At 32.6% G+C, this 70,729-nt stretch overlaps 10 protein-coding genes across 17 annotated transcripts in view; 8 read left to right on the top strand and 2 right to left on the bottom strand.

Annotated features, from left to right (window-relative positions):
- Positions 1–703: 703 nt before the first annotated feature.
- On the bottom strand, positions 704–4,502 carry LOC130802138 (MADS-box transcription factor 23-like). Its single transcript, XM_057666044.1, has 8 exons — positions 3,988–4,502; positions 2,307–2,382; positions 2,113–2,177; positions 1,906–2,005; positions 1,734–1,775; positions 1,606–1,647; positions 1,310–1,485; positions 704–1,218 (listed from the first exon to the last, which is right to left on the bottom strand). Exons 1-8 carry the CDS (start codon positions 4,167–4,169, stop codon positions 1,134–1,136), a joined length of 768 nt encoding a protein of 255 aa, XP_057522027.1. The 5' UTR covers positions 4,170–4,502; the 3' UTR covers positions 704–1,133.
- Positions 4,503–11,282: 6,780 nt separating this feature from the next.
- On the bottom strand, positions 11,283–17,438 carry LOC130802139 (uncharacterized). The gene is made up of 8 exons (XM_057666045.1): positions 17,082–17,438; positions 14,188–14,301; positions 13,837–13,905; positions 13,700–13,719; positions 13,571–13,623; positions 13,447–13,477; positions 13,265–13,346; positions 11,283–11,989 (listed from the first exon to the last, which is right to left on the bottom strand). The coding sequence occupies exons 1-8, from the start codon at positions 17,272–17,274 to the stop codon at positions 11,793–11,795; spliced, it is 759 nt and encodes a 252-aa protein (XP_057522028.1). The 5' UTR covers positions 17,275–17,438; the 3' UTR covers positions 11,283–11,792.
- A 3,574-nt stretch (positions 17,439–21,012) lies between these two features.
- LOC130802140 (protein transport protein SEC31 homolog B-like) lies at positions 21,013–34,950 on the top strand. Of its 4 annotated transcripts, none has more exons than XM_057666047.1 (22): positions 21,013–21,565; positions 23,045–23,099; positions 23,192–23,314; positions 24,272–24,368; positions 24,460–24,496; positions 24,595–24,703; positions 24,784–24,841; positions 25,024–25,121; positions 25,228–25,347; positions 26,924–26,966; positions 27,169–27,290; positions 27,365–27,492; positions 27,604–28,159; positions 28,298–28,390; positions 28,807–28,992; positions 29,078–29,288; positions 31,012–31,121; positions 31,238–31,402; positions 33,107–33,232; positions 33,317–33,602; positions 34,224–34,462; positions 34,556–34,950. In XM_057666047.1, the coding sequence occupies exons 1-22, from the start codon at positions 21,249–21,251 to the stop codon at positions 34,646–34,648; spliced, it is 3,372 nt and encodes a 1,123-aa protein (XP_057522030.1). In that variant the 5' UTR covers positions 21,013–21,248; the 3' UTR covers positions 34,649–34,950. The 4 variants fall into 4 exon arrangements, with proteins under 4 accessions (XP_057522030.1, XP_057522031.1, XP_057522029.1 ...); XM_057666048.1 differs by having other exon boundaries at positions 21,024–21,565; positions 31,018–31,121; positions 33,104–33,232; XM_057666046.1 differs by having other exon boundaries at positions 21,025–21,565; positions 33,104–33,232.
- A 564-nt stretch (positions 34,951–35,514) lies between these two features.
- Positions 35,515–39,534, top strand: LOC130802144 (structure-specific endonuclease subunit slx1). Its single transcript, XM_057666051.1, has 3 exons — positions 35,515–35,947; positions 38,168–38,274; positions 38,630–39,534. The coding sequence occupies exons 1-3, from the start codon at positions 35,724–35,726 to the stop codon at positions 38,815–38,817; spliced, it is 519 nt and encodes a 172-aa protein (XP_057522034.1). The 5' UTR covers positions 35,515–35,723; the 3' UTR covers positions 38,818–39,534.
- A 66-nt stretch (positions 39,535–39,600) lies between these two features.
- LOC130802143 (pentatricopeptide repeat-containing protein At1g71210, mitochondrial-like) lies at positions 39,601–45,214 on the top strand. Of its 5 annotated transcripts, XR_009039739.1 has the most exons (4): positions 39,601–42,686; positions 44,520–44,569; positions 44,744–44,824; positions 44,961–45,214. XR_009039739.1 is itself a non-coding variant. In XM_057666050.1 (2 exons), exon 1 carries the CDS (start codon positions 39,937–39,939, stop codon positions 42,649–42,651), a length of 2,715 nt encoding a protein of 904 aa, XP_057522033.1. In that variant the 5' UTR covers positions 39,601–39,936; the 3' UTR covers positions 42,652–42,686; positions 44,520–45,214. The 5 variants fall into 5 exon arrangements, 1 of the variants encoding a protein (XP_057522033.1); XR_009039736.1 differs by having other exon boundaries at positions 44,520–44,824; XR_009039737.1 differs by having other exon boundaries at positions 44,643–45,214.
- Positions 45,215–47,310: 2,096 nt separating this feature from the next.
- LOC130802145 (serine/threonine-protein kinase-like protein At3g51990) lies at positions 47,311–49,697 on the top strand. The gene has a single exon (XM_057666053.1). The coding sequence runs from the start codon at positions 47,562–47,564 to the stop codon at positions 48,987–48,989; it is 1,428 nt and encodes a 475-aa protein (XP_057522036.1). The 5' UTR covers positions 47,311–47,561; the 3' UTR covers positions 48,990–49,697.
- A 1,365-nt stretch (positions 49,698–51,062) lies between these two features.
- LOC130802146 (zinc finger protein CONSTANS-LIKE 2-like) lies at positions 51,063–52,214 on the top strand. The gene has a single exon (XM_057666054.1). It carries the CDS (start codon positions 51,225–51,227, stop codon positions 51,807–51,809), a length of 585 nt encoding a protein of 194 aa, XP_057522037.1. The 5' UTR covers positions 51,063–51,224; the 3' UTR covers positions 51,810–52,214.
- Positions 52,215–54,767: 2,553 nt separating this feature from the next.
- LOC130802147 (protein GLUTAMINE DUMPER 5-like) lies at positions 54,768–55,502 on the top strand. Its single transcript, XM_057666055.1, has one exon. It carries the CDS (start codon positions 54,880–54,882, stop codon positions 55,246–55,248), a length of 369 nt encoding a protein of 122 aa, XP_057522038.1. The 5' UTR covers positions 54,768–54,879; the 3' UTR covers positions 55,249–55,502.
- An 8,598-nt stretch (positions 55,503–64,100) lies between these two features.
- Positions 64,101–64,433, top strand: LOC130803281 (protein GLUTAMINE DUMPER 6-like). The gene has a single exon (XM_057667487.1). It carries the CDS (start codon positions 64,101–64,103, stop codon positions 64,431–64,433), a length of 333 nt encoding a protein of 110 aa, XP_057523470.1.
- Positions 64,434–69,711: 5,278 nt separating this feature from the next.
- LOC130802148 (protein GLUTAMINE DUMPER 6-like) overlaps positions 69,712–70,729 on the top strand; it is a 1,053-nt gene continuing 35 nt past the window's right edge. The window contains exon 1 of the mRNA XM_057666056.1: positions 69,712–70,729. This exon is cut by the window's right edge and continues 35 nt beyond it. Within this exon, the coding sequence (XP_057522039.1) occupies positions 70,070–70,435 (366 nt within the window). The 5' untranslated portion in view covers positions 69,712–70,069 and the 3' untranslated portion in view covers positions 70,436–70,729.

Here is a 70,729-nt window from a genome sequence, read left to right on the forward strand (position 1 = left end):
AACCCTTCAAATGTCTTTATTCTACTGTGTTTTAACATGTTGAATCATCTTTTGCTTTACAATACAATTAAGTCTAAACTCTAAATAATAAATGCATTGTAAATTCCTGGCCCAATATATTCTCTTTATTACCAGTGGCAGTGAGTGAGTCCTTGAAAAGGATTAATTAACTGTGGACAAAGATTTAAACTATTTTTCTTTTAGTTGTAAATAATAACTTTTAACATAGAGCGAGAATCGCTCTGAATTGGAGTATATATCACTTCTCCTTAGAAAAACTCAAATTTGAATCTCATTGCCCCTCCCGGCCCTAAATCCTCTCCTTCCTTCAGTCTTGTATGAAATCGTTTCACCTTAAGATCAGCCCATAACTCAAATACTTAAAAAAGTAATCACTTTAAAACTGTCAGTAATCACTTTAAGACAGTAAGTATACAATGTACTATGTTGGGTCAATCCAATTAAAATGATATCAACGGAAATTATAGGATTTGTGTGATTATATGATTTTGGAAGATATAGGCTTCTTCCTCCCAAGTCCCATCTTATGCGCACATGGTATTTTAGCTACTGGCCTTAAACAGAAGAAGGTTTAGGATTTAAAGCCTTCGCCTCAGCAGTCAGCACTATAATTTATAATATTCGCAACCCTGCACTAAAATCTCATCATAAACCATAAGAGCCTCGTGGTGCTTTCTTTACCAAAATCGGTGGACGCAAATTTTAGCTACACTACTCCCTAGCAATTCATTTACATAAGATACGACTATGTTATTCCATCGGACTCAGTACACACAATGAGCACATGTCTAAGTGTCTAACTTGACTATTTAGTAATTAGTACTTTGAACCCATTGTCTTAAGTGTCCTGCACCCATGTGTGAGTGTCACTATGTCAAGACTCAAGAGTCTGATGCAATATTTGAGGTAAGGTGATGAATCCGAGCAACATAAAAATATGATATTACTCTTCGTTTAAGGCATTAGAGATAGCTATTTGATACCGCGGGTAATTAACTAGATATATACAACTTATTCAGTATATATGTCAGGTAGTCAACTAGGTACCATTCATGATCCTGCTGGATATGCTATTACTAAAACCTGCTACATGATCTTTGTGCTAATTTTAATTAAAGAGAAGCTGCTAGACTTCCAGACTCGCTCTCCGTCACCGTCACTTTTCTGTTCAGATTCAGATTGTGGTCACAAGGTGGCCTGAATAGAAGAAGGAACATAGATTATATATAGACATATATTTGTCAAATCTTTTCAAAAAGTCGTGGGAAATGGAGAAAGAGAGCAATACCCCAGGTGCAAGGTAATATCAGAATCTGATTTATCAAACTCACTGTTGCAAAGTCCATCAGAACCTGAAGTCGTCGTATTTGTCTCACACCGAACCCTTTTCTGTAACGGATAGTACTCAAGATACATAGGCTCCAGACGCTCCGACGGCGTCACAAATCCCCTAAGCTCGGCAATCTAAATTTCACACAAATTCAAATTTACACATTTCTTGGTGATTAGTGTCAAGCTTTGGCATTGTTATTTTACTTAACGAAGTAACAATTGCTAATCAGGTTCTAGAAATCGATCGATTACCTGTCTGCGTAAAGACTCATTCTCTAGCAAAGCCCTCTGCTCCTAATTTAATTAAAATGAGTAAAATTTCAGTATTGATAAAAAGCATAAATTTTAGATCAACTATCGGGATCGTGAGACTGACATACCTGTGCGCGTGAGTGCGCCAGTTGTTCCATCAGTAGTTGGTCCTGCAGTACAAAATCTTTCTCATTAACTGAAAAATAGTAATAGTAATGGATGTGGGTGCATATCGTACAATATTAAGCCTCAATAGACGATAGAAAGGAAAATAAGGCGGCACAAGATCAAGAACAGCACCTTCTTAGCTTTTACTGACAATAGACTGACGTTGAGTTGGTTCTCGAGCTGCTGCAGTTCTTTCATGCTCAAGCCTGATAAATCTTTTCCTAGCAACCTCCTGTGTCACAATAAGATTGTTATTCACTCAATTGTGATACATGAGTTTTGGATACAAGACTACAAACTCGGCATTGATGGCAAGTTCAAGAAATTAATCAAGTATACTTTTGTTTGGCTTGAAGACTCATTATCTCATCTTTCAGATTATCAACTTCCTTCAGGTCTTCAATCTGCTAAGCACAAAGAGACCCGGTAAAAAAAGAACATATATGAATGAATTCATAAATGAAAGAGAGAAAATGTTTAATGATTACTAAATGTTCCTAGAAAACTAAAAACAGAATGAGTTTAGGCCATACCTCCATCTTTGGATTTCCAAGCATTGCATCAGGACTTTCCTTAGTATTCTTGTACCTAGCAAGTGTTCTTTTCATGCTGCACATGATGCATCCAAAACATTACTTTTCGAGATGATACAACAGACAGTATGTACATGCATGCTGGGAATCAAGCATGTCACAAATGAAAAAGCTGCAATGAATCATCTGGGGTTCAAGGTTAAGTTTGTTGCACACCTAGAGAAAACTCTTATGTCCCTTAAATTTGTTACAGCAAATTGAAATGAGAGTTTTTTGAGTGTAGTGTAGCAAATTCAAAGGGACGAAATGAGTAATAGCTTAATATTTCCCTTTGATCATCAAGAAAACAAAGACAATTTTTTCAGTGAATCTGTGCTGGAAATGGGAATAGTATTAGTCGAGCTGGTTCTAAACACATGCAGAAGTGATTGTTCAGACCATCCGTCTCTGATCGTAGGGAAAATTGTTAGAGGATCAAAGATGTCCAGGCCAAATTATAACAAAAGTGATTTGACCATAATTTGGAGCCATAATAGGTAGCATACTGCAATACTATCTAACTTTTTTCTCACATATACTCATACTATGTTGACATCAAGTAGCTCACTGCATAAATATAACAACATAAATCAAAGTCCTTACTCCTTTGCACGTAATTACCACACCATTCAAAAAAGCTTTTAAGTCATACTTTGAGACTTAAGAGACCAGTAAATATATATATATTAGGGCGTGTTGCATCCTTGCAAAAGTTTTAATTATTATAATTTGATAGTTCAAGGTAACCTAATTAGTTTCTAGCTTCCAAAAACCTTACTGTTTCAATACCATATTTCACATTAGGGATGGTCATGACTCTTGAACATGTATAGGGTGTCAAACACATAAAATCTATACCACTTTAATTAAATTGCTTTTACTTTAATTTAATTACTCGATTTGAGGTGTTAAAATTTCGAAAAAAAAAAAGAAGGTAAACAAAGCCTTTAAAATTTATCGTATATTTTTAGTCTTTCCATGTATAACATGCTTACAAGACTCACTCTTTCACCTATTCAGTAAAATAAGCCATGCATTTCTAAAAGGCAGTATTCAATAACTTCTCTAAAATCATGCAGTTTTACTATATCATAATTCTATTTTGTTTATATTTTTTAAACTTTTTTCTCTTTTTTGGCACCAAAAAAATAATCTTCAAGGAAAGAAGTATAATAGTCTTTTCTTGGTTAATTAAGAGAAAAAAGAAAATATTTGTAGAACGAAATGACCAAAGTAAAAGTTGGAAACTTCAGACCAAAAAGCAATATGAAAACCTTTTTTTTTTTATGATGATCAGAAGAAATATGAATCTTCTTATTATTCTCCTGGGAATTACTAAGAAGAAACAAAATTTAGTAATACAGTCAACAAGGTCAAACAAACTTCACATGCAAGCACCAAGAAACCAAAATTCAAAATTTCAACCGACAACAAAATTCATTAAAATTAACAAAAATAAAAAAATTAAACATTTCTGATCATTTTTTGAGCTTTATACCAGAAATTTTGACATGCAAGATGCAACACACCAAAGATAGCATCTTTGAACAAAACAAAAAAATCATTTCTTTCCTGATAAAAATTGGTTTGCATAAGAAATAACCAAAAGTAAATAAATATATAAAAAAGAATTAAAAAATACCTGGAGCTAGAGAACTCAAAAAGTCTACCAGTACTAGAAAAGATGATAAGAGCAACTTCAGCATCACAAAGAACAGCAAGTTCATGAGCTTTTTTCAATAGCCCAGAACGACGTTTAGAGAATGTAACTTGTCTACTATTTGCATTTTCAATCTTCTTAATCTCAATCTTTCCACGACCCATTTTAATTCACCCAAAACCCAGAAAAACCCACCAAGGAATTTGATCAAAAACCAAAGAATTGATTAATCAATAAGCTCAAAAATGAAAAACCCCTGTTTTCTCCCCTGTTTCCTTCTTAAAAAGAAAGAAAAACCCTTCCTTTTTGGTAAAATTCTCTCTGTTCTAAACATAGAAAATAAATAAGGAGTTGCTAAAAATGGAGAGAGAAAGAAAGGAAGAAAAAAAAAGAGAAGTAAGAAGGATTAAAAAACAAGAGATAGTCCAATTAGAGGAAGAGAGAGAGAAAGAAAGGGAATGGTTGAACCTAGAAATGGTAATTCTGCATGGCAAAGTCTTGCACTGTTGCATGACCCTTTTTGCCACATTTACATCATTTTCTGTAAATTTTATGCCTACTTGTGGGCCACCATCCATCCTTGAGTTTCTTAAGGTTTAATTTAATTTAATTTTACTAATTTCTTGAAATGTTTTGATTACTCGGAATTTCTAAATTTGAAAGGATTTGTTGATGTGATGTATGATGATGATATTGATGACTACGTTCAAATATGGAGTTAATGTTCTTACTTTCTCCTGTTTTGTGGGTGCTCATCAAAACGGAGTTCAACAACTTGTGTACTTGTGTCATTCGTATGAAAATTCAGGAGAGGTGTGAAGTACTAAATACTACCCTCTATACTAAGTTTTTTTAAAGTTGAAAAATAATCTGTATGAATTTAATTCGTATTATTTTTAGTATTTTTACTCGATAAGTACAAGTATTAGAAAATACTTATTATTATTAGTAGATTGTTGTACATTAAAATATTATAAAACAAGTGTATATAAAATTTTTACATTAAAGCTTTAGAATTGTTGACTAATGTTTGTGATTTGTTTTTGCCTTATTTTGTACTAGATAGATTCCCGTGTAAAACACGGATACTATAGATATATACTGATATGAATATATCAATATTAATCATCTCAATATATATATATATATATATATATATATATATATATATATATATATATATATATATATATATATATATTAATTCATGTAGAATATAAACTTAATTATTAAATCTTTATATTTGATATAATAATATAACTATCAAAGTGAATGAAGTAATTTCTTATACAATTAGATTAGAACATATATGTGAAGACAAAAAAATACCATCAATCAATAAAATCATTCTTTTTAAAAATATTTCATTATTAAAAGATTATAGATTTACCATCAATATAGTATATTTTAATTTAATTTGTAGATTTGTATCATGTATGATTAATATTAAAAAAATTTAAATGAATCATCAAATATATAAACTGAATATAACATTTTTTTTTTATGGTTTTTGGTTGGATCACTTTAGTTTTGATAATGGTTTAGTGAATCAAGTTTTAATTTTCTTTATGATTTGGGATAAAAAAAATTATTGATTTACATAAGAAAATATAGTGTATTAATAATAGATCACATATATTTATATTCAATCAACAAATATTACATTTTTTAATGTGTTAATTGTTTCCTTAAATATGAAGTTAAGTATCAAAAATTTTCATGTCAATGATAAAAAAGAGGCGGGAAAATTTTTAATGAGAGTGCGACACGTGTACTTAGTCGTTTCTTCATTAATATATTTTATTGATTGTCTACTCCTATGATTTATTGCCATTCTTTGTTCTTATTTACTATAAGGTCTTTTTTGAGCTGCAAGTATTACTGGTTGCAACCTCGTTTGATAAGGATATAATTTTGCGATTTTCCTACATGCTATCATCAATCGTGATATTAACTCTTATCCTTTTGAACGTGATCTTGATCTAATTATATTGATATTATATCGATCATCCCAAAAACTTTTTTCTGGTTAATATTTAGCCTCCTTAATTTAAATTATTGACTTCGTCCCTGTATTTATAAAAATAATTCTCCTTTTATATATAGCTACTCCTAAAAGACATTAAGAGACAACTTAATGTAGTAGTTTAAATTAGAATTCACTGAGAATTATATACAATCGTGTGAACTAATTTATTTTGTTATCGGTGAAAAAAATTGAGTTTCTCAAATGAAAAATAATTTTGAAAAGTAAAATAATGGAAGTAGTATGAATGTGCATGTCTTTTAGTAGACAAAAGCAGAATAATATTACACAAAGAAATGGAAAATATGGCAAAAGAAATTAGAAAGATGGAAAACAAAGAAAGTATGATCAACCAATTACAGTTTTTTTCAACAAAAGTTACATTATACGACTATTAGCTCCTATAAGCTTTTATTCATACACAAAAATTTTGATTTTTGACCTTTAACCTGTGTAACAAAGCCAAGAAGTTGGAGACCAAAGTTAGATGATGGCATGATCAATGATATTAATTGAATCAATGTAGGTGTTTATTTGAGTGTTTAAATTAGATTGAATTTTTGGTTTACTATATTATAACAAATTATTTTTGATTTTTTTGTGTCTGATTATAATACTCATATGTTAATTTAATTGATTTTTTCTTTTATTAAAATAATCAAAACAATTTTAAACATTTAATGCTATGTAAGAATTTAATTAACAAATCCAAAGGGTATCAAAGATAACATTTTGAAAATTAGAACATGATTTTATTTGTTGAACATTTTTTTTTTTTTTTGTCTAGAGCGATATACTCATATGTTGCAATTGTCATCTTTACTACCTAATTTTCTCTGGTCATAACTTGTTTATAAAGCTCAACAGACAATATATAGTTTCTTTGCAATGAAGAATTAGGGTTGTTTAGTTTTGGAAAATATTAAAATTTGTTTTTCAATTTTCATTGACCATTGTTTGGTTTGATAAGAAAATTAAAGTGGAAAACTTGGTATAAAATTTAGAATTATGCTCCTCATCCCTAATATTTAGATTTTTTTCAATAAATTTTCCACCCATCATTACAAAGAAAATTAATTATCATTTGTATTTTACATTTATATTAAACATATCTAGTAAAATTTATTTTGCAAGAAAAATATAATTCGCTACCAAATAGAACACCACCTTAATGTCCCCACTAGCTATTTCTTAACCATTAGGTCAAAACCTCTTTTAACACAATTAGCTTTTTGTTAGAGTAAGCTAATGTATGCAGAAGCATGGGCCTAAAGATAGGTGGCACGAAAGGTTAATGATTATGGCTTGAAAGCTCATTACGATGTTGAAGGAATTACATAAATGGATAGTAGTATGTAAGCTATACATTTGAGTAGAGAATTAATTAGAGTGTGATAAGGATAAAAAATGAGAGGCTCAAGCTTATAGCTTGGCTCTACAACATACAACAATAACAATATAACTTATATACACAAAGGGGAAAATGGGGTGACATTGAATGAAACAGAAAATAGTAGCCACGCGTGTCAGAGAGCTTGCTCGACCTCCTACTCGGTCGAGCAACCTAGTCAAGCAAAGAGCAGGTCCTGCACTGTCAGACTTTGCTTTTCCTTCACATGTGATTGAATAGTCCACTATGGTCTCCTCTATGCACCCATAGCTTGAACCAGCTAGTTTGTACTATATATTGCCTTGATTATCAATGACAAACCCATGTGGCACATTCCATATACTTGTTTTATGCACACAATTGGTGTGTACTATTTCATGACTTGGAGTGTCCTTTACCACTCATACAGTGGCGGACCTAGCTTAGGTGACCATTAAAAATAAATTCTAGAAAGTAGTACTTATCTCTCAAACCAATGACCTATTGCCAAAATATGGATAATTAATCCCACTTCTATACCACTAGGCTACAACATTTACATTTGTTAATGTATAACTTTAACATAATTAATACTTTATAAGAACAATTACAATTAATGACTTAAAGGAAGGAAATTAATAATTATTAGTTTCCTTAATTCTTCCATTTTCGACTCTTCTTCCTCCTAATCTCTGTTTCGGAATTCTCAAACTGTCAAGCACCATTGTTGACAGCTTGTCGCTTGCTCGTAGCCGACCCACAACCACTCTTGCCGACACTATCGCCGCCATTGCATCATTATTACCAACAGTCTACAGCCCCACAATCCAGTCCCCCATAATTATTTTAGGTAAATTATTAAAATTGAATTAGAATTTAGAAATTTTTTTTACTTGAACTAGAATTTAGAATTTAATTAACTATTGTATTGTGAATTTGAGTATGATTTGATTTGGGTTTAATTTTAATTTGCTATAACTAATGATAAGATCAATTTATTTGTGTATGATTTTGGTATTTTTTGTTTATAAATCATAATTTTAATTTGCTTTCAATTATGATAATTTTAGTTTTATTTGCTTTAAGTTATGATAATTTCAATTCAGAATCAGAATTTGTATTTGTATTTGTGTATGATTTCATTGATTGTTATTCATGAATAACATTAAAAGTCATCATTTGAATAACTTATAAAGTATTAAAATTATGTTGAGTTTCTTTATTTATGTTGCAGTCTTTCAAGTTATGTTTTACTTGTTTTCAAAAAAAATATTATATTTTATTTGTTGATGGGAAAGAAGACGCTTTTATTAAGCTTACAACCCCATATTTCAAACTCTAAGTTCGCCACTGCACTCATACATACTTAAGGTCTAGTAATCACTTTGTTACTTTTAACCTTTGAGCCATAATTCTTAGAAAATAAATAATAACTAATAAGATCAAAAATTGATAATTATAAGCTATAAATGATAACTAATAAGATCAAAAATTCAATTTTTAATTAAACCATTATTTTTAATATTAATACTTGCTCTTTAATTGAGACAAACTCCCAATTCTCAAAACATATCCTATCTTTAATTTACCATTATTTCTAAAATTATAAATATTGCTCTAAAATTGGAAAAGGAAGATCCACATTAAAAAAAGAAAATTATTTGACAAATATGAATTCTATTTTTGTCTGCACTGAAGTCTATAACAGGAAACACGATAAAAGGAAGAAATTTCTTAGAATTGCATATGAAAAGACTTTTTTTTTTTCTTTCCCCTTTTTTGACTGTGACTAGTAGTAGACTTGAAAATTAGTCTTCAAATATGTCACTTCTTTTAGGCTATTGGGTGTTTAATTTTCTTGATTTTACGTCCTATTATCATTTCTTAACTTGGACTAAAAATTTCTACTCCTAATAATCTTCTAGAAAAAATGCATTAAAATAAGATAAATAAATTAATGTATTTCTTTTAATTTATACTACTATATCCGATATATATTATCGTGATTATAAGGTTAAAGGTTCAATTTAATTCAACTTTAAATCTTAAAGTAGAATTCTGTTATTATTTTTCTTGTTCTCCCAAGATAATATATTGCAAATTGACTTAGAAAAACGTAACAATTAAAATTTTGATTAGAATTTATTTTATCATATTATACTATGACTCTATAAGTAATATGACTCGATTCAATTTAAAAAATAACTATAATTCTATAATAATGAGTAGTATTTTTGTTGATACGAAATAAAGTAATATTGATCCTTTGTTAATTGATTTGTTGAGCTTTATCACTCTATACTAAAAAAAAGACTAATAATATACCAAAGGAGATTTAATACTTGAAATTAAATGGAGCCAATTATTCAAAAAAGTATCTCAGGTTTAGTTTAGCATTAAGTTACCAATTTGCTTGAATTTTTGCTCAAAATAGTTAGTGGTAAACTGCAAGTAAGTGGTACGTAAACCCTATATGTTATGCGATCAGGTGAATATGAAGAATGAGAAAAAAAAAAAAAAAAAAAAAAAAAAAAAAAAAAAAAAACTAACAATTATTTCCAATTGTTATCGCATAAGATGTGAATCAAACATGGGAATTTCTAACCATCTTACACTTAACCCAAAATCATATGATAACTAACTTAGGTGGGAAAGTGATATGAATTGGAATAAAAGCAAGCCATAGTAAATAGTAATAGTAGCATGCATGGATATGGGCATATGGCATATCTAGGCTAACCCGAAAAAGAGAGGCCAAACTTGAAATGCGCATAAACCAACTTAAAGAAATTGTTTATACCATTCTATGAACAACTTTCTGAAGTGCTAAAGTTTCTACTTCCTTTAACCTTTCCTTATGTGGTTAATCTCTAAAATAAGGAATATATTTTAACTAAGTTTGGAAACTCCATTAGAATCACTCTTTCCTCATCAACAAGTGGAACCTTTTTTGTGGGTATATTTATATTAATATTGGATGAGTAAATAAATAAATAGCCAAATAGAGGCAATTGGTAATTGCCTTTTACGGAGGAGAGTTTATAGCAACACCTTATTTCTAGCTATAAAGATACTAGGGAGTTTGATTATAGTAAGTAATAAGTTGTCACTATTCTCACTTAAGGATCATCCTCCAAAACCTATACGTGTAGGAAATAATTGTATATGTAGAAGTGAGGTTTTGATTACTACTACTACCTAATTCTACTTGGCAACACTAATGCTCTAATTTGTATCTTGTCCGGCTGCCTTGTCTTGCTATGTCTCTTGTCTTGTTATGTCTTGTCTTTGTTTGCGTTTGTAGGTCCACTCGAGCTGATGGTCTTATTGGCCGCAACCTCTCTTTTAAGGGTATGCTCGTTATGACGTTTAAATCCCTTCTCAAATCTTGATCATAGCTTTTTATAAGCGGAATACATTAAATATGATTATGATGAACACTAATGCTTTAATCTTTATTAGAGTTAATCTTAACTAGTCGAATTCATATGTCCAATCTAATTTAGTCCATCAAGTTCACACCCACTACTTGAATAGTAAGCCTATATGCCTATGAGCTAATTGCAACATAAATACTCACTAATAGTCAAGATCAGATCCTAGATCTTAGCATAAGATGGATCGAACAGTCACTTATATGTATATGTTAAACCAATTTGACTTCTAACTTTAAATATATTATGTAACACAATTCAATTTTAATAGTATTTTAATCAAATGACTGAAACCGTAGCCTTGGCAATAATAACCAAAAGGTTCAATGGCATCCCTTGTTATTTTTCAAAAATAACAACCAAGATCATTCATGGATATTTGCCATAACTCTAATAGAAGTAATAATTTAATTTGATTCCTATATATTATACAATAAGCAAGTGGCCATCTAACGTGGAAAGATGGCTAGACTGATCAAAATAGTCGTGTGAAAATTCTGCTCAAGCAAATAGAATTGCTAGCTGCTATTATTCCTATCAATAATGATACACTTCAAATTCGTTTCCAACAAAAAGATGGAAGATGACTCTCATTGCAATATCGCAAATCTCGCAATTTAAAAAAAAGAAAAGAAAAAGAAAACTAGCCAAGTAGTTAAAGTACAAAACACAGAAAACACATTGTATATATACTACCATTACGGCAGTACCACATAACTAAGGAAGTAAAGGAAGCAATGAGGTAGAGCAGCACCATTGATTTAAAGTACGAAAAATCTATAAACCCTCATTCAGCTATTAATAAGGCGGCTCTCAAAGAAGAGTTCACGTATTCCACTAATCGTCGACTCCTTCTGAACAACAATTATGCACACCTAATATTACATTTACAAAGCTTGATACAACAACAAAACCTATAGACTTAGTTTGCAAAGAGAGGAATTTGGTCTGTATCGGATTATATCGTATCACCAGTCATAGGATGTGACGCTACGCTAGTTGGCCCCTCATCGTTCTTCTTGCAGATGTATATGAAGTGACAATCTGGATCTTCCAAGACTAAATCTGGTGGAAGCAGCCCATCCTCAGTAAGAGGGATGGGTTCCAAGCATGTTTTAGTGGATCTAACAGCTGTCCCTTCAAACCCAGGTCTTGCTGTAGAAATAAAAGGAAAATTAGATTTTACACATTTTTGCCTGTATCAAAAGATTTATTTGCCGAGTGAAAGGAAAGCAAAAATTTTCAGATGTACACAACCTTATACTCGTTAGTGATGATAAAGTGGTTGATTCCAAAAATACATAGGATTCGGCCACGGAGTCCTGCCTAAGGCATAAATATACACATTCCCCTTCCTTTTCATTCCCTTCCCTTCCCAGTTCCCTCCTAAACATACAATAAAGGTTTACCTACCATTTCTCTTCCTTTCCTTTTCCCTCCCTCCTTTCCTTCCCCTCTCCTTTTCTCTCCAAAATTGTTATCTAAACATAGTATTAGTCTTACATGCAAGGCAAGCAAAAATCGAATAGTAGTTTATGTAATTTGTCAATTAGGTCGAGCTAGCGATCAGATTCATGGAGAATGAAACCCGCCAAAACTCAATGACATTTCATACAAAGCACATAAGTAGATATTGTCCGCTATAATCAAAGGCCACAGATCTGCCTGCTAATGCTATCCAAAGATGAGCACTTGTGCAATATTACTCAATGTATCACAATCTTAACACTTCTCTGCCCCATCCCTGATCCTATGTTCAGACTCATTCGGGTATCCCGACTCGTGTCAGGTGCCAAAGTCTTGGACAAGCAATAATGCAGACAAAATGAGTTTTTGGGCTTGCGTGACTTGGGGAGTTGGGGTGTCTAGTGTCGACTCGAAAGATGGGTTGAGTCAGGAGTCACAGCTTTATATTAGTAATCAAAGTTTTTTGAATAACAAAATAGACCATCATTGTATATTCGTGTGATAAGATTGACATATGAAGCTTTTCTTTTCACTCTAGTAGGTGGAGATAGTCACAAAGTTCATACTAAGTAGTTTTACTTATAATGCTCAACATCCCATATTGCATGTTCAAAATGAACATAATTAATAAGAAAATTACTAGTAAACAATCCGTAGGGGAATCTCAGGACAGTCTCCCAGTTGCCAATACTTATAATATCTCCCAAACAAACAGACTGATGATTGTGTGATAGATTCAACACTTGTATACATAAAATATCATCAACTAAACAATAATTACTACATACAAAGTAAAATCAGGGTAAAGATGAGATAATAAAAAGGAAATCAAGAGTCATAGATACCAGGAAATATAGAAATACACATCTGAACAATACATAAAACCTTAATCAGAAGTTATTCTACAGCATAGGTTAAAATGAAATACAAAAACAAAGTTGAGTTCACAAGTAAAAGACTTACGGATTATGTATAGTTCAATTTTCCAATTGTATACTTGTCGGCTCAAATAAGGCATCCTTACCTTTGGATCTCCATACGTAATCTGTAAAGGGAATTACAGAAATGAGATATCTGCCTGAAAATGATTTACTTTCAGCAAAATCCAAACGAAGTCATGGAAAAAGATGGCGAGGTACGGTTACCAACAGATATACTCCTCCAGGTTTAAGTAGCCTACAAAATAAATAGTCCTCCAATCAAGGGGAAATATATAAAAAATTAAACCATAACGAAAAGTAGATAGTACTAAGTATCAAATCTCAAGACCTGCTAACTTCACCCAACATCCGAGAAGCACTTATTTGAGCATCATTACCACACTTCAATAATAAGAAAAAAGTAAAATTAGGATATAGCATAACAGAAACCATCAAGTGATCACAAGGCAGTCCTTACCATCAAAGCATCGAGAGTTCCTATAGTGTATACGGCAGTGCATATCCAAGCAGGAGAAAGAAAAAAACATGGGTCAATACTATCGAACTACACTTCCAAATGAATCATACTTCACATATGATAAAATATAAACTTACCTTTATCAATCACACTGCCAAATGAATCATCAGGGAAAATACTCATGTCTCTAACATCCAACTGCACGTCTATCCGTTGGACAGATAAGGGATATATTCAATAACATTTACGACTAGGGGCAAATTCGAGATATATACATATTGAACCAACTCGACTGCAATTATTTTGTGTTAAACAACTCAATATTAATACAAGATTCACCCCGTTTATGAAAAACTTAACAGAATGGGGGGGGTACTGCAAGATATTACACTTTTTAATGAGCAATGATGCAAGCAAAGAAAATTGAACAAAAAAAGAAAAAAATAAATAAAACTTCAAAAAAAAAGTCCTGCCACACACAAGGATACATTTCAATTGAGGTATGTGTGCATGCTTCCTTTTCATCATTTCGATTGCAACTGAAGATATGTCAATGTTCATGATCTCTTCATATCCATCCTTCGCCATGTCCTCTGAAATGGCTAATTTTTACCCAAAAAAAAAATATATCATCAGAATTTGTTATCTTGCGGAACAGCAGTTCATTAATCAAGATTCAAGTATTCAACGCCAATGGGATTATATTTATTGCATAAAGAAAATAGCCTTTGATAAAATGAAGTAAAATTATGAGTCCATAGGAAAAACCGATGTAAAAGTTAATGTGACAATTAACACTCTATGTCAATTCATTTAATTGTTCTTCACATGAAAAGGTTTAAAATTTTTTTAGAAAGACGGATTTGGATGGATGGAGAGAAAGATCCGGAGAGGAAAAGGTTCATTAATCCCTTGTTTAGATAACAATAAGATACAACTATGGGTGCAGACCACACATCCATACTCTTATCAAAAGAGATAAGGAGGTTATAGCCAAGAATGACTTGTAAATAAAAATAAATGACCCAATCCCTGGTCATAGCTTCTATAAGGGGATATACCGAGAGTTATGATGAGGAGGAGGATACAACTAAGAAGGAAAGAAATTCTATGTATCTTGTACATGCTTTATAATCATATGCACAAATTCACTTCAGGTTCTCAAAGCATCAAAAAGATGCATGTTAGTCATATTATCAATGGAACGCATAGCAAATTTTCCTCATGATACAAGCTGCAAACTTGTTAATATAACACACAAGCTGTAACAACCTTCTAATTCTTTCTAGTTAAAGAAGGATTTAGTATATAAACATGGATGGACAATAGATTTTATTAATCCTTTATCTATTAACAACCTTTTGTAATTTGTTAGCCCTTTCTTTGACCTTTACTCGACCAACTTAATTTTCAACCAAATAATGTTAATTCAAATCTTTCTATCCTAACACCTTCATCTCACATACTTTTCTTTTTGGCTTCCTTCCCTTCCTTTTCACCTTCACCTTCCCCTTCCCCTTCCCCTTCCCCTTCCCCTTTCCCTTTCCCTCTCATCCTATTGTTCCCCGTCCTTTATTTTTTATTTAAACAAGCTACAAGCTACAAGCTACAAGAGATTGTTCATCAACACTTTAAAGGTCATCACACACGTAGGTGCTATATATATAAATATAAATATATATATATATATATATATATATATATATATATATATATATGACACAATATATATATACATATATATATATATATGTATGTATATATATATATATATGACACACCAGTACTTTGAACTTTTTAAAAACCTATTGTTCAAGCCCGACCATTTTTCGAGCTAGGCGGTAGCCCACAAATGATCAGCTTTTAGTTTACGTATTGCATCCTAGTCTAGTAGGTTTCATGTGGAGGCTAATTCTTAGGTGAATTAAGCAAAAGTTTCTCATATAACATACCAATGAGATGACACGGTGATTCATGCACAATTTTGAGCACTAGTGTGGGCAGGAGAGAATCCAGGATACTAATATAGAGTGGGTGAACACTTAACTATGCATGTGTACTAAACCACTAGATTGTGTTACACATATTCAATATTAATAGGGTTTTTAATAAGATAACTCTTGACATGGCCTAGGCTTTCCCTTGATTATCGTTCATTGCCAGTTGTTAAATATTAGGTACCTAAGTAAAGCAATATCCATACCGAGCATCTTTAAAGGAAACAAGTTGCAAACAAAATCGCAAAAGATATAAGTTAAAAAATCACTCTCCTAGCCCATACATGAAGTGGAATAACAACCAGCATATGAATTTACAAAACAACATCATCCTTTTGACTCATGAGTTTCGATGGCTCACATGGCAACCAACTCTAAAATAGCAATTTCAAAACTTTAATATCAATATTAATCTCATGATTCATCTAACATGCAAATATCTACTCCTTGAAATGTTCATCAACTCGGTTGGTCCTTAAAAGCCCAATGCAAATCAACTACACAATGCAAAATTTTCCTTTCTTTTAGGAACATAAAAATTGATAATTAATTGACAAGTGCATCAACAATGTATAAAGATATTTTCAATGTATATTTTGATGTACAAGATTCTTGAGTAGGAGATTTAGATATTAACAATAAAAAAAATTTAAAATTCTAGATACTTTCACTCCTAGAATGGTCAAGTTATGTTCAAGAAATCAGTGTAAGTTAATAAAACATCCTAGAAAAATCTAGAAAAAGTTATGCATGGATGATATAAAAATAACTTTAGATCCTACATTAGATGTAGGATCAAGTAATTTTCATATTCTTCCATCGCCATATACCCCACTAGGTACTAAACCTTTAAACATTTATTTTGATTAGTCCTTTCCTCCTACAAACTACAACTTTCAATCCATGAAACCCATAAATCATCTAATAACAACTTTACTCACTAATTTCTCATCCTAATAATCATAGAAAACAAACCCACAATCTTAAAAAAAAAAAAAAAAAAAAAAAAAAAAAAAAAAAAAAAAACTTTAGCCAAAAACAAACACATTGGGGAAAAATGAAGAAAAGACTACACTTTACTTGTAAAAATGAAATTCATAAAAGTTTCGTCAAGAATACCCAAATTGAACAGCTAAAAACACCCACTTTTAACCAACAAAACCCAAAAACTTGCATCTAATGGCAAAGTTACCCACTTATAATAATCCTGCAAAAAGACCCACAATCTCTAAAAGGAAATTAAATCAAAAAATTTTCAATTTGATAAAAGGGTAAACAGTAATTTAGGGAAAGATCATATTTTTTATAGTGACATACACGAGATGTGATGATAATGATGAGTAATTGAAGGAAAGATGAATTTTGATAAGAAAAAGTGAAATTACCAGCATTTCCACAGCCAACCATAAGAACGGGAGAAGAAGTGGGAATAAAGTTGCGAAGAAAAGGACGAAGAGCAAAGTAACGCTGATACCAATCAAAAGAACCAGATTCTTGAATGTAACGAGCATCCCAGTAAGAAGCATCACTATAGTTGTAAGTGTTGCAGTTTGAAACATTTCTAAACATGGTGGACATCAGGGACAATTACACCAAATTGGAAGAGAAGATCTTGTGCCTTGTCGCCTGTTGGCTGTTGCCTATGGGTGGTTTATTGGGAAGTCAATGAGTAAATAAAGAGAGTAAAAAAGGAGTACGCGTTTCGGGCTAGTAATACTCCTCAGATAGTGAATTTCGTTATTAATCAAGTCAATTGGGTGACAACATGTGGCGAATGCTACACTTTTGCGCAGATTTGGGATTTGTTGATTAATGGTGTTTTCGAGAGAATTTGTTGTTGGTTGTTAGTCGTTAATTGTTAGTTGTTAGGTTTTTGATTGTTGTTGTTATACGATTGTATCATTAATTTGTTTATTTGATCTTTTGGTATCATTTACTTCATTTATTAGTCTATAGGTAGTAGGATAAAACTATTATCTATTGTTTATGGAACTCTTTAATTAAATTAGTTATTAATTGTTAATTGTTTGATAAAAAAGGCAAACAAGTTAAAAAACAAGTTACTCGATAAAATTTTTCATTTGCAAAATAAGTTTTTTTATTAATTAACAAGCTAAAGTCAAAAGTCAACTAACAAACTAGTCAAAAGTCAACCAACAAACTAGTTAAAAATCTCACCAAACAAGGCCTATTGGTAAAACAATTTGATCATCAAATATAACTTTATTGGTAATTAATTGATTACAAAGTGATCATGAGGTGATTATATTAACAATTCATAAGTTAAAAGGATACCATTTTATGCGGTTTTTCTTTTCATTTTCTAAAATATATACTCCTATGAAATTTAATTCCTTCTATTTTAATTATTTTGCATTATTTACATATGACACAAAGATTAAAGAGTTAGATTTTAGGGACTTAAAGTGATTGAGTTAATACAAGTGGTCATATCTTTGAATAAAAATTGAACAAAATCAATGAGATGAATTAAAATATAAAATAAGTCACATTAAAAGAACTAAGAAAATATATAGGAGTATTACATATCCCTTTTTTCGAATGAAGGATGTATGTTTTATCCTTATAGGTCTAATTAGAAAGACGGCTTCTTTGGTGTTGAAAGTTGATGGAATCGTCAATAAGGTGTTGAATGAACACTAAATTATGCACATGAGCAACTGTTGGATCTCGGTTTTTTGGGGTTTGAATTTTTACGGTTTTGTTAGTTTATTTCATTGGTGATGATTGATTTCAGTAATTGCTAATGATTGATAACCTACAAATGATGGTTATATTAATTGATGAAACATACTTTGTTTTCATTGATGAGCTTTAAGTGAAACAAGCACTTGCTTGGATTTGGATGAAACAATTTTGTTTCTTAAGTTGGTATTGATTGACACACACCTCTATAAATAGGTTGTGTGTACTTAAGGGAATTCCAACCCAATACATACATTTTTTCTGAATTCTTCTTTGAACATACATTGTTCTTACTTCTCTTTTACATGAAATGTGATGAATGAGTTATAAACTTTCATTGTATCTTTTAAATTCTTAATCCACCACAACCCATTGTCTTACATTGCATTTTCTTTGTGCTAAGAGTTTGTTGTAATAGATTGTATCTCATTGTGAATTTCATTATCATCCCAAGTACCCTTGTGGAAGAATATCACAAAAGAAAAGTGTTTACATGCCTTCTATTAATATCAAGTTTCCGAACGACTTGAATTCGTTGTTGCAACCTAATCTTCATGGAGTCCATCTTGGTGATCAACAAAGTAAGGAGTTTTATTGCCATCTACATAAGAGGAATACAAATTGGTTTGTTGTAATTATAATTTATATTTGCATTATATTTCCAATAGCAGCGAGATGTTATCATTGATAGTTTGATGCCAAAGGTCGTGTCAAGGGTTGCTTGTGTACAATCATCGTGAATAAATAGTAGTTGCCGTAATGTGGCGTCTACGAAGGTCAATAGCCAAATAAACAACACCTTCCTAGTTGCTTCTCATAAATTAAGATGACTTGGCAATGATGTTGAGGTGAAGTACAATGGACAACACTAAGCTCATATTTTCAGCCATTAGACCTTATGAAGATATGTTTGAATAGATGATGTAACCATGATAGTAAAGCACGTTCTTTTGGGGATAAGGTTATATGCATGAGTTGAAGAGTAAAACATGTTTTGTACCGACCCTTGCTTCTTCAAACATGGAGGAGAGGATGTTATGCTACTACTTATGAAGCTAGATAATATTAAATATGGGGATGGAGAATTAGTATTTGTGCATACTAATGTCTCTGATATTGCACCAAATTAAGGGGTTGATTGCACACCTTAATTTGGCCCAAAGTGATGACTATGGATTGAAATGGAATAGCTACAAACAGCACACAAAACACAACACAAAATCAGCCTCAAGAAACCAGTTCTTGATTTTCAAGCTGACGGATTACCCTCTAATGGCTTCGCTCACCACCTTAGTGTAATTGATAATGCAACCCAAGGATTGACTACCTTGTAGAATGCAAGATAAACTTTAAAATTTTATGACTAACAATTCAAAGGGAGAAGTGTATGACTAACACTTAGATGTTCAAACAGACAACGTTTGAAAGAAAAACAAAATGATGTTTATTTCTGAAGATTCTGAAAACTGTCTTTACAAGTGCTTAGGCCTCCTATTTATAGACCTAAGAGACCATCTGAAATTGGATAAGACTAATGTTTACACAACCAACGAAGAATAACGGCTAAAAATCAACGCGTGACAAACATGTGCACGTTTTAAGTACAAATAACAGAAAAAACAAAATGTTGATTATTTCGATAAACCAAATGCTGAACACTCGACCTTCAACATCATTTCTTTGGTGTCTTCTGTGATGGATAAGAGGCATCTTGGACCATGATAGTAAGGTCCATGTACAGAGATTCCAATTCTACCCTTAGTGTCTCCTAAGATGCTTAGGTTAGCTCTGGGTGATGGCTGCAAGGTTTGCTGGTCAGCAGGTTTCTAGAACTGATTTCATCTTTCTACTTATCATCCTCTAATGTTATACTTGAGCCATGTGTGCCTTGCATACTTGGTTCAGATATGGATCAAATTATAGGCAAAAAAAGAGAGCTGAAACTATATTGAGAGCTAAAGTTATACATGAATATATAAAATTCATTGAATATTAATTAATATGAATTGATTAATGATTTAGTTAACATGAGATTTTTAAGGAATACACAACACAAGTGCATTTTGTTAATATAGGAGTAAAAAATATGGTTTTGCTTCATATAATAAAGAAGACTAATGATGCTTGTTAGTTCGTTAAGATGAGTTTGATTATTGCTTTATAAAAGCTAAATTGTTCAATGAAATAATACGTCTATTATAAAAATGAGCTAGCGGATAGATTTTTCTAAAGGAAAAGAGTGCGAACTAAATTCAATCCAAGTATGTAGCTTGATTACAATCAGGAAAAACTTAATAATTTTTATTTTGTCAAAGCGGAAAATGAGAGAATTACGAGGATGAATTTGAGAAAAAATGTGAGCTTGCTAGGGATAATGGGCACGCACAGTGGTGCTTGCTCGAAAGAGAGCTCATCGATGATCCCTTGCACGAAAAACTAAGTTGCTAATGAGTGAAGCGGTGAATGGCATCTACTTGCAGCTCCAAAAGCGCCTGATTGGAATTTGGGTGCCAAGTTGCGTTGTGTAATTAATTATATTACTCTTTTAACAACAAATTAATATTAATTAAAAAATTAACTATTTTTGTGAAAAACAGTATGATTTAATAATTCGTGAAAAAAATAAACAGCCACGAACAAAAGAATGGACAACACATCTGGAAACCCTCAATTAACGTCATCTGGAAAAAAGAATGCAAACGCACACTAATAATCCACTCCCACGCCATTATTATCAGTTAATCACCTTCTTCTTCTCTCTCCTCTAAATTTCCCCTATTTAATTTATCCAAAAACCCTTATAATCGTCTTCAACCTTCAAATTGGATCATCAAAATCAATCAACAATGACGTGCATAAAGAGTGTGAACAGATCGGCGTCAGTGGCGATGTCACCAGATTCACCATACTTTGCAGCGGGAACTATGGCGGGTGCTGTCGATCTATCATTTAGCACTTCTGCAGAACTCGAAATTTACAAGCTTGATTTTCAGTCAGATGATCAAGATATTCCTTTGATTGCTCAATGTACTAGCTCCGAAAGATTCAATCGTCTATCTTGGGGGAAACACAGATCCGATTCAGAGGACTTTTCCATGGGTTTGATTGCTGGTGGTCTCATTGATGGAACTATTGGACTTTGGAATCCTTTGCCTTTGATTCGGTACTTTTATTTGATTAATGGTCGTTTTTTGTTTGATTTGGTTGGAATTTGGGTTTGTTAGCTTTGAATTGTGTTAATTTGATTGTTTTAATTGGCTCATTGTTGCTAGTATTGTTATAGGGTTGTGAGTTGGATTTGCATTATGGAAATATATTGTGGATTTTAATTTCAAGTCGTCGGTTTTGTTGTAATCTGAGTTATTGTTGTAATCTGAAATGTTGTGGATAACTCATCGAAAGGGGTAAAATTCTGATGTGACATACTAGTTGTTGATAATGTAAGGTAGTAGAGTTGCTGACATTGTTTCATCAATACAATGGTGTGCTGTGAGTTTAGAATTGGCATTCTAGTTTATTTGATTGAATAATATGAATAATGATTCAATTAACTACAAAGGTTTACTCGAGAAAAGCATGTTTAGATCATAAAGTGCCTCAACAACTTTTTAATATAATCTCTAATCCGAGTTTTTGAAAACTTGTCATCTGAAGGTTTATCATAGTAGTATTATAAGCTCCTCTATTTCATCAGAAGTAAAAACGTTTCAAACTGGTTTTTATCTAGGTTGTATAATTTTGATGGACAGTTGCGTGCTAGATAGGGAAAGTAAAATTTTGGTTGTATAAGCTTTTAGTTTTATCATTAACAAGGGTAAGGGTGCGTACATGTGATCCTCCCAAATCCCACCTGTGGTGGGAGCTACTTAATGGCAGCAGGGTAATGGAATGTAATTTAATGTATCGTTGTAAGCTTTTCTAGAGCCAAGAAGTATGATAGTTGAGGTTTGGTTAGGAGACGGGAAAGTGGGATCATAGTGTAAAAATGTGGTAACGGTCGCGATTGCGGTAATGGAATGATAATGCGGTAATGAAAGTGATGCTATTATCATGACTCCTAAATATCGATTGAAACCATAAGATATCTCTTGATAAGGCCCAAAATATTTTTTTTCACCTTTACAATGCTTAAAATATCCGTTCGTTTCTTTTGAAACCTTTACAACTTAAGGGATGCGATGCGACCTTATTTTTACACTATAAGGGGTAGCTTTGTACATAAATCTTAATGCTTTTCTCCTTCTTGCAATTGTTTCCTGCTATAAAAAATGTCTTGCTTTGTTTCCTCGGTGCTCCTATTGCTAAAAGTAGAGGAGCCAAATTGAGCCGAGCAGAAAGTAGTTTTCATTCAGAAGGCATATTGTTGCTTGCTTGGTGAAATCTCAAATATGAGATAATGAGATATTGCATACTGATATTTAAATGGTTATTTTCTATTGATTTACCTGCCAAGCGGTTATTGAGAGCTGCTTGCTCTTTAGCCATATGTGTGGTTAGGTTGATGTTGTTTCTTTATGTGGTTGCATGCAATAATACTATTACATATCAATTGGTTTTGTAGTTCTTGTTGCCAATAGCATGAATACTAATTCATATTTTCCCCTTTTTTCCTTTCTTTTCTGGTATCTTTTTGATTTTTCAGTTCTGAGACGAATGGTAATGCTTTTGTTAAACAGTTGGCACAACATAAAGGGCCTGTAAGTTCATATTTCTGATTTCTCATGCATTAGCTATTTCAGTTTTTGGCTATTTCTTGTCATCACTAATGTGCTTTTGTTAATTATTGTAGGTTCGTGGTTTGGAATTTAATCCTTTAGCACCTAATTTGCTTGCTTCGGGAGCTGACGATGGGGAAATCTGCATATGGGATATGGCATCTTTAGCGGAGTCTACCAATTTTCTTCATCTTCGGGTATGGATATGCTTTAAGCTTCTTTAATGAGCTCAAGGACTTCAAAGTTCAAACTTTTTGTGTTTTGGAAATTTGAAAAGGCAAAGGTTTTTGTTTAGTGGAAGATAATAAAAAAATTAAATTGATAATGGGAGAAAGTCATAGTAAAACATAGCATGTGTTATATCTGCATAAATTTCAGCTATGATATATACAAAAAAGAGAAAGGTGCAAATATTAAGCTGACTAGGGGAAATCATTTTTAATTTCAGTAGCTGTCACTTACTATTTGTATCTAGATAGTGTTAGAAATAGACTTAACTTCAATTTATGGCTTTAGTCTAAAGGTGATTCGGATGACAGATTGCAAGAAATATAAAGACATTTGATTTTCAGAGCATATGGAAAGTCAGTAGATGTAAACAGGAGAGGAGAATATTTGTGGATGATCACTAAAGTTGAAATCTTGGTTCATTCGTATGACCGCAAACAAATTTTAAAGCTTCAACATTTTTGTTGAATTCAGTCTATCTGTTTTTAATATGATTGTATATGCTTCCATTTGAACGAATTTGATGTTTACCTGTTGACTTTGTCCCTTGCAAATATCTCCAATGTTTGAAGGGTTACTAGAATTTCACATGTGGAATATGTTTCATCCAAACATCTTCTTATTCGAAATTTCATTTCACCTATATTTTTTCTTTACCCCCTATGGTGGCAACATTCCCATAGTGGCAACTTGGCAGATTAGATATCACGTCACTCTATTATCTCATGGTAATGTTTCATCAAAGATTTTTGAGAGAAATCACGTGTTTTTAATGGTTTAAATAATTAAATTTCTTCTAGTTAAGAGAGGGTAATGAAACCACGACAGAGAGATCATAAAATATGAAAATAGTTTTTTATTAGTGTAGCTATGTGCACCTACATATCAGATGATACAATGGCACCATTTGAAATACATTGATGCAGGGTAGTGGTGCAGCTGCCCAAGGCGAAATTTCGTATTTATCTTGGAATCGGATGGTCCAACATGTCTTTGCTTCCACTTCATACAACGGGTTAACTAGTAAGAAGGAATTTCATTCATTTTTTAGGGCATTGAGGCTTTTTTCTGTTTCTTTTCTGCAATTGATTTTCCAAATATTACTTTTTTCTAGCTGTTTGGGATCTAAGGAAGCAGAAGTCAGTTATCAGGTTTGTAGGTTGCTCTTTGATATTGTTTTGGGTTTACTATTTGATGGTTATCTGCTTTGTTTATTGATCGACAATGTGGAACTGTTGCTGCGTGATAGTTTTTATTCAGATTCAAACAGAAGGCGTTGCTCTGTTTTGCAGTGGCATCCTGATGTAGCAACTCGGCTTGTTGTTGCATCAGATGATGATAGTTCACCTTCTCTTAAGGTAATGCCCTCATTTAACTCTACATTATTCTATAATTGATATTCTTTTTTGCATGTCTTAAATAAATATGGTTGCCACAGCTGTGGGATATGAGGAATACTATGTCACCTGTGAGGGAATTTGCAGGGCATTCAAAAGGTAAGCATCTATTTATGTACCTGTCTCATTTTCAGTGTTTTTTCATAATGTCACCAAATTGCATTAGTATCTTGCAGTGATCTCAAGTATTCCCACTTCATTTTTTGCTTTGGTAGAGAATGAATTTTGATGTTTTGATGCTAATCATGCGCACCTTTTGTTTCCAATTTATCATAAATTAGGTGTAATTTCAATGGCGTGGTGCCCTAGTGAAAGCTCCTACTTACTTACTTGTGCCAAAGATAACCGTACAATTTGCTGGGATATTAATTCTGGAGAGGTATGACTATCTCAGTGGGGGAACTGAAGCATTGTTGTTGTAATGTTTGAAGGTATTAGTTGACTTCAATTTTGATATGGTGTTCTTCTGGCTGAACCTTTTGCAGATAGTCTGTGAGTTGCCTACTGGAACTAACTGGAATTTTGACGTACATTGGTATCCGAAAATACCTGGGGTTATATCTGCGTCATCGTTTGATGGAAAAATTTGCTTCTACAATATGGAGGTATGCTAGTTGATTTACACTGTTGATATGCTTTGCTATGAGGAAGGCTGGGATTATAATATCTGAATTTGGCATCAATAAATCACTTTCAAATAGAAAAATCATAGATATATGTTGGTTATGTTTCATAATATATGGCATTTTTAGCTAATTTTTTTTTCCATGAATGCACGTCATCTGACATCATGGATTACATTACATCACATTGCCCTAATGTCCATGAGTGACACCACCTATGGTGTGGTTTGGGGGTCGGATGTACGCAACTTTACCCTTGTTAGTGATAGCACTAACAAAGAGGTTGTTTTCGATTAACCCTTGGTAGCAAACATCATGTGAAACTTCATTTAAATAAGAAGTGTTCTTGATTCAATGAACAATTTTAATATAGTCTATTATAATCCAAAATGAAAGAATCATAAATGTTTGGCCCCAACGAAATAAGTGACATTTTGTAGCCTTGTTGTAAATTAAAGGGTCAAATCATATTATAAATGCAAAGGTAATTGTCAATGCTATTTTTCAAAAAAAAAAAAAAGTCAATGCTATTTTAATCTGATAGATTAGACTTACCGAACCAATGGTTTGTTAGTTGATATCTGATTCTGGGTTGTTCATCCCGAATTGCTATGCGTTTGCCAAGGTTCGCGTCCCAAGTCGATGAAAGTTATTATTTGATCTGTCCTTGTCCTTGAAGTTTCAAGCGGAATTCTTGTTACTATGCAGTATACAGGTTCTTTAGGAAGAAGATAAAGGGTGAGTGCTTTCGTTTTCTGTTTTCTTATTTGGGGTTGGAGTGTATCAAGACAGATTAAAGTTACTTTCTCATTGCTAGCTGTCAACTGCCACGTGTTTCTTTTATTCTTTTTCTTTTCCTATTTTTAAGTTTTCTAATTGGGATAAATTTTTTTACTCCATATAAGAAGTGAGCTTTGACGTTTAAAGAATGAATTACGAATTACAGCCTCAATATTTATTTATTTATTTATTTTTTTGTAAATTATAGCCACCAAAATGTGAAAGTTGATGAATTTCGTTCCCACGCCTGACCCGGATAGTTTCTCGATCCTGGTAACTCTGTGATAGACACAGCCCACATTTCAATGTTTGAAAGTGACAAGTTACCTTGTATTTTGGAGCAGAAGGAAATTAATTGACTTTGTAGATGCAGAATAGAAATAATTTTAAAACAAAAAATCTCATTTATCAGGAAATTTCTCTTTGAACCACATGGTGTAACTTGACTGGCTTACTACCACTTGTCTGGTCTTAGTGTAAAATAGATTTAAGACAAAGGATGTAGTAGGCTGCATCATGTTGCTTAAAAATTCTTTGGGTCACATGATTTGAGGTAGTTGATTGTCTATATTTATTGTGACAATATGTTGATTTTTATTTATCATCATAGTCTGTCAGGTTCACCACATTTTTATTTCTGTAATTTTTTTGTTGCTTGTGTTCTCTCGTTGATGTTTTGATTGACCTTTAAGTATTGTCCTATTTGTTGAATCAAATTTGTTTCGTCTTTGTTGTTGGACTCATCTTTGTATCACTTCCTTATCTGGTTGGTCCACAGGCTTGCAGCCGTTATGGGGTTGCAGAAACTGATTTTGGTGCAGGTATGACCTCTTGATAACTACCTATCTATTAGTCTGTGTGTATTGATTTTTGAGTTACAACCTGGTATGCTGGCAATGAGATATTCTGTCACAGTTTACTTCTTACCTCGAGGTTTCATGTATCCATCTTTGACCTCGAGGTTTCATGTATCCACCTTTGATGTTGGATGCTTGCAATTTAATATTATATGAATCCATGCAGCACCTTTGAAAGCTCCAAAATGGTATAATCGACCAGTGGGTGTTTCTTTTGGTTTTGGTGGAAAGCTTGTTTCATTTCTTTCAAAAGCGGCCTCTGCTGGTGGTACCGCCGGAACATCAGAGGTACTGAATAATCCGCTGCCTTTTTATATGCTATAATTATGGTTGCTATTGACTACTTTTATCTTTTATTTTAGGTTTTTATCCATAGTGTGGTAACAGAAGACAGTTTGGTGAGTCGTTCATCTGAATTTGAAGCTGCCATCCAAAATGGAGAAAGATCATCTCTTAAAGTTTTATGTGAAAGGAAATCACAAGAATCTGAGTATGTACCTGAACTTATACTGGGTATTATCTAGCAATAATTTTTTCATTCAGGCTGTGGCTGTGCTTAGTATGTAATTCATTTAATCTTTTTTCATCCTCATATTTGTAGATCTGAAGATGATAGAGAAACTTGGGGCTTCTTGAAAGTTATGTTTGAAGATGAGGGAACAGCAAGGTCAAAGCTTTTAGCACATCTAGGTTTCAGTATGCCAGGAGAAGTGAATGAAACTGTTCAAGAAGATTTATCTAAGCAAGTTAATGCCCTTGGGCTTGAAGACCATGAAGTAGAGAAAGCAACCTCTGTAACTGATCAGCAAGCTACTCCCAAATTTTTTGACAATGGAGAAGACTTTTTTAATAACCTTCCTAGTCCTAAAGCTGAAACTCCTGTATCAAGTGCGAGCAACAACTTTGTTGGAGATGCTGTTCCAAATGAGGAACTGAAACAAACAGAAGATGATGTTCTTGAAGAGAGTGCTGATCCAGCGTTTGATGATGCAGTTCAGCGTGCTTTGATAGTTGGAAACTACAAGGAGGCGGTCGCATTATGCATATCGGCTAATAAAATGGCTGATGCTCTTGTGATTGCTCATGTCGGTGGTGCTTCTTTGTGGGAATCTACTCGTGATCAATATCTGAAGACAAGTCGTTCGCCGTATCTCAAGGTTTGTGATTTTTTTTTTGGAGATAGTTTTCTTCTTTATGATGAATGTTAGAATTAAAATTGTACTCTTTCTTTTTGAACTTGTGTTATTCTTTTGCCTTTAATATGCACTTTTATGACAACGGGATTGTCGTGGCAGATTGTTTCTGCAATGGTGAGTCATGACCTCATGAACCTTGTGAACACTAGATCTTTGAAGTCGTGGAAAGAGACTTTAGCTCTTCTTTGCACTGTAAGTGAATTTTTCAATGTAGAGCTGCATAGGAATTTTAATCTCATAAACTGATGAAGAAAAGGGCAATAAAGCCCATGCCATTGTTGTGCATGTGTTCACTATTTTGTAGTCTACGAACACTTTGTGTATTTAATTTTATAGCTTCATTATTCATATCATGATATACAAAGTGTGGAAAAGGAATTTTGTCTGTATTCAGAGAAGTCTCTTGTTTCACTCGGATTAATTTTTCTTTGTTTTCAATATAGTAAATATCTACCTGTGTGGAAATTATTAGCCGCTGGTTTGGACCTTAATTTGTTGAATTAGTGATTTGGAAATTTAAAAAACTTTGCTGAAGCATACCTGCATATGTGCTGCAAGCCTGCAGTTTCTTATATATTATACTCTTAGTTTCCAATTTTTCATGTCAGTTTGCACAAGGAGAGGAGTGGACTCGGCTTTGTGATGAGCTTGCATCAAAACTCTTGGCTGCTGGAAACACGCTGGCTGCTACACTTTCTTATATTTGTGCTGGTAATATTGAGAAAACTGTGGAGATATGGTCGCATTGTCTATCTGCAGAAGCTGAGGAAAAACCATATGTTAATCGTCTACAAGTAAGCTTTATTGGCTTTTGAAAAAAGTGTTTGATTTACGTGCGTCATGTTAAATGCTTGCTTAATTTTATCTGTTAATGTGTAGGATTTGATGGAGAAGACTATAGTTTTTGCCTTAGCCACTGGACAGAAACGATTTAGTTCATTCTTGTGCAAGCTGATTGAAAAATATGCTGAAATTTTGGCCAGCCAAGGGCAGTTGTCCACGGCATTGGAATTTCTAAAGCTTTTGGGGGAGGATATATCTGCTGAGCTTGTCATCTTAAGAGACCGCATTGCAGTTTCTTCCCAGCCAGGTATTTGGTGGAATGTTTTTATTGGAATATTTTTATGTTTTTTTCCTGGATGCAGCTTGAGGGTGATTGAACTGAGTCTTGTTGATGCTTTGTTCTGATTCTTGAAGTGTCAATAATTTTACCCTCTCTGGTAAACATGTGTCAACTTGTTTTAAAAATTATTGGAGTGTATTAGAGTATCATTGATAGCATGCCCAAAAAAATCAATCTTCCCTCCCCATTTTTCCTTTCACATTAACTGAACATTTCTACGCCCTCTTTACAACGGATTTTAAGAAAAATTCATGTCCCTTTTTCTGTCTTAGTTACGGAATGGTTATTAAATTTTTTGTGGTACATAATGAGTATTGCAGGGATATATATGAGCATTTAAGGGGAATTTTTGACCCTGTAACTGTACCTTTGATTTTGCTACTTCTATGTTTGACAGTGGTCACATCCACTTGTTTTATTAGTTTTATTCTTAACCAAAAATTTATTTACTCCCGTCGGTTGCAACAAAATAGAAGGATTTGAGCGATGATCTATTATCAAAGAGGATGCACTTCCCCCTTTAGTACTCACTTTTATTCGCTTTTTCATAGTATTTAACGTTTTCACCTTTTTTGGTTTTTACATGATTCTTTGGGGTAACGAAATGTTATTGCCATGAATCAAAAAAATAATCTCTGTGCCATCAAACATTATCCTGTATGTCCATTTTCAATGGGGAGTTTTATAGTTCTTTGATTTCAGATTGTTATATATTTTACTACTCATTATATCATGTCCTCTTTTAATTTATGTGAAGTTGCATATGATGTTTATTATCAAGGGTCAATTGGAAACAACCTCTTTGTTATCACTAACATGTGTAAGGTTACATACATCGGACTCCTCAAACTCTTTCTACCAATAACGTTGGGATAATGGAATGTTGCTTTATCAACCACAGTTAACTGATGCTCTTATTTGTAACTTTCAACCATCATGTAATATGCTTATTGTTTCTTGAACGTTTGTATAAGGGGTGAAAAGCAAGTAAGAAGGGTTTTTCCTGTTTTTGAGATGGAGAACGGTTTCTGTTTTTGAAATGAAGAACGGTTTCTGTTTTTGAAATGAAGGGTTCTCAGTTTTCTGTGTTCCTTTCACATTCTTTTTCTCGACCTTTTCTTTTTCTTTTTCTTTTTCTTGTAGTAGAACTTTGTAGTAGAAGCTTTAACCAAAATTTTCACTTGAGGAACCTAAAAATTGAATCAAACAACCCAACTCAACAAAACAATAAATCTAGCAACTTACGAATCACAAATCCCAATTCGTACAATGAATCAAAGCGGGCAACGAATATTGTGACATTGCAAGAGATATAGACTTGTAAAATGAGTGAGCTGGAGAAAAAATAAATTTTGATAGGTAAATAACATTAGAAGGAAAGGAATATAAAAGGGTCAGTAAAGCCTTAAAAGTGATGTTTATAGTTAGTAGTGCCTGAAACTTCTAGCAAATGAATTACTGTGCTTAATGTCATTTTCCTTTTCTACCTGCATTGTTGAGCCATAAGTTAACGCACATTATGCCTTGATTAATGCTGATTTTCTTCTTCTGGGGGTAATAACTAAAGCTTGGGTAAAAATTGTAGATAGTGCAACAGAGGACTGGATGTTATCACTGTGACATTAGTGCTGCATGTTCTTGTTTATTCTTTAGATTTTGGACAACTATCTAACACAGCACCTGGTTGTAGAGACAGAAGCTGAAAAAACAATTTCTTATGAGAATATACAAGCACCATCAGGATCTTTATACGGTGCTGAATCTGGAAGTTATGGTGACAATTCGCAATCATATTACTCTGTAAATTCCTGCCACCCTTGTTTTTAATCAGTGTTTTACAGTCAGTTTTTTGATTGAGACAAGTAATTCCTGGAACTTTCCTTTCCTCCTTTTATGTGACATTATTTCTGTGTTAGGGTTCTGGAACAGCTCATTTCCAGTCAGTTCCTGGTTCTGGTCATTATGGTGGCAATTATGCACAGCCTCATCCCTATCAAGGATATGCAGCTCCCACACCTTATCAGCCAACGCCACCTACCAACCAGTTATTTGTTCCACCTCAATCACAACAGATTCCCCAGGTAATTTTTTGTGGCACATTATATATAGGTAGCTCATTTTTTGAGTAAATGAACCTGCATCTGGTACATGTTTACTGTCTCCAGCTTCTCTTGCCATTGATATGAGTGATTGTGTTAGCTAGGGAAATGTCTAAGCTTTTTGGTGGTTTGCTTCCTAAAATGTATAGTATCAGACAAATCCTTAATTTTTGTGAAAAGTTTAAACTTTAAATCCATCCCAAGGTCAGTGTTGGAGGGATGATATGTTTTTCTCATATCTTTGTGCTTTGCATTGCTGTCTTCTAGAATTCACATTTATCTTTGGCAGATCCCATCATGTATGTTCTTTTATTTTTGTCATTTTAATTTTTTTTCTTTTGATTAATGTGTACCAAATTATGATACGAAATACTCTAAGGTCCTTAAATGAACTTGATACAATGTTTACCAGGAATCTTACCCTATGCTGGTCAGGTTTATATTCAAATTTGGTTTACTGAATTGTGTTTGGTATTACATTTCTCTCCCATAATCTCCTACTTTCAACCACCTGTGATACATGTTATAGTTAATGAAATTTCTCCATACTCTAGCAACTAAGAGTTGTACAACAACATGTCAAAGCCTTGATCCCAAAAGATTGAGGTCAGCTACATGAACCAATAAATATTTCGTAGTGGTTGTCCGTAGAAATTATCCTTCTTTATTTAGTTTGATTATATACTATCTCAACCTATAAATTTAGGTTCTTCATGTATTTTTCACCCGTGCCCTCTAGGTAATCTTCACTCTTCCTCTTCTTTTTAAATCTCCCAAATCCCAACATTCTATCTTCCTTACTAGTTTGTCATTCTCCGTCGTTGCACATGCTAAAACCACATTAAGTGATTCTTTTTCATCTTATTTCAACATTTGTGACGCCTTAGCATTTTCTTTTTTGTTCATTTTGAAGTATTATCCTTCAAAATATGTCCACTCATCAATCCATATTTCGGCTACCGCAACAATGATCTTTCCTAAAACCTCAACATTGTGCAGCTCTGGTCTAATGAATGTCTGGTGAAACTTACTCTTAAGCTTAGGGTTACACCTCAATCACATAATATCCATGTTTTCCGTTTTTGCCACACACACCCAATCCTATAGATTACATTATAGTGAATATCCCAACTATTATGGAATATGGATCCAAGGTGTTTGAAGCATTCGCTTTGAACAGTTTCTTCATCTTCCAAGTTATACTGCCTTTACTTGTGTCATTTTGGCCAAAATGACACTTCATGTAAACTTCTTATTCTTACTTAATTTGAACCTTTGTAACTCCAACTCTTGCTAAGTTGTAGCACAATTAAAATTGTCTTACTGTCAGACTCAGCTATTCTATTAGACGATTCAACATTTGGTCTCAAATGAAGTGTCCATGTCCAAGTTAGATTCTTGAATTGATGGTACTTGGGGTGAAGAGTCTGAGGAAGATAGAATTGAATGGCATGTACTCCTGTTTGCTTAACTTGCTTGAGATATGATGGATTTGTAATTTTTTTTTTTGATACTTAGGTTCACTAATCAAGATTTTTATATGAATTTGAAAATAAGCTTCTGTTCGCTCAACTTTCTGGTTGGGTCCTTAGATGGTGTGATTGAATTTCTAGATTATTTTTTCCCCTTGAAAATTGCTTTACTTGGAGCTGTTACAGATCTGAATATATTTTATCTTTCTAGCAGCGGAACTTTACTCCTCCACCTGTCAGTTCTCAGCCTCCTTCAAGTACATTTGTCCCAGCTCCTGCACCAGTTTTGAGAAATGCTGAGCAATATCACCAACCTACATTGGGCTCTCAGCTTTATCCAGTCAGTGCATCCCCCCCTTCTGCTATTTATATGACTAGTTTGTCTTTTCTTTGCTTCTAACCTTTTTTTTGTATGTTGATGCAGGGATCTACTAACTCGAGTTTTCAATCTGGGCCACCTGGACCTGGTTCACTTGGCTCTATATCATCTCAACCAGGAGTTATCCCTGGTCAAAGGATGCCCCAAGTTGTGGCGCTTACACCAACCCGTGGGTTTATGCCACTGAGCAGTCCTGGTACTGTTGCTCAAAGACCTGGGATGGTCTCGACGCAACCAACAAGTCCCACTCAGCCTGCGTCAGCACAGCCAGCTGTTGTACCTCAAGCTACCCCAGCAACTGTCCAGACTGCTAATACTTCGAGTGTGCCAGGTAATTTAAATCCCCCTCCTTCCCTCTCTTCTTGTTGCATTTAGTATGACCTTATACTTTCTTCGGGTATTTAAAATTTTTTAAGTAACCTTGTCTATTTCCTTATTGGTGACCCCATTTATGGATAGTTAAATTTAATCCCTTGCAAAACTTTAGTGGTTTCTGATTTTTGTTTTTATTAATGATGTTTTCTTAAGATCTTTCTCTGTTTACCTCTTTATTTTTTTTTCTAAATTTAGGCATTGTGCAAGTTGTGCTTATGTTCTAATGTGGACATTTTTGGAAAGGATCTGAAGCTATGCATGAGACCTGTTTTTGCTGATTAATATACTACAATATTCTGTTAATTTTTGCCCGGAAGCTTGTAAATGTATGACATTTAAACATTTAATAGGGCGATAGTGAGCAAGTAATCTAGTAATGCATTTTATTCATGTGAAGTTTACTTATGTTGCATTATATGTATGAAGGTTAAAATTTGTCGCCTTGTTTAAAAGTTTAGAAGTTATCTAACACCCAATCCTTGAGTTATTTGCTATCAGTCAATCACAGTTGTAAGCTAATGGAATGCCCATCTTATAGTTTCAATTCAACGCTGATTCATGATTTTTGCTCTGACAGCGCACCTCAAGCCTGTTGTAGCAACATTGACAAGGCTGTATAATGAGACTTCAGAAGCACTTGGTGGTGCTCGTGCAAATGCTCTCAAGAAGAAAGAAATAGATGATAATTCGAGGAAGCTGGGTGCTTTGTTCACAAACCTTAACACTGGAAACATATCTAAGAATGCTGCTGAAAAGCTTGTACAACTCTGTCAAGCTGTAGATAATGGCGACTACAGCACGGCCTTGCAGATTCAGGTACATTCTCATCAATAGATAATTTGACTATTTGACTCTGATAAAAGCCTGTGTGAATTATCATGTTTTTGTTTGTTCTTGTTTTGGGTATAGGCACTCCTTACTGCAAACGAATGGGACGAGTGCGGCTCCTGGCTCATAAACGTAAAGAGAATGATAAAGTTGAGGCAGAATCTCGTCATTTGATATCTAACATTGTCGGACTGTGTGATTATCACATTCATGTACACAAGTACTTGCACTCCATAAATGGATATAAGAGCCCTTTTTGTTTTATCTTTTTAATTTTATTATAGGTCTTAAAACTGAGATTGTCATGCTTTTTGTTCGAGGCAGGTAGAAAGGTAGATATCAGGATCAGTACACTTCTCCAGATTGTTTTTGCCTATCATAAACTTTTGTAGCATTAGGTTCTGTTTTATCTATATATTGTATTATTTATTTTCTTTTCCCTCTTGGGTATGACATACAATTGATAATTTTTGACACTGGATTCGTATTTAGTTTTTACAACTGCCTATTTCAGAGATTGTTGCCATGTTTAGGAGTCGTATTAATCTGTTTACTCAAAAATCAATATTGATTCATCAGTTTTATGTAGAGGTGAACAAAGGGAAGGACAAAAGGCAACATTACCTTCATCTGCATTTTGATTGTGCTTATTTTATGCTACTCTCCCTGAACAAGGCAATCGTTAATGAAGACCTAAACTCAAGCCTTGTTTTCCAAGGTGTAATTAGAATCAATCTCGAGTTAACAACTAAAAGAGTCAAGATCAAGTGCAAATTGAGATTCAAACTTGAAATTGAATTTGTTATAATCATTAGCAACATGCTAAGTTCGGCCATAGTGATGGCCAGGGCCTGGAAAAGAAACAATACCCTTATTATAAGTAGGTCGCGATTTAAAAGAATGGCTCGTGAAACACCCCACAAAAAAAAAAGTCAGACACTTTAATTACTTTTCTATGTCATATTATGCATATTATTTTAAATTAATTTCTCAACACTGATAAATTGAATACTTACAATTTAAATACAATTGAGTCATAGATATTTCCTAAATCGCCTTTTCTATTCAATATAAATAAAGTAACAAAATTTCAAATGTTCTGAAGTCAACCAAAAGAAACACCAAATAGGAGTATACTGTATTCAATTAACTACTAAAACGGTTGATTTTCCCCATTGTTCCAATTTCATCTATCAACACCAAACCCTAAATCAATAATTTTTGAAGAAAGAAAAAAATAAAGAGAATTATGGTTAGACAATTCAAATTATCGCGCACATTTCGATCTATAAAGCCCCATTCTTCCCCCAATTCTAATCCTATTCCTAACCCTAATTCTAAAATTAAGCCTGAGAAGCTCCAAGGAACGGAAGTATTATCAGAAAAAGTCGACTCTTGGTGTGTTTATCTCATCGCTTCTACAAATCCCCCTTTCAAAACATACGTTGGAGTTACCACTGATTTCTCTCGTCGGTATTATGGTTGTCTCTCTCGTAAATTATTATTGATCATTTTAAGTTCCTAAATATTTTGCATTTGATGTTATTTGTAATTTGTTAGAATTTTGTCTTTATTTTGATCGTTTTATTTTTTGTGATGAAAATATTGAAGCTATGAATTTTATGTGGAAGGTAGAGACTAGAGATTGCTTTGAACTTTGTCAAATTCGTAATTGTAAACTGTCAGTGGAACGTAGGTTTGCTAAATTTGGAGCTTATGGCAATCAATTTTGTGCAAAATTTTTAAGATATATATTGAAATGGCAAAAATGGCGTTGTGGCTATGAAAGTTTGTTGTTGCATATTGAAATGGCAATCAATTAAGGGGTACTCAGGCCTATCTAGGGTCCCAGCTTCGAATTCTCCAAAAATGTTTTCACATTCTTTATAGCTTCTGTCAAGATATTTGGGGTGATAAAACCTCCTTAAAATTGCTCATTACGTAGCCTTCTTGTTGCCATATATAGTTTTCTAGTGACCCAAATGAAGATTTCTATATCGCATTTTCACAATTACATAAAAAATTTTCGAAACATCGTGAAAGCTTGACTTATAACCTTTAAAATAGGATACTCAGGAAGTATATCGGGATTTAGCTTAAAATTGTTTAACATAATTTCCACTCCCTTCATATGTCCTATCATGATGTTCTGGGTGATAAAATCATAAAACCTACTTATTCTAGCCAAATTGCTCAGAAATACCATAAAGTGTGTCTATTAAGACATAAAACGCTCTTTGAGCTCATGATGTGTCCGCCTTGGTGCCATTAATTGTTTTCTAGGCCACGTGGTAAGCCAATGACATTCATGTATTACATTCTTACATTGCCTTAAAAAATTTTCAAAACACTCCGAAAGTGTGAAATATATCCTTTGAAATGGTATACCCCAGACCTCGACTCATAATTCTCTCAAACTTTTCACACTCTCTTCATAGGTTCTATTAAGATATTTGCGTAATAAAACCTCTTCACTCTAGCCAAATTGCTCACATATGAAATAAGGTGTGTCTACCTAGAATTCCATCTATATTGATTATTGACCACAATATCCGTTCTGCGACTGTTACCAAAATCATTTTTGAGCTCATTATGTGGTCTTCTTGATGCTTTAATATTAATTTAGGGCACATGGTGACCTATAGAGAATCATATATTGCGTTCTCACATTGGGATAAAAATTTTTCGTAACACCCCGAAAGCTTGACTTATAGTCTTTGAAATAGGGTACTCAAGACCTATCTTGGGTCTCGGTTTATAACTCTCAAAAAACATTTCCACACTCTTTCTAGGTCCTATCAAGATATTCTTGGGTTATAAAACCTCTTTATGCTAGCCAAATTGCTCACATATACACTAAGGTGTGTCTACAAAGACATACAACCACACTCTTTGAGCTCATCTTGTGGCCTTTATGGTGCCATTAATAGTTTTCTAAGGCACATGGTGACACTTTGAGGAATCCTATGTTGCATTTTTACATTGGCACAAATTTTTTTCGGAACACCCCAAAACGTTAAATATAGCCTTTGAAATGGGATACTCCAGGCCTTGCCTATAATTCTCCCAAACTTTTACACTCTTTGTGGGTACTATCATGTTATTTGGGTTGATAAAACCTCTTGCTCTTGTCAAATTGCTCACATATGCAATGATGTGTGTCTAATATGACAGACAAAACAAGGCTCTTTTAGCTCATTATGTGGCCTTCTTGCTGCCATATATAGTTTTAAGTGACCCAAATGAAGATTTCTATGTTGCATTCTCACATTGCCATAAAAAATTTTGAAACACTACAAAAACTTGACTTATAACCTTTTAAATTGGGTGCTTAGGAACTATCTCGAGATTTAACTTAAAATTCTTCAAAATAGATCACACTCTTCATACGTCCTATCAAGATATTTAGGGTGATAAAACCTACTAAGTCTAGCCAAATTATTGACATATGCAATAAAGTATGTCTATCAAGACATAAAACTCTCTTTGACCTCATTCTGTGGCCGTCTTGATGCCATTAATAGAACATAGACGTCTGTTCATTGGTGACGGAGAAATATCCTGATTGTTGCACTCTTTACAATAGGCCTGACAGTGTTGTATTGGCATTGGAGAGGGAGACTGACTATGAGAGTATGTCTTTCTTGGTTTGAATCTACCTAATATTTACTGAGAACAAGTGCTTTTATGTAGTTTAAAACAACATAATGGTGAGCTTAAAGGAGGAGCAAAAGCTTCCCGAGCTGGAAGACCTTGGGTTTGTGCTTGCCTTGTTCACGGATTTAGAAACAGAAGTGGAGGTACCTATTTCCTCCTTTTACCATACAAATTGATCTGTTCTCCAAACAAACTTCATACTTGTGCCTATATACTTGCTTAATTGTACAATACGTTTGTGAATGAAAACTCAAGCTATTGCCTTATCGCTATCACATTGACACTCATATGAGATGTTAACACCTTTTCTGACCAACACTGCTGAGAAATACTACAGTTGACTTTAATCTTGAACCTGAGGTGCTTCAATCTTCCGCTCTCATTTAGCATTTTAAGGTTTTGATGGTTTGTCATCTCAGATGGAAAATGCTGCCGTGCCATCTGAAATGCTTATAAACTTAAATATGTTGGTTCTGAGCTCTCATTACTGTCTTGTAGCTTGCGAGTTTGAATCAAAATGGAAAATTATTTCGAGGAAACTGCCTCATAAGAAGAATTCGGAAGGTGAGAAAGGGCTAGAGGAGAAGTGCCAGCTTCTGTTGCAACACAGGCATGCATCTATGGAGAAATTAAAGCATTCATTAGACTGTGGTCATCTATATGTCGACTGGCGATTAAGTCCTTGATAAATGTATTTATTACTTATTCACTGTATATTGCACAATAAAAGTTCTTTGTTCCTTGTTTTGATTATTGATTTTGTTCATTTATCCTCTCCTCTTTACCCATCATTTGTTGGTAAAAAGGTGTAACAGTTGAATTTTTTAGCGTCAAACTAAACTGAACCGAGACTTACTGATGTTATAAAGTTGTATAATGCCATCATACATATAGTCAAGCTTGGCTAACTCAAGTTCTTGTCCCTTCGTTTTCCAATAACTGAGATTATCATTAGTTATGGAAACTAGAGTAGTCGGAGGCTCGAGCCATACCCAATCAAAAAAGGATGTTATTCCTCCTATGCTATGATTTTCCAATGGCAAATTGTTCATATAAATCTTTCGGCGTGGAAGATTCTTTCGCTCAGACGCTTTCATTCATTGCTCAATTGCCCTTATGCGTGCCAAGTATATAACACTGATCATTTCCTGCTAATTCTGGCCTAGGGATCAAGACCCTTTCTTCTTCCTTCAACTTTGATTGTTTTCTAAGATAGGACACATTATGTGGAGCCAATGGATCTATCAAAACAGTTGAGAATTGAGACAACACTTCAACAGAGTGAGTTGAGACAATGTGACAATTACCTTTTTGATAAAACATTACATACATTATCATGTGTTTTCAAACTAAACATAAGATGTAAATTAGCTTAGTAATGCTGAACAATTCTCTAGAGAGTACTGATTGCTGAGAAAAAATGTGAGCCCTATTATAAAGAAGAAAAAGATCGTGAAAACTCATGTCATTGATATTTGGATATGTTGCTCAAACTCAGTATATCCATGTCAAACTTGTATACTTATTCAAGGGTTTGACTTGGCTGCACTTTGAAAAATCCAAATACTACCTTTACCAAACCAATTTAACTATTACTAGTAGTCTAGTACAATTGAATCCTGATTTATCAGTTTATTTACTTTGCGGTGTCTTTCCTCCTTACCGCATTTAATTCATCTTTCTTGTTTTCCTCTGATAAATCCCTGTTTTTACTAGTAAACCCACAAGCAAAGCTCCATTTCCTTAACCTCCCAAACAAACACTCCCAACTTCTTGTTTCTTCATCCTATGTGCCAATCAATTCTATGTCCAAAAACCCATTTAAAAACCATTACCATATTCATTACGTATGCCCATTCATATTCAATTCAAGCTTTAGCTATCACATTATGCGGACACCAACACGAAAATATATAACCAACAAGACTACACCTTTCGTTTCTTCTCTTTGCTTCTTTTATAACTCAAACTCTTCATCTTCTAAACAAATCCTAACAAACCCACCTGTAAGTAAGAGCCTATTTGAAAACCCGTCTTCAGATTCTAAAGAAATTGCTGGGTCCTTCAGGGATTGGTTTAGAACCTCTAAAAATCAAACATTTGAAAGAATTTTCAAGATTTTAAGTATTAGAAGTGATGATGCTGCTTCTCCAAAGGATGATAATGATTGGGGTCTTGGACAATTAGATATAAAATTGACAGAATCATTTGTTTTAGAGGTACTTAATTATAAAAAACATGATGTTTTAAATTGCTTGAGATTTTTTGATTGGTGTGGTAGACAACCCTATTTTAATCATACTAATGCCACTTGTCTTGCACTTTTTAAGATTTTGGGTCGTTCAAAGCTTCAATCTTTAATGCTAGATTTGCTTGATAATTTTAAAAAGCAGAGAAACATGCATAGAATTAGGTTTAATGATATGCTTGTTATTGGGTATGCTTTAACTAGGAAAGTTGATATTGCACTCAAAGTGTTTGGCAAAATGCGCTTTCATGGACTTGATTTGGATAATGTTGGTTATCATATTCTGTTGAATTCATTAGTTGAGGAAGGTTGTTATGATGCTTCCAATGTTGTATTGGAGCAAATTAGAAGGAGAGGGTATGAAGACAAGTTTACTCATGGTATTATGATAAAGAGCTTGTGTAAGCAAGGCCATTTTGAAGATGCAGAGGAGTATTTGCGTGGTTTGTCGAGTCGTATAGATGTGTTTCCACATTACGCATTCGGTATCCTTATGGATGCTCTTTGTAATAATGGAAGGTTTTCACATGGTACTATGTTAATTCATGAGTTTGAAGAGATGGGAGTTCTTCCTATGCAAGAGGCATGTGGCTTTTGGATTAAGAGTCTCGTGCTAGCTGGGAAATCAGAAACTGCTTATGAATTCTTGAAAGACAAAAAGTCTGTTGAAGGGTATATTCCGGATGTGTTCAGGTACAACATTTTGATACTTAGGCTTCTAAAGGAAAACCGGCTTAAAGAGGTTTGTGATTTGTTGTTGGACATGAAGGAAAGCCAAATCGTGCCTGATAAGGTGACCATGAATGCTGTATTGTGCTTCTTTTGTAAGGCTGGAATGATGGATGTTGTAGTTGACTTGTATGAAGACAAGGCTGAATTTGGGCTTACTCCACATGGTTTGGTGTTTAATTTTGTTATGAACACTTTATGTGGTGATGGAAGTATTGATGAAGCTTATGAAATGCTTAAAAATTCAATGAAAGAGGGTTATTTTCCTGGCAAAAGAACCTTTTCCATTCTTGCTGATGCATTATGTAGGGAGGGTAAGCTTGATAAAGTGAAGGACATAATTATGTTTGCCTTGAAGCGTAAATTCATTCCTGCCACGTCAGCATATGAGAAATTCATTAGGGCCCTTTGTCGGAGTGAAAGAGTTCAAGATGGTTACTTGATCCATGAAGAGCTAAACAGATTAAATAATACACCGAGTGAATCTACTTATTCATACTTGATATGCGGTTTCAATCGAGCACGTAGAGATGATCTTGCTGCTAGGCTTCTCATTGAAATGCAAGAGAAAGGTTATAAACCATCAGATAAACTGTTTAAATATGTTGTACACGGCATATGTGAAATGGATAACCCTGAGAAAACCTTTCTGCATTTACTTGAGTTGCAGTGTTCTGTTAAAGGATATGATCAGCGTATTTTCGGTTATTTTATCTGTGGAGCTGGCCTTGCCCACAGGGCCGATCTTGGTAGAGGAGTTTATGATATGATGTTGAGAATCGGCATTGTTCCTAATGTAATCTCTGACCTTCTTATGCTGAGGTGTTACCTTATAAGCGGAAAAATAGCTGATGCAGTAAACTTCTTTGATGATATCAAGAGAAGAGGAATGCCAGGAAAGAAAGTTTACAATAACATGGTGATTGGCCTTTGCAAAGCCAAGAAGCTGGATTTTGCATTGGCCGTATTAGAGCAAGCAAAAGACGATGGGATAGTCCCTAGCCTGTGTTGTTATGAGGAGCTTATAAAACTGTGTTTCTCCGGGACTAAGTATGATGAGGCTGTGCTATTAATCAAAGAAATGGAGAAAATTGGGCGTTCGATTTCATCGTTTGTTGGTAATACACTTTTGCTGAACTCACTTCATAATGACAACTTGCACAAGGCTTGGCTTCGTCTGAGAGATCCATCTAATGAAACACCTAGTAGTGCAATGCTTGGCCAGGTTATTGCTGTTTTTTCTGGCCACATAAATAGTGATGGTAAGGCGGAGGATTTGGAAGAACTTGTTCAAAAATGCTTTCCACTTGATCGCTACTCTTACAACATGATTATGAGAAAATTGAGCATCAATAACATCGATGAAGCTTGTCGATTGTTCAAGTGCATGTGTCAGAAAGGTTATCAACCTAATAGGTGGACTTATGACATAATTGTTCATGGCCTTTACAAGCATGGTAGAACTAATGAAGCTAAGCTGTGGGCAGATGAAATGTTACGGCGAGGATATGTTCCAACTGAATGTACCCAAGTGTATATTTGAAGAACAATTATATGACCAGGTGCACGATAAAGAAGGTAACTAAATTGATTTTCATTTAGAATTTTGTAGTAGATCCTTGTTCCTCGTTTACCCTTTTTGTTTTATGTGGCATGTGATGATATGAATTACATACTACAAAAGTTCTAGTTCAAGCATTTTTTTTATAGCTCAACATTTTTTGTACTTTATACAATTATTCTTTGAAAGCGCAAGCCTCAAAGAGGTATAACAAAGAAAAACAAATGAATATATAATGCAAGAATGAACACAAGTGTTCATGAGGTATCTTAAATACCTCCCCCTCAAATGTAGTTTATTATAATGAATTCAACAATTACAAGTATAATAAACCTCCCTTATCTTGAGAACAATCTCTCAAGATCACAAATACTAAAGCAAAGTAAGAACACTCTCAAGTTTCTAACAATGCAATAGCCCTCTCAACAATATGTGTGTTTGTGGTGGTTGTTACTATGGGTGATGAATCCTATTTATAGCCAAGTATTCATCACCCTTAGTATTTCCTCATAAATCACCATAAACTCACAATTAACATCCTAATTAACTATGACAATAAACATTACAATAAACAATAGAATAATGCACGAAATAATTGCATAGTCACTTCACATTCTGACCAAAACAAAATCCAATGTAGTCTTCTGATCTTCCGCTCGACCCGAGCCACTACCTCGCTCGGTCGAGCGAGCTTCCAGAGAAGCTACTGACCTGATCTGCACATCTTGCTCGACAAGTTGCTCGATCGAGCCACCCCCGCTCGACCGGTCGAGCAAGACCTCACTCGATCGAGCGGCTGGTCGAGCCACACACAGTTTGTTCCTCTTCTTGTTGCTTTGATCAAACAACTCTCATCAACCGTTCCAAACCTTAAACCACCCATATTCGACACATCTTTATCGACACTCTCTAAAGTACAAGACAAAGCATGTTCGACTATATGTTTAAAGTGAACGTCATCACTAAGATTATTGGCACTTGCTTTAACATTCTTCAAGTAGCCTATGATTACAGTATAGTTTAGCTTCACATATAACAAAAATGAGAATGACTACAATGTCATTTTATTTCAAGATTATTATCACGCTACACGTTAGAAACTCAAAATGCCTGACTATTGGGATGCTCCATCTTCAACTTCAATCCAAAACTGATCAACATAACTACCTTGAATCACCAATTACATCCTAATGCAAATTGTGATGTTGATGCCATTCCATTTTTCTGCTTCCCCTGCACTTGCGCTGTTGCGCACTTTATTGAAACTTTTTGATGGGCTCTCTAACCTGTAATTTTGGTAGGATTTTTTAATCTTTTAAGTTGATACCATCGTTAAATTGATGCCTAGGATCCCGTTAAGTAATATTTGAATATAAGGTTTTTAAGTGATTGTGTACTCTATTGAATTTGACCTCCATATCACGCTCTTGTCTTTGCGGTCATTAAAACTTGAGCCTGGCTATACGCATAGAAATTTACATATTTTTTGGTACAAAACACTTATCTTCTTCCTTTATCAAGAATTTTCCCAACAATAGTACCCTTTTTTTCGCTCCCCTAGTGTCCTATCCCCAGAGTGTAGCAGTTTCAATTCTATTTATCCCAAGCTTTGTGATCTGAAAATGGACAAGGTTAAGAAATTGTTGATGAATTATTGAATCAGTTCGTTGAAACCTATAAGGGTACAAGCTTATATGTAGTCCACATGTTGAATGTTGGCGGTGATGCGGCGTTTCAAGTGTTTTTGGTTTTTGAAGGTGTTTGTTAATGTATTTCTCCAAAGTCTTTCGAAACTTGACATTAAGTAATTATTTGCTATTCTGATTTGCATTCGTATTGCTTTGCTGCAGTATTAATTGATCATTACTTTGCTGAGCACCAGCATCTGAACAAACTACAGGTACAAATTAAACTTGAAACTTATATTTCATGTGTTGGAGGAAGCTTTTTGGGTGACTGTTGGATCCAAATAGGTTTCTCTTTGGTAGAAAGTTGGAGATTTTTGATTGTAACTTTGATGAGGCGATGCTTGTGTAAGTTTGCTTTAACATCAACAAGAGTGGTATAAAATTAGGTGAGGTTTTGTAGCAGTTATCGCTTGAAGTTATGACAATTCTTTGGAACGTTTTTGGAGTTTCCGATCAGCATCTCAAAGGTATTTCAGTATTTTAAGCTCTTCTACTTATCAAGCCGTCAACTTTCAAGTTATTGCCTTGTATGGTTAGTAATTCCGACTAAGCTGATATGTAATGTCGGTGTTTGTTCCCACCAACCATTTTCCGTCCAAATAGCTCTCAAAAGCGTCTTATTGGATACATGACTTCTGCTTCGGATTGTTCGATTTGGGAATTCAGTTTCAAGCACCAAAGGATGATCTTCTTACTTGTACTTTGTGATGAATCCTAATTTTGTTGTAGTTATCTTGGCTTTAGGAATATTCATCACAAAAGCAGATGTCTTATTCTTTTCTAGTTTTTCATCTGTTGTTGGTGGATGGTTTAACTCATTAGTTATACAGATATGCAAATAATCAAGTTCTTTTTAAGAGGCTAGACATCTTGTAGGAAGAATGAGCTAAGATATGGTTACAATTTTTATAAGTCAATGAGATTATGTATATAGCCTTTTTTACTTGGATTTTTTATTTGAGTGTGTTGATCTGTTGGATACTTGACATAATCGTGATTATATGATTAGTGTCTCTCAACACTTAATTTTTCGCCAAAATTATGGAAACTTTTTAAAATAAGTAGTGTTCAATACGAGTACTTGGGTACCAATATTTTGTCAATACAATAGTGTATACACTATGCAGTTAATCAGTTATCTTGTGTTATGGTTATTTTGGATACACCATATGATATGAATTTATCAAATAATTCTCACTCACTCTTAGACTCCTGTTGTTGGTAGGAGAAACTAACTTTTTAAAATATATTTAACATTACAATTAATAAGCTTAAAAGAGTCATTAATTACAAATAACCTATTTAAATAATATGTACTTAATCTATGTGATCAGAATACTTTATAGAACATTTTCTTGCACGACCAAGTGATGGCAAATTCAAACTCACTATTTTGACTAATATAAAGAATTTGAGTTTGAACCCTTGTTACTATCTTTGCACTAATGAAACATTTTTGTTAATGCTTCTTTACAATATTTGATCGTTTTATATGAGATTTTTTTATCAACTAAATATCCCAAAAGGTTACTTAAAAAAAATAAAAAATAAAAGAATAAAGACAAATTTAGTAACTTACTCTTTGGTTCAAGAAATATGTATAATTAATTAATTCATCTTGATTTTCAAGGCTAACGGTCTTTTTCAGCCTTATAATTTGAAAAATATCTTACATTGATTATTAAAGGTATATATTCTTTATCATCACAAATTTAGACTTAAATTTCAAACAAATGCTATATTATAGCTATTAATAATCATTAACACCCACATACGTATTCGTTTTTTTTGAAAGACAATTAGACGGTTGATATTAAATATACCTCAATCCTACTCTCGGTCCTACTTTAATGCATTTATGCCATACTTTTAGTTTAATTATTTTCTTATTTAAGTGTATTTTATCGTTTGTAGTAAAAAAATTGTGACAAAAAGTAATATTTTTTCAAATAAAAAAAATATTGTATCTTATTTTATTTGTTACTTAGAATTAAAAATATAGGTGAAAATCTCGACCAATTATATACCTAGTAATCAATCATTAATAAAAGAAAAAAAACGGGATATTTCATATTTACTATTAGTAGTACTACCTCTTTAGTTCATTTACAACAAACAAGCAAATTAGGGATCCTAATTTGGTAAAAAGGATACCCCCCATTTCTATTAGAGTTGTTCATGGGCGGGCTACCCGTCAGGCTCGGTCCGCCCGGCTCGAAAAACGGGCGGGCATGAACAGCGTTTTTTAAAAAAAATTTAAGTTTGGACGGGTAATACCCGCCCGCCAAGATAAATGGGCGGGTAGCGACACAAAAAAATACCCGCGGGTATACCCGCCCGCTTAGTTTAATATATATTAAAGTTTTAATAATCAGTTATATTAAGTTACCCAAAAGAAAAGATACTTTTTGTTATTCTTTATTTTTAAAAGTTGAATATATCTTAAATATTATTATTATTATTATTATTATTATTATATGGGTACTCTCTCAAGGTACATCGAATATGTTTAATTATGGTGAGCCATGTTTAGAAGAAGATGAAGAGGAGGATGAAGATGACGATTGTGTTACCATTGACCAAGTTTTTTGAAACTTTTTATGTATTTTTATATACATGTAATTCAAGTATTTTGAGACTTTTTATGTATTTGGAGTATTTTGGACATTGTATTGTATTTTAATTATTATCAAAACCCAACTTTATATTTTGTATTATATTTTTGATATTTATGTAATAAATACCCGCCTACCCGCGGGTCCCGCCCGCTTTAAAAATGGGCGGGTAGCGACAAAAAATTATGCCCTCAAATGCGGGCGCGGTTTTGTATATTTGTGCCCGCGGGTAGATTTTATAGCAAATACCCGGTCCGCTACCCGCCTAAGCCCGCCCATGAACAGCTCTAATTTCTATACCCTCTCAATTCTCAAAAACCACCAGCTCACCCTTCTTTCTCTCTCCTCCCTCTCCACCCAAATCTATAACAAAAAAAGAAAGAAAAACAACATTTTCAATATAGAAATACACCTAACCTAATGGCTCTAATGTGGTTAATGTTTTCTTCCCCCACAAAAGAAGATCCCCATGAAAATTTCCATATTTTCCCTTCTAAAATAATGATCTTTCCATACATATAATATAACCCGTCACTTTAATTTTCTCTTGTATTGATTTCTCTCTCCAAAATAAAAAGATTGATTCTTTATGGGTTACCTCTCATGTAAAGCTCAATCTTCCATTGATGTCACAAATCCTCACAACTCATCAACTAACTTGCATAAACAAAAATACCCAAATAAAAATTCCCATGAAACACACATCAGAATCAAAGAATTTAAATACAATGATCTTGAAATAGCTACCAATAGTTTTTCTGAACAAAAACTTCTTGGTAGAGGAAGTCATGGTCTTGTTTACAAAGCTGTTCTTTCTAATGGGCATCTTGTAGCTGTTAAAAAGCCTTCAACAAAGCAACAACAACCTAAAACTTGTGATGAATTTGACAATGAATTCCACATTTTGTCTAATCTTCAAAGTTCAAGGTTTGTTAATTTAGTTGGTTTTACTAGTAATTATGATGAAAATTCTAGAAATGATAGATTGCTTGTTGTTGAATTTATGTGTAATGGTACTTTATATGATGTTTTGCATAAAAATTCAAAGGTTCCAAATTGGGGTAGGAGGATTAAATTAGCTCTACAAACTGCTAAAGCTGTTGAAATTTTGCATTCACAATGTCCACCTGTGATTCATAGGGATATTAAATCAGCTAATGTGTTACTTGATAGAAATCATAATGCTAAATTGGGTGATTTTGGGCTTGCTTTGAGGTGTAATTTGGATGATTTTCGACTCCGGTCAACGCCACCTGCAGGAACAATTGGGTATTTGGATCCAGGTTATGTGACTCCTGATAATTTGAGTACTAAAACTGATGTATTTAGTTTTGGGATTTTGTTGTTGGAGATAATAAGTGGTAGGAAAGCTATTGATATTGATCATTCACCACCTTCAGTAATTGATTGGGCTATACCTTTAGTAAGACAAGGGAAACTTTTAGCTATTTTTGATCCTAGGATTCTTCCTCCTAAGGATCCTATGGTTAGGAAGCAATTGGCTGTGATTGCTGCAAAATGTGTGAGATCTAATAGGGAGAGACGGCCATCGATGAAGGAGGTTGTCGAGGCTCTTGATAGGTTAAGCAAGTTGGTACCGTTGCATTCGTGGAATGGTCTAACGAATCCTTGCTTGATGGTAGAGAATGTTGGGCAGCCTGTTGGATTACCTAATGGACATATAAATACAAGGTTTAAGGGTTTGGAGTGTGGAAATTTTTCTGATGTAGATGGTAAATTTGCTAAGCCCTCCAAGAATCCGAGAAGGGTTTATTCAGATTTGGGATTTAGGAACAATTTGTTGGATTTGATGGCCGAGCCTGATGTAGACTCTGAGAATGAAGGAGAGGATATGATTGAGCATAAACAACAGAGTTCAAGTTCTATTTATAGGTTCGGAAGTGAAAGATATAATGATAGGGGAAGAACTTCTCTTGCGCGTGTTAATGATGGTGTGAATCTTACTCAGTTGCGGAGGAGTATGTTGGACAGTAGAAGACTTCAAACTGATAAATGAGATGAGTGTGTTTGATGCCTGATGTAGATTTTGAGTATGGAGGAGATGACTTGACAGAGTTCTAGTTCAAGTTTTAGGTTCGTAAGTGAAAGATATACATATATTTTTTGATTCGAGGGAAAGGCTAGAGAATACTTTACAGGCAAAAGCAAAGGGGCAGATGTGATAGTTATAATGACTAGGAAAGAACTTCACTTGCAAGTTTCAATGATAGTGTAAATCTTACTAAGTTGCAGAGGAGTATATTGGACATTAAAAGAGCTCAAAATGGTTAATGAGACGGTTGTATTTGCTTTCATTGCCAGCTTAATATTCAGCAATTGGACTACTTCTAACTCGGATGTCATTCTGCGGCTATCAATGGTTTCTTGCAAAGAAATCGAGAGTGTAATGTAAGCTACTATTCTTGTATTGGTTATTGGATGTTGTTTGTGTGGATCACAGATCACTTGCTTTTTTTTTTTTTGTTATGTTTCCAATCATCTATTCATTGTTCATTATTTGCTCTGTTCGTTTAATTGTTGATAGATTTAGCTCAATCTATAATTGTGAGGTGCAAAGTAAAAAATGTCTCATATGAATGCTAATTGTTGAGCTATTGTATAGTCTATTACACGATTTGTTTCGAAGTATCGAACATTGGCTAACCATTGTAAGCAGTGTTTTGTTGAATGAATTCAGTTGTATATCTCTCTATCCATACAAAAATGAACCTCTGATTGATGTGCTCCTCTGTATATTCGACTTTGATTGTTACTTTTGAACGTATAAGCTCTTACATTGATATGCAACAACACAAAAGAATATGTGCGAGTGCAACTATAAATTTCGATAATTGCTACCAAATGTATTTATTTACAATTTAGAATAATATAGTCCAATTATGATGAAACAAGCCTAGCCTGACCTTTTTTATTATTATTATTAGTTCGTGATAATTTGTCACATGATCATCCTATGGGCTTAGGGCTACAAACCCATGGGTAATGAATGTTGACTTGCATACACACTTTCCCTAAATCATATGGTATTAGGAGTATTACCTACGAAATATTATATACAAGACTACACCCCATTATTTTAGTAATGTGTGACCTTCCTTACATGTGATGTATTTCCAACAATTATATCATAGTCTATAATAATCCTAATTTAATACAACTAATGATGTAGTTGATTAGAAAAATAGTCTTATAAGATGGAGTGTAGTTTTGTTATATCTGTTGTAAACAAGGATTATATGAAGTGATTACATTCCCTTTCCTCAAATCAAGGCTTTACAGCTCATGCATCTCTTAATTATCACGTGCTTCACTCTCTGGATTTGTATTAGTTATTCAAGTTTTTTTGTGTAAGATGCACTAAATTTTTTTCTTATTCATACAAGATTATTATTCTTATATTTTCTTAATATTTGTGCAAAATTATGTTGTAGTCAGTTGCAAAGTCTCAAGAGAGAGAGAGGTTATTATGTCAATACAGAGTGTTTGACAGCTCGTTTAAGTGGAGTTTGAAGAGTTATTAATTATTAATTGTTATCATGGTGTAATAACGTTGGATTATGATCGATTATGAATGGAAGAAAGTAGGGAGTACTTCATTAGGAGCATAAATAACCATCAAATTAAAAGCTCTTATTTTTAATGTGGAAATACTTTGATTGTTTGATATTTCTTTATAAATAGTTTTAATTTGGTCTCAAGGAGGAATGAAGATGGGAAACCGTATTTTTATCAAAGGAGGTTGCAGTTAGGGAGTCCTTGAGGTCTAGGTACACTTGCAAAAGTGTTGCATCAAATAGGTGTACATATACACGGAACACATGAGTGAAGGATATACGTGTTGAACATAAACACAAAGATAATAATAAATGTCAAAATCTTAATCCCGAAAAAATGAAAACAACTTTAAGAACCAATATATCAATTTCAGTGGATAGTAATCGTCCACATGAATTATCCCTCTCTATTTGTTCAATAATTAATAAACAATAAGATAATGCAGAAAAAAAGGAAAATAAATAAATAAAAGTCAAAACTAATATAACAGAAAGAGATAGGGCAGTGATGATCACTTTCAAGCTGTAATCAAGCTTGTGGTGAGAAAGAAAGGATCCTAGTCTTATGGTATCCTACATGGCATCATAGTATTAATACACAAAACCTCTCTTGTCCAAGTAATTATCTGACTCAGCAAGTCTATCAACACCAACTAATCTGTTCACCAGCTGGACGGATGTTCGAGAACAAATTCATAGGTGATGATCATCACACCACTGATCATGAAGGCGATGACGATGAAGCTGTTTCGTGGTTCCTGTCAAGCGACCCATGCCTGGATTTCTTAGAGTATCATTCAGGTGCAGGAAAGGATGATCAGTGTGGAAGTGACAGTAGTGTTGTGCCATTTGATCAGTGTGGAGAAGGAAAGGATGATCAACAAATACAAAACCAGAATGTGTTGTTTGGAATGGAATGTGAAAGAAAATCATCAATAAGTCTGAATCCAAGTCTGTACTCTTGTACATATGCAAAGCTAGATGTTGGTGTTGTACCAGAATCCTTGAAGAGTGATGAAAGGTCCCCAAAAGAATCTGCCGTAAACGACAGAGTAGGGAGGGTGATGAGATACAGAGAAAAGAAAAAGAAGAGAAAGTTCGAGAAGACAATCCGTTATGCGTCAAGAAAAGCTTATGCAGAGAGTAGACCTCGGATCAAAGGCCGGTTTGCAAAGAGAAGAGATGTTGAAGCAGAGATGGAACAGATGTTCACCAATTCATTGATGGCATTGTTCCATTATCCTTCTGAATCTATTACCTAAGCTGTACTACCAATCCATCCTATTTTTACTCTTATTCATTATTCAGGCTATATATCTTAGCTTGTTATTCTCGTCTTGGTTTTGTATAAATTATATTGTGTATAAACCAATCTCTCAAGAGGAATACTAACTCATGATCATTGATCAAGTTTGGCGATGGTATGTTGCCATATAAGTTTGTTTTGTAGTGTGTATATTAAAGTGTCACAACGTGAATTGCTTCATCAGTTAATTGGCCTTTTAACTTAGAACAATGGCTTACAATGGCTTTTACCAATTACCAATGGCCGATAAATAAGAAAATGAACAAAAAAGTGCACATAATTTAATAAGCTTTTTTAAAATAGAGTATCAAAAATCAAAAAACAATAAATGTTTGCTTAACTCTATTAAGTTATTCTTAAATTTGCCACATTACTTAGATAAGTTATTTGACATCTGCTTTTAATACAAATTATTAAGTTGATGGCTGAATGAAAGAAATGATATCAATATGAAATTAAGTGACATATGCAATGACATGATCATATCAGCCATTTTTAGTTGAGTTAGTTTTTTGACATGGCATCAGAGTCTAGGTTACGGGCTCAAATCTCATTCACTTCCGTCAAATGAAATTATGTGCATCATGTATGAGAAATGCTTGTGTTGCATCCATGTTTTTAATTCAGGATCACTCATATATAAAAAGGGATGTGATAGATTATATAATCTACTTGAAATCTAAATCATCGTCTTAGACTTTAAGAGTATCTTAGTAATTAAAGTGCACAAAATCTCATTTAAAAAGGGCAAAATTGATGGATCATTAATTTTATAACTATGCACAAATAGTTTGTTCGTCAAGCATATAATCAACAAATCTTATTATGAGGAATACAAACTTCTAAAAGAAACATACTCATAAAATGGGCTCCTCCAACAAACAACTACCACTTCCAACTTCTCTCCATTATACTTGTATTGCCAATAAAAATATAGATCCCTTTGGTCTTTACCCTTTCAAACTCATCCAAATCCTACACATTTTTCCACTCAACAAATTGGAATCCATAACAGTTTAATTTGTGCGTCAACTTGTCTACTTTTGGCCAACAATTTTCCCTTGGGGCACCTTGGATTTTAGCATTATAATATTATTTATAAATAATGTAACAATTTGATCTATTATATACATAAATTAAGTAATCAAATCTAGCATTATTGAAAGGTAGATATGTTAATGACATTCCACAAACGCATACAATATTGCAAAGTCTAGATGAAAGTGAAATAAAGTCTTGTTTGTATGAGGAAGTTGTTGTTACACCACTCACAAATTAATCAACAATTATGTACTTTGTATTGTACCTCTTAGATTAATACATAATAATCATTACATATGTTTAATATCACTATGCAGTACTTTGTAAAATAGCTTATTAATTTATTTTGTTTCAAATAAATGGTTAGGTGCTCAAATCATCTAATGTTAATGTAATCAGGTGATTAAAACAATTTACTCTTAAAAATAAACTATTTTGAACAAGTTTTTTCTAACTAAATATTTAAAATCAGATATTTAAACCAGTAAATATATCATTAACTTTTGGTTGAGGAGCACGAGACTTGTGTTTTCCCTTTTAATGTACCATAACTTTTGATTTTTCATAACATATTGCCTTAAATAAAAAAAATAAAATAAAAAAAAAAACCAATAAATAGAATTAGCTAGTCAAATCTACCTATCTATTCAACTTAAAAGAATTAGAAAAAATTGGACGGGTTGCAAATTATGTTCTAGTTCAATTAACATAATTCAATCAAATCTAATTATAAATTCTAACCCTTGAAAACATCTCTATCAAAGAAATTTATTAAGTCTTTAACATTTAAACAACCATTATAAAGTATTTAAGAAAGTTGTTAAAGATAATTGTGAATTGAAAATGAAAGAATTAAAAATGTAATTAATTAAACCATAAACTAATAAACTATTAGTGATTTGGAAAGTAGTTTGTCCTCCAAAAATTAAATCAAATCATTGAATTTCTTAGATATGGAAAGTAAAGAATAGCAATTATATACTTCAAACCAAAAGACACGTCAAGTGGGTCCAATTAATTTATACGGATAGCGATTAAGGCAAATTCAACTAGCTTTAGACTTTTAAGGCACCTCTAAATTCACACTTTACCATTCTTCCTTCCACTAATTAACTTCTGTGGGTTGATACATCATTCACATAATATAATTAAATTCCTTTCTTAATTTCCCAATTACCATACTATGAGAAGTATCCTAAATGCATGGATTAGTGTGATTACATGTTAATATGTATTTTCAGAGGTAAAGTCAAAATTAAAATTTTTATATTGATAATATAGAAATGATTTAAGATATAGAGCTTTAAAATTATATGAGAACTTCTTATATATTGCTAGTAAAGTTAACGGTTTTAAAATGTGCCTCTTTAAAATATTTTTTACTTTTGAAAGTGCAACTACTATGCATAGATAACTTAATAATGTCAAAAGTCTTCAAAAATGATTCTTGTACTAAAATGTTTAATATGCTAATAAATTGGTTGACACAAAAAGGTTCCATAACAGACCAAGGGATAGACTATATTAGCTAGATCGACTAACAAACTAAGCTCATACATCTATATCAAGACATAAAACATGCCAATATTTTACTCATATTGTTACTGTAATTTATTGAAATATTTATTTTTTACACAAATTAAAAATCGATAATAAAAGTTGGAGTATTTTAGGATTAATAAACATTTATTATTTATTGATTTTGAAAACCTAAAGCTAGAAATTTCTGTGGGATATTGTTAGTTGCTTACACAAAATGATTTAAAAGAATGAGTAGTGCCCAAGAAAGAATAAATGCTCATCCTATAGAAGGCCAAATTAATTAGTATCCACACAACCTGTATATGATATTAATCATATTATGTTACCCAATCCTATACTCCTAATATCACCCTCTATAAAAGCAAAACATTAACCAATCACATTATTGATTTTTCATTTCTTGTATTCAACCTAAAACCCACCATTTTTAGAGAGAGAAAGTGATGATGATGAAGGAAGTAATCAGTAAGACCACAAAAACAAACAACACAATGTCAATGGTGGATGGAAGTGTTCAACAAGGATGGAAAACACCAATACCATATCTCTTTGGTGGACTTGCACTTATGCTGTGTCTTATTGCTATTGCTTTGCTTATTCTTGCTTGTTCTTTTAGAAAATCTCATCCCAACAACAACAACAATGGAAACCCAAAACCCAAAACTCAATTTACCAACAAACAAAGTCAAAGCGACGTCAAAATTGTCGTAATTATGGCCGGAGATGAAAACCCTACTTACTTAGCTAAGCCTCTTCCTTGTCCTATGGTTATTCCTTACAATAGTAACAATAATTTTGTTGAGAGAGTCTAATTTCTTTTTTTTTTTTTTTTTTTGAGGATTTTTTAAAATTATATTATTACTATTATTTTGGGGAGGGGATGATTGATGAAGTTTTTTGTGTTGTTATATTATTAATTAATCACTTAGGTTCTCGGGAGTATGTTGTAAATTGATGAGTAATAATGTAGAATGAAAAAAGGTAATGTATTTTAATTAGTTATTTTTTTTGATTTATTATTAATTAGTTATATATTCACATATTCTTTGATTTTACTAGAGTAATGTACACGATCTTCAAATCTATTTTTATGTTCAATGAATTTAGATGTAATTTTCTTAATTAATTCTAAAAATTTTCTTAATCAATGATCAATTTGAATACCCCTAGACCCTAGTTATGTGTTGTTGAAGCTAGCTAGTTATACTAAAATGATCTATTAATAGAATGTGCTGCCCAAGAAAAATTATACTCCCTCCAATTTAGCATTAACTTCTTATTTTTATATAGGTCAGTTCACCATTAATGTTCCATTTCCTATTTTAGTAATGATTTTTTTCTCATTTATCCTTACTAAAGTAAATAAATAATCCTTACTTTTGGTTTACTTTATCTAATTACATCTATTCCTTACATTTATAGTGGTCTCCGATACATTTCTTAATAACCGTGCAAAACCAATATGAAATTTTAGTGGTGAATAAGAGTGAGTAGTTTCTATTAAAGATAGAGTATAAGAGAACATTAATTGGACTAATTATGTCTGGTATATAATCACTAATCAACACTAATTATGAGTAATTTTTTTCATGAAGCAGATGCAAGTTAATATGTTACAATTTTCAACTACACTAATTGTGTTCCATAATTACTCAATTGTTTTTAGGTTTTTAGACATTCAAACACATTGTCAAAATAATTTATTTTTCATACTATAAAAAATCATTTTGATTAATGAAAGAGAGAGAGCAGGGCTTACATGTTGTGTGTACAAAACTCAAAAACACAAAATTTATTAAAAAGAATTAAAAATCAAAAATAAAGAAAAAAAATAAAAATAAAACCGGATATCCAGTATTTAATCCGGAATAAACTAAATATCTAAACCAAATTTCGATTTTCATTATGCAGAAAACTGAATATCCAAATTAGATATTACTCAGTTAAACAAGTAAATATAAATAAGATAATCAGAAAATTACTTTTAATTGGTTTTTGATGCTTGTGTACAATGACCTATAGTAATTGTAACATATATTAAATTAATATGTTGTCGTTTGGAGAAATATTACTATTAATTATAATTATAATTTAATGCAACAAAATACATATGAAAAATTTATGAATATAGAAGTAAATGTAGGAAAGTGATATCGCTATTTCCTATAAATAAATTGAAGTATTTGTTTTGGCGAGAAAAATAGTTTTTGAGTTGATAGCTGGCTTTATCTATTTGTGGCTAGGATTTATTTTAGAAAAGTATAAATCCTCAATTAGTGGTAATAACCCAGTGGATATTTGAATATTACACACAAACAATTCTTGTCATTATCTTTCCTCTCTCTTCTTCTTTCATTACTATTGTTTTCTTTGTTACAGTCCTCCTTCAAGAACATATAGTTTCTCGATTTCTTTTCTTGCACAAACCCTAAAATCTATCTTTACGGAAATTAATAGTTCCTTATCAGTGGTATCAGAGCCGCGTTGTGCTTTTCTCTGATCTGTAGCATTCTGGCTCCAGCTATTACCAGGAGCGTTGTTAGAATGGAGACCCAATTGGCTGATTTGGAGAGAAAGCTTGAAGAATAAACTCGAAGTTCTGCCCAGAAGTTTGATGAGATCTTGAAGATGATGCAGCAGATGAAGGAAGACATGCCAATTTCAAGATCTGAGGATCGGGTCAGCCAGCCAAAATTGGGGTATAATCATAAACTTGAATTCCCTAAGTTTGATGGTAGTAACCCTAGGATCTGGTTTAAAAAGTGTTGCAAATATTTTGATTTATGCAAAATCCCTAATGAACAGAAAGTGGACCTAGCTTCACTTAATATGACAAGTAAAGCAGAAAATTGGGTCACTAGTTATTTGGCTAACAGAATTAGGGTGGATTGGAATGATTTTGTCATAGACTTGAATGCATGGTTTAGGGATGAAAAAGGAATATATGTAGTTGAAGAATTTAACAAGTTGCAACTAACTGATGTAATTGAGTCTTATGTGGATGAATTTGAAAGTTTAAGAGCAGTCATGATGCAAAATGGTTACTGCTTACCTGAGAAATATCTGCTTGAGAGCTTCATTGGTGGTCTTAAACCTGGGTTAAGACCTTTTGTTAGGGCATTTAAACCTCAAACTATTTCTGATGCTATAGATTATGCAAGGCTGCAGGAGGAATCTATTTCAGCTAACTCACAAAAGAACCAGAAACCAAACACATACTACCCTAAATCCTTCCAAAACTCCACACAACTCCAAAAACAACCACCCCTCTTACCTACACCACTACCCAAAACCTTAACCCTCACCTATCCTTCTTCCAAACCTTCAAAACCCCTAAAATATATCCCAACAGATGTGAGCGCTGAGAAAATTGCTAAGGCATTGTGCTACTACTGTGATGCTCCCTATGATAGAAATCATAAGTGCCCTTTAAAAGAACCTCAGTTGTTCACTGTTGAAGTGCCTGGACTGGATGAAGTAGATGCTGTCGTTGTAGAATTGGTGGAACAGGAGGTTGTACGAGAGCTTGACCCATGTATTTCTCTGAGTGCTTTATCTGAGGTCAAAGTTTTCATACCATGAGAATCAAAGTCATGGTGGGGAACTTACCTGTGCATACACTAATTGACTCAGGAAGCACACATAATTATTCTTTCAAACTGCTTTGTGCAAGTTAGGTATTGGTGACCCAACGATCTAACTTGAGGGGGAATATAGAAAAGTGTATATTTAGAGAATATTTGTAATTATTCTTTATTACCCTTTTTTATTTGTTTCCTAGATTAGCTCTAGTACTCTTGTATAAATAGGAGCTTAGTCTCTCATTATCATTTAATACAAACAGTATTTATAAACCCTAAATTCCTCAGTAAAAAGCAATCAAAAAATACTTCTGTGTTCCACTATCAAACAATTAACTTTATTATACATATAAGTTTCACCATTTGTTGGTTTTTTCTTAACAAATCAACCAAAATCAACTATTTACAAACATTTATGCTGTGAGCCATACAAATTAAACATAGTGAAATATTTGCCAAGATCGATACGACGCTAAGAACTTTGATGAACGATAACAATAACAATGAATTGAACAAACATTTGATAATGTAAAATTGCAAAGAGACACAAAGATTTAAAGAGGTTCACCCAATAATGGCTACGTCCTCCGTCGTGTGTAGTTTCTTGTTTATATTATATCAATGGAGTATAAAATACTCTTACAAATGAAGTATTACAATTGAGTAAGAGATAAAATCAAAAGGCTATGTGTTTGGCTTAGGGGTTGTGTTTGATGTGTTTTTGAGTGAGTATGAGAGCTCTATTTATGATAATAAGTACATTCAATGACAAATATATGCTTAATGTTGAATAATGAATGATATGAAACAGCTCCAAGAACATGAAAGGTCAAAACCAAAATCCTAGGCATATCAGAGGAACCGGCTCGACCAAAACAGGGAGCTCGCTTGGTCGAATGAACTACAGACAACTTCTGGATGCATTTTGTCTAACCGCTCGACCAACCCAAAGAGCTCGCTCGGTCGAGCAACCATCAGACTTCTTCTATCAATTTCTACTCGAGCAAAGCATCTTTCAAGACCCTTTGCACTTCTTCATTAATCATCATTACCACCAATAACTTCCATAAATACTTCACCTCAATAAATCACACTTAAACACTACAATCATTAAGTTAACAATTTAATCACCCACATAATTATACTCATTGGATTCCAAACCCAAGAGTCACACATAAATACACACATCAATTTGTGCACTCAAGTCATACTATTCATGATACCATTCATAACACATAGCCACAAACTATGAAAGTTAAATATGCTTGTTAACAAGCTTGAATATACACACTACCAATTAGTTTCTTGTGGGTACAAAATTGTACGTACTCCAAGCAAATTGCATAAGATCAATTTGAAATTAGGCCAAGGAAAACTCCAATAATAATGATCGCTTATTTTACTTAAAGCACCATCACTTTCACATTTTGTGGTAAGCTTAATGATTAAATTAGTTATAAAATTCTTAATGGAAGGATTAGGTGCAATTAGTAATAGATGTAGCAACTCTGAGGATAATTAATGGTCCTATAATCTGAACTATATATTCTGGAGAAAATTTAATTGTCATAGTAGGTAAATTACTAATAGACAAATAAAACAAATTTGTTATTGGTGAGTTAAATTCCGATATTTATTAATATCTATTTGTAATAGATTGTTAGATAGTAGACAACAATATACTAAGTTGTTGATAACTATGACTATTAACTATATTAACTAGCAAGAGAGCAATATATAGTTTAAATAATGTCCTTTTATTCATCATTAAAATTTTTTTAAGGGTAAAGGAATACATAGACCAATAGACACATTATAGTTGTAGTGGTTTAACACCACAAAAATGTCACTTTAAAACATAATTCTTTAAGTTTAATCCAAACCCAAGATTAGTATATATATATATCATTTTTTATTGGTTTTTTACTTGATCAATGCCCTTCTAGAAGACGCTGAAATCATATGCTTAATACAACAAGGTGGACCTCGGGTCTCAAAGTCATGAGCACAAAGAGCAGTTGCAAATGATTGTAGTCTTAGCTTAGCTAATTATAAAAGAGTTTCGACTAAATACATATTTATATATATATATTTTTATATCAATAGTTTCCTTATTTAAAAATAAAATCACTGTTATTGAAGAATTTTCAAATATTCGGTTACAATTGAAAATAATTTTTCAAATAATTAACAACACGAATTCAATGTATGATCAGATGGTGTATTATCGTAATTTATGTAAACTACTTTCTTAATAAAAATATTCAAATGGAATAAAAAAAAGTTTTAAACTGTATTGGTACAAGATGTAAGACTAATAGGGGTGAAATATCAATAAGCATCCAAAACATAAACAAATAGGATAATGCTATTATCTTATTTATTTATGTTTAGTATTATCCTAGTTGTTTTGTTTTGGACGATAATTGATATTTTACCATTAATGTGCAGGCTAAGTTACTTTTAATTTAAATTTATGAGAATGACAGAATTGAAGATGTGCAAATAAAGAATTCATTTCAATGCGAGAAATAAATGAAAAAAGGAATGGCACAAAAAGAGAAATAATAAAAAAAAAAAAAGTTTAATACTAATTTTTTATTGAGGTCGGCTCATCGTAAGATGACTTAATTGGATCAGTCAAAACTATTTAAAAAAAAAATTGTTTCCTATACAAATGCAAATTCAAAATTCATTATTTTTTAATGTCTTTTTTTACTAATGAGCTGTTTGTATGGAACCGTCTCACAATAAGACAATCTCATACAAGACTTGCTTTTTATTTAATTTAGGAATTTAAAGAGCTTTTTTGGAATTGAAAACAACAAATAAAAGTCAATAATAACTTCGCAATACTATGAAATTGAAAAAGATGGAACGACAAAAGAGGAAATTTTAATTTAATTATTTAAAAAAATTTTAAAAGAGAAATTGAATTTCTGAAAAACGGAGGCCTTAAGCCATTTCGCATGGTACGCCTGGTATAGAGTACAAACTACAAAGCACCATTAGCCTTTGATTAAAGCAAAAGTATATTATGTTTTCTCAACACAATAACAAGCAACAAAATTAGTATCTTTTGTCCTCCTTACTCCTTCAGGTCATCAAAAGGACAAGAATTTGTTTGATGCAACAAAAGTAGTTTTATGATCTATTGTAGTTTTGTGCTGTTATTATTCCACTCTTCTTTTCCGGTTGATAAATTATTTAAATCTAAAGTATTTTTAAATAAAAGGGCTTAATTTCTATTTAGACATGAAATGATGATGTAAATTTATTGATGAATGATTCACACTTAACAATATATACGTCTATGTTTAAAAATTATGATTGAGAGTAACATTAATCCCTAAAAAATCTGCTTGAGTATCAACCAAAATATACGAACCGTCCTCTTTTATTCGGTAATTATATTACAACCAACCACTTTTGGTCGGTAATTTCCGACCAACATCATCTAGTTGATATACATAAGTGACCATCCACCAACTATCCACCCGTTGTTTGCTAATACCGATCAAATAGCAACCACTTTACAGCTACCATACTTTAGCGACCCTATTCCCACCAAGCACTGATCAACTTACTGGTCAATAAATCCGACCAAACACCAACCCAATTTTGTTGGTCATATTATCGACTATTTTTTGACTTAAAGCATTTAACGGCCACAACAATATTGACTATCTGATTAGTTTGAAATGTAATCGATATTTTAAATTAGCAACAACTCTGGGACTATTGTCAAGCCAATATAAGTTCAAGTTTGTATAGTAATATTCAATTTATTCACCACTTAGAAAATATATAATATATCTTCTATATTTGTTTTGAGGATGTGCAATAATAATACACCGGTCACCACCTTAATTGACTTCAAAAATGAGTATGGTTAGGTGATGAGTATGAGTGAACAATACATCATGTTTCATGAAGCATCCCACAAACATCCAAGTCTTCTATTAAATGATGGTAAGTTTAGTTGTAATTGACATAAGCAAAAGTACCAAATATTGGAATGAAAAATGGATAAATAATTTCGTACATATTGGACGCGACGGCTCGATCATGCTAAAGAAAAGCACCCATTTTTATCTAATCAAACTTTTTTGATTGTTTTTGATCCTATTTCTAGTGAACTTAATGGATACAAGGTGTAAACTTTCTTGCTTATAATATTTAATTATTATATTTTTTTATATATTTATTTATTTAATTTATTGTAATGGTGGTGAATTTTGTGATAATTTGTCAAAGAAACAAATCAATTATAAACTTAATGATTGAAACCATAATATGTTATATATATATATATATATATATATATATATATATATATATATATATATATATATATATATATATATATATATATATATATATATATATATATATATATATATATATATATATATATATATATATATATATATATATATATATATATTCTCACTATTGATTTTAAATATTCATTTGTACTTTTTTATAATATACATTGACTATAATACAATATTAAAAAATAAATTAATTATAAATTTAATTTAATATTTGAAGTTTTATAACATGTTGTATACTAGCTTGAATATAAATTTTTATGACGTGGATACAAGATATATCAAAGGATTTCACTGGACAAAAGGAAGTGGAGGGACCTATATTCATTAGGAGACTATTTGGAACACTAAATGATGAAGTCATTAATGTAGGGTAATTCTCATAATGGGTACACATAGCTTGCCATCAAATTCACATCTTGATAATGTTTTTGCGCTATATGTAATTATGTATGTCTCCAAAAGAAATTTAACAAAAATCTTTCATAGATATGATGTTGCTCATTGCTCAAAAAACTAATTAAAAAGAAATATTAATATAAAATATATTAATCAATGTACAATTTTATCTCAATTTTTTTAATATTTGAATATAACTCTTAATGTTATGTGTTATTATAGAATATCATAATAAATTCATATTACATAAATATAAAATGGACTACTATTATTCATTAAACTATAAAACTAGTTAAAATACTTGGCCGATGTGATAGAATATTTAGCGTCAAGCTGTCAATAATAAGAAGGGTTCATGCTTCTACACTTTTAGTTCCACAAGCCTAAAAGGCTCTCGTCTAATAGGTATGATAAAGTGTATAACATCTTATGATGCTATAATTATAAATTTAATTTTTTAGTTGAGTTGATTCCTTATCTATCACACACACAAATACTTAATTACATACTCATTTATATAACCTTACCCAGTCATTTTGATTTAGTTGATTTTAGCACGTAAAATAAATTGAAATTGTGAAATATTTAAATATAAGAGAGGGGATATAAAAAGTAAAAGTGACGAAATCAAATAAAGAAATTTATTAAAATAAACTAAATTAAAAATGAGGCAAATTAAATAAACTAAAAGAATTACATGCTTTGAAGCAAGCTTCTCAACATTTTCTTATTAGTTTCACGAAATTATATCGTGGTCTATAAGATGAATGATTGAATGTGTATGCAAACAAATACAATGTACCCACGTACTTTTAAGTTTTTAGGGGCATTTCATGTACAGAATTAGTCAAACAAAGCTCAACCCTCAAATTCTTATGATCATCATCATAATAATAATCATATTGATAATCATAAATTAATATCAAAAGCATAATTAAATGGCATTAAAAATTATGGGCTATAATATAATCTAAAGTTACAAAAAAAAGTACATTCCACTTTCCACCATATCTTAAGAGATCATGTAAACTGTTGGTAGTGGTAATGCAACATATAATACTATATTTCGTTTCTTTTTAATAGTTACACTTCTTTTTCTTTTTAATAGCTATACTTCTTTTTTAAATGAAAGAAAAGTGTAGTTATTATGATTATGGTCATAGTCATTATCATTATCTCAGTATTCTATACAGAAGAAATTTGGAAGAAAAAGGTAGCGGACAGACCATACTCATACCCCTCCGAGAAAGGTAAGGGAGTATATAGTATACCATATAAATTTACTATAAATATTCATGATATATGATCCATCTTTTCACAATCCAAACCATCAAAACCACTAGAAAAAAAATGACAAGCCCTAATTCTTCATCATCAACAGAAATTATGAGATGGAATTCACCAATCCCATATTTATTTGGTGGGTTAGCTTTAATGTTAGGGCTTATTTCCATAGCACTAATAATACTAGCTTGTTCAGATAGGAAGAAAAATTCTTCATCTTCTTCTTCCTCCATTGATGTTGAAAAACCAGTGATCATTGATAACATGGTGGACCTAGACGTACCAAAAATCGCCGTGATCATGGCCGGAAATGATAACCCTACATGTATAGCGATACCGACCACCACCGTCTCGGCCACCGCACAGGGTGGTCATATGAATAGTTCTCTTCCTGCTTAAGATGCTGGCTGCTGGCTGCTGGCTGCTGGCTGCTGGCTGCTGCTGATCAATTAGTTTATGACAGTATGCATCAAAATTTTGTCATGATTTTTTTTTAATAATTTTTTTGGGTAGTTTTGGTCCATAATTGGGCTGCAATTTTGGAGAAAATTAGATGTGTTTTGAAGAATATAAACATCTATTACTATGACTATATGTCTATATCTATTTTCGATCATATAGATGAATTGATGTCTATATGTTCTTGGGTGAAATAGAAGTGTAATTAACTAAAGTTTTAAAAGTTACTTTTATCTGAGCCAAGAATTGGTTATTATATATAAATAGATTTTGTAATATAGTGCTCTCCGTTTATAATTATAGAAGAATCATACCATTCTTGCTGATTATAGAATTAAACTTGGTTATTAATTTAAGCAGACTTAAACGGGCCCGTTTGGTATGTGGTAATAAACAGTGTTAATAGAAATGAAAAATTAGTGTAATTTTAGTTGAAAAATCTCTTAGCTACCTTGATGGCCAAACTTGTCTTACTTCTATTATCTCATTTTCTTAATAAAGTTCATTCTAATGCATTAACATTGGGAGAGGTGGTATTAGGTACGGTGGTAATGGAAATTTGTAAATAAAAATTTTTTTTTTATCAAAGTTTCATTACCATGAGAATAACATGAAACTTTTGATGAAATTTTACGCTACAAAACATTCTCATTACCACAATTCAGTACTACTAACCAAACGGGCCGAAAATATAATGGAGGGTCCATTACTAAATCTAATGGCTATAAATGCTTGATGGAGTTTTAATAAGGAGATTTTGACATTTTATTTTTTATTCTAACATAGGTGTCAAAATACTAATTTGGTAATAGAAAAAAGTAATGAAGAGAATCTTAATACGGTTAAAAGATGAAAAACTATGCCTTTATCAAAGAAGATTAGGAAATTTCAGTGAGATAAAAAATATCTGCAAATAAAATAAATACTCAAATAATAAATTAAGCAAGTCAAGGTGAGACAAATAGTAAAACAATGCAAGACACATCATTTAGTACTCCATAAATTTTTAATTAGGTTGCAATATCCAAATTAATATAGCTTATCATATGATTTTAGAAAATTTTAATATTTCATAGAAATACTTTTTATCATAATATAAAATAATATAAATTATTTCTTTGTTCTGAACATGAGCTTACTTTGTCATTAGTTTAAAAACTCTCGTAATATGAGACAAATTCATAAAACTAAATTAAGAAAAGTTGTATATTTATGTTAGAAAGATTTATAAGTAATTAATTTTAATTTGTTTTAATGAATTCGTTACTTCTCCAAACATGTTATTATCAATGGCAAAATTAAACTATATACTCCATATTTAATGTTTCTTATGCTTTAGCTTCAAGTGAAAGTGCTTTAAATTGTTTTTTCAAAAAAAAAAAAAAAGGTGCTTTAAATTGTTGGTGGAATGCTATGATTGGTTTGTGATGAAATCAGCATTCACCACCAACTTCTTAAATTATAGGTAGAGGAAAGGAGAGAGACTAGTGGTATTGATGAACATACAAATAGAAAACAACAATTTTGATGATGTCAATATTAGATATTCTCTTATTCATGTACTAAACTATATATTAATCTTGTTTGAGTATTTTCGAGTGGGGAGGCCTAATTTCAAGTCGAGAGGTTCTTTTGCCGCATTTTTTTTATAGGCGTATGGATTGGCGTCTTTTTTTCCTCTCCAGATTCTTATTATAGATTTTTTATAAGTAGGATACACTAAATACGATAATGATAATATTTTAAGCAAATAAAAATGATAAAAGATGGGCAAAAAATAGAAATACCAGAAGAAAACAAGAGCAAAAGTGCAAATAGTTGTTTGAGCACTAAGATTTATGTCAAACTACTTGAAACCTCTTGTAAAGAAAAGCCCCAAAATAAATAATTTAATTTATTTGAATTGTTTTCTTGGGTATAAATAAAGTGTTAACTTGATTGGTTATATAAGCCTAGTCCTAAGTGGTGGAGACCGGAGACAGATAACTAGCAATATTTTTGTCCTTATAAATTAAAGTTAATGGATGTAAAATGGACTAACATGCCTCATTTTTATTGGATGAACTAATTTTCTATTTAAAGTCATTAATTCTTAAATTATCAAAAACGCAATTGCTAATTTAATTATTTAATGAGGTATTGTATGATGGTGACCATCCTTTATAAAATTGACGTTATTTGAAAAATTATTGGGAATAAATGTGTAATCTTATTGATGTTTAGTCAATCAATGATTAAATTTTCTGATTTACAAAATCATTTTTTGAATGTCATTTAATTGTTAAAAAATAATGAGCAATTTAATTTATCTTTATCAGAACAAAACATTGATCATGGTTATCAATCCAGTGTTTTATAAAAAGTAAGTGTTTGGGAAGAAGTAATGAGAACCCTGTAAAATAAGAGATAAATAACACCAAATAATACAACATAAGAGAATTAACCTGCAACACACAAAATAAGATGGACTAGAAAAAAAAAATATGCAACAATTAGTGTTACTTATTGAAGGGAGAATAAGCAACAATTCATGTCTTGCCTTGATGGGCTTATGCTTTCTCTTTGTTTTTCTTAAGCCTTTTGGTCTCAAGTTTTGTCTTTGTTTTGAGGGGGTTTTATGTATTTTTTCCTTCTTGAAGTTCTTCTTATATACTTCTTTTGTTCTATTGAATTTGCATTATTTTTCATTTTAGTCCGTCTTATTTAATTTGCATTATTTTTATTTCTGGACAATGACCCACCACTTTCTTTTAATCTTATTCACAAATTTTAACTCTTTTTTAATTTCATTCACACAATTTATTCTCTTTCTTCATTTATTATCACTTTCTTAAAAATATACAAATTTCTCTTTGATGCAATTTAAAGAGGACGGAGTAGTATTATTAGTAGTTATTTTTATTTTTTATTTTTTGCTATAATATACCTTATTTATGTTAGATAAATAAAAAAGTATAAAAATTGTTAAACTTCAATTGGATAAATAAATAAGTTATTTTTTTGGAGTTTGCACCTTAAACCTAAACTTAACCATTAGACACTGATAGGGATGCAGGCGGGGCGGGTTTAATAGGAGACCCGCCCCATCCCCGCCCCATCGGGGAGGGGATGGGTGCCGGTTTGATGGGTGATGGGGCGGGTACGGGTATAAAATTCATACCCACCGCGGGGATGGGGATGGCTTTTAGGTGATACCCGCCCCGCCCCGCCCCGCCTCTAGATACCCGCCTCAAAATATTTTTAAGTCTTTTGCTAGTTTCTGTTTTCTTTCCCGTTTTGTAAATGCGATATCTTCTTCGTCCGGACTCGCATTTGTCTTCATAAAAATGGTTAAAAGAGTTCAAAGTTGTTAATGATAAGTCGATTAGTATTTTAACTAGATATTGATATTTATGTAATAATGTTATTAGTTTTATAAAATGATTGAATATAAATATGTGGCACAGATGGGTATTAAGCGGGGATTTGACGGGTGGTGGGGCGGGAAAAATGGGTGTTATATGGGATGGATACCCAGATGGGTGGTGGGGCGGGGATGGTTTTAGATACAAACCTATCGGGGCGGGGACGGGAAAAAAAATTATACCCGCCGCGGGGATGGGGATAAGGATGGAGATTGCATTAACAGATGGGGATGGGGATGATAATTCTAATACCCGCCCAGGGGCGGACCCAGCTAGGGGCAAGGGGGGCAGTGGACCCCCCAATCTGAAAAAAATAAATGAGCTTTTAAAAAAAAAAAAAATTACTGTAGCGATTAATTGGCGACGGATTTGCGACCATAATCCCGTCGCTAAACATTTTAAAAAAAAATTGAAAAAATAAAAGCTTGTAGCGACGGATTTGCGACCATATTCCCGTCGCTAATTCGTCGCTAATTTGCTTTTCCATTTGGCGACGATGTTTCGCCCTCGCCTTTCCGTCGCCACAACCGATATTCGAAATTTTGACCCCCCAATTTGAAATTCCTGGGTCCACCACTGTACCCGCCCCGCCCCGTTTGCATCCCTACTGACTATTAAATTTGTTATTAAACTTGTAAACAAGATCTATATAAAAGAAAAATTGACTGCATACAAACATAATAAATTTTAGTTCTAAAACTAATTAATAATAAGAAAAGTAATCCATAAATTAATCTGAGATTATATAAATACTTATTAAACCCCTCTTATAAAGGCTAGGTCGTACAAGAGGATGAAAATCCTAATGATAAGATAAATCGATGATGCAAGAAATGTCGACATAATTGGTAAACATGAACCTAAAAAGGGTGGCAGTGCCATTTACTGCACTACACATTCTTTGAACCAATACATGTACGACTACTTTATAATGACTTATTACAATGAAATCAATAGATGGTTCTGTTCTTCTCAGTACAATCTTGCCTGAGATACATTGTTCATAATTGATACTTTAGTCTCCATTCATATCATTTCATAAATTCATAAGTAATCTTAAGAAAGAATAGGCTCATGATATTCATGTTGAATTACTTGTTAAAATTGCATCCAATGTGAATCATGTTTTATCTCAGTTGAAATATTATTGCTTTTTTCAAGAGGAACATGGGGTTAATTCTCATTATCTTCTCTCTAAAGCGTCTCTTTCTATCAGTCTACCGTGTAAAAAAAAAGTCACTCATTAACCAATATGATTAATTGAATTTCAACTTTTATTAGCTGACTTAGTTGATTTCTTGACAGCTTATCAAAAGTAGAATTGAACTCATAAATTAAATTATAGAATTTTTTGAAATTAACTATGATAATTAGATGAATAAAAAAAAAAGTGAGAGAGTCATGACATTTACTTAAATATTTGTCATTTTTACCATTTTATTTAGCTAATTCGGTATAATTTACTTTTTATTGTTGGACATCTGCAAGCTCCAACATAGGCTCTCCATTGATCAGCCACAATGACATAAGGTTTCATCATTTCATATTGGAATATCTATCATCCACCCATCACTTTAATGTTCGAAGTCTTATAATATGTTATTTATACACAAATAAATTCAAAATTGTTTAATGTTTTTCCCAAGACTTAAAGTTAATTAAATATTAAAATTTAATACAATTGGATTATAACCTTAACTTGACGTAACTTGAAACAACTCAATTGTCATCTATCTATAACTAGAATTATTCATTATTATACAAATAAACATACATACCTTAAAGTACATTTTTCATTTTTCACTAAAGCCCAAAAACTGTAAATCCACACAAGGCCTAATTAATTTGTATTTAATTTATAATCACAATAAATTAATTTGTATTTAATTTATAGACTGAGTTACATCAGTCCACTTTCTTAAATACTTGTAGCCGACTCCTCAAAACCATAAACTAGGAGTTACTAAACCAACAAAAACTAAGGGAAACAACAAAGAATCTTCCTTTAAGAAGGCTATTATAGTAAAACCACAAGCAATTACCAATATTTTCCTTTACATGTTCTTCAACTATAAATACATCCATCCTTTAATCTCTTGTAACACCAACACTTCTCAAAACTTACCCAACACAAACCAAAAATAGAAATCATTGTAGGAATCACAAACAAAAATGGGAGTAACACATACTAATAATAGTAATCAAAATATTACAACAAGTTTACCAGTATGGAGATGGAACTCTCCAACACCTTACCTATTTAGTGCAGTAGTTTTACTTATGGGATGTATTGCAGCTGCTTTGCTCATGCTTGCTTGTTCCTACCGAAAGCACCTTCATAGGGGCTCAATTTCGACCTCCTATGGCGACCGAATCGGATGGGAAATGCCGGTTGTTCGGCCCAAAACCGAGCTCGATTCGAAACCAAAAATTGTCGTCATTATGGCAGGAGACGATAAACCTACTTATGTTGCTGCTCCTTCTCCAAATCAAGCTCCTCCTTTTAACCATATTTGTACTTGTGGTTCTCAAGTATAGGGTTTTTAATGGGTAGATTTATAGAGTATATTGTTTATGTCTCTTTGAATTTACTAGGTAATGCAAATTCAAGTTAGAATTTTTTTGAATCTCACGTATGGTTTTTTCTAGTAAATTAACTTAGATATTCACTAATTCTTTGAATTTTCTATGTTACACCCTAAAAGCTTTCACTTTTATTAGCGTAAAGTAATATAGATATGCTTTTCCACTATGTAACAATGGTGGTTTTCTAAGAACCTTTTGCTACTAAATCCAATTAGCATGACTTAGATAACAAAGTTGGATGACTAG

The sequence above is a fragment of the Amaranthus tricolor genome, chromosome 16 (assembly GCF_026212465.1).
Source record: "Amaranthus tricolor cultivar Red isolate AtriRed21 chromosome 16, ASM2621246v1, whole genome shotgun sequence".
In the NCBI taxonomy this organism is placed as follows: domain Eukaryota; kingdom Viridiplantae; phylum Streptophyta; class Magnoliopsida; order Caryophyllales; family Amaranthaceae; genus Amaranthus; species Amaranthus tricolor.

Bases quoted from the DNA above. Each gene is read 5' to 3' on its own strand.
- LOC130803281 (XM_057667487.1), top strand. From the start codon at position 64,101: ATGACAAGCCCTAATTCTTCATCATCAACAGAAATTATGAGATGGAAT.
- LOC130802138 (XM_057666044.1), bottom strand. From the start codon at position 4,169: ATGGGTCGTGGAAAGATTGAGATTAAGAAGATTGAAAATGCAAATAGT. The intron at 2,383-3,987 runs GTATTTTTTAAT...CATCATGTGCAG, and splicing joins TTTGAGTTCTCTAGCTCCAG to CATGAAAAGAACACTTGCTA. The intron at 1,219-1,309 runs GTATTGCTCTCT...TCTTCTATTCAG, and splicing joins GATATTACCTTGCACCTGGG to GCCACCTTGTGACCACAATC.
- LOC130802147 (XM_057666055.1), top strand. From the start codon at position 54,880: ATGATGATGAAGGAAGTAATCAGTAAGACCACAAAAACAAACAACACA.
- LOC130802140 (XM_057666046.1), top strand. From the start codon at position 21,249: ATGACGTGCATAAAGAGTGTGAACAGATCGGCGTCAGTGGCGATGTCA. The intron at 23,315-24,271 runs GTATGGATATGC...ACATTGATGCAG, and splicing joins CCAATTTTCTTCATCTTCGG to GGTAGTGGTGCAGCTGCCCA. The intron at 24,704-24,783 runs GTAATGCCCTCA...TGGTTGCCACAG, and splicing joins ATAGTTCACCTTCTCTTAAG to CTGTGGGATATGAGGAATAC.
- LOC130802146 (XM_057666054.1), top strand. From the start codon at position 51,225: ATGTTCGAGAACAAATTCATAGGTGATGATCATCACACCACTGATCAT.
- LOC130802144 (XM_057666051.1), top strand. From the start codon at position 35,724: ATGGTTAGACAATTCAAATTATCGCGCACATTTCGATCTATAAAGCCC. The intron at 35,948-38,167 runs GTATTATGGTTG...GCTTTTATGTAG, and splicing joins ACCACTGATTTCTCTCGTCG to TTTAAAACAACATAATGGTG. The intron at 38,275-38,629 runs GTACCTATTTCC...ACTGTCTTGTAG, and splicing joins ATTTAGAAACAGAAGTGGAG to CTTGCGAGTTTGAATCAAAA.
- LOC130802143 (XM_057666050.1), top strand. From the start codon at position 39,937: ATGTCCAAAAACCCATTTAAAAACCATTACCATATTCATTACGTATGC.
- LOC130802139 (XM_057666045.1), bottom strand. From the start codon at position 17,274: ATGTCCACCATGTTTAGAAATGTTTCAAACTGCAACACTTACAACTAT. The intron at 13,720-13,836 runs GTAAGTTTATAT...TATACACTATAG, and splicing joins TGGCAGTGTGATTGATAAAG to GAACTCTCGATGCTTTGATG. The intron at 13,478-13,570 runs GTCTTGAGATTT...TTTATTTTGTAG, and splicing joins ATGTTGGGTGAAGTTAGCAG to GCTACTTAAACCTGGAGGAG.
- LOC130802145 (XM_057666053.1), top strand. From the start codon at position 47,562: ATGGGTTACCTCTCATGTAAAGCTCAATCTTCCATTGATGTCACAAAT.